The 71,928-nt window shown below is 46.6% G+C and overlaps 2 protein-coding genes across 2 annotated transcripts; both read left to right on the forward strand.

The window, feature by feature from the left end:
- The first annotated feature begins 6,970 nt into the window (after positions 1–6,970).
- LOC122426732 (histone-lysine N-methyltransferase PRDM9-like) lies at positions 6,971–38,432 on the forward strand. The gene is made up of 13 exons (XM_043445853.1): positions 6,971–7,039; positions 7,447–7,570; positions 7,876–7,983; positions 12,287–12,336; positions 14,079–14,223; positions 15,052–15,153; positions 15,367–15,638; positions 16,561–16,628; positions 17,740–17,933; positions 19,612–19,846; positions 23,414–23,592; positions 25,346–25,446; positions 37,836–38,432. The coding sequence occupies exons 1-13, from the start codon at positions 6,971–6,973 to the stop codon at positions 38,430–38,432; spliced, it is 2,244 nt and encodes a 747-aa protein (XP_043301788.1).
- Positions 38,433–65,389: 26,957 nt separating this feature from the next.
- LOC122426665 (steroid receptor associated and regulated protein) lies at positions 65,390–68,565 on the forward strand. The gene is made up of 2 exons (XM_043445752.1): positions 65,390–65,565; positions 67,748–68,565. The coding sequence occupies exons 1-2, from the start codon at positions 65,478–65,480 to the stop codon at positions 68,182–68,184; spliced, it is 525 nt and encodes a 174-aa protein (XP_043301687.1). The 5' UTR covers positions 65,390–65,477; the 3' UTR covers positions 68,185–68,565.
- Positions 68,566–71,928: the final 3,363 nt, after the last annotated feature.

A 71,928-nucleotide genomic window follows, 5' to 3' on the forward strand; every position in this document is an offset into this window, starting at 1 on the left:
AGAAGAGTGGAGAAATAACTCCAGAAAGAATGAAGAAACGGAGCAAAAGTGAAAATAGTGCCCAGTTGTGGATGTGACTGGTGATGGAAGTAATGTCCGATGCCATAAAGAACAATATTGCATAGGAACCTGGAATGTTAGGTCCATGATCACAGGATATTGGATGTGGTCAAATAGGAGATGGCAAGAGTGAACATTGATATTTTAGGAATCAGTGAACGAAAATGGACTGGAGTGGGAGAATTTAATTCAGATGATCATTACATCTACTGCTATGGGCAAGAATCCCTTAGAAGAAATGGAGTAGCCCTCATAGTCAACAAGAGTCCAAAATGCAGTATTTGGGTGCAATCTCAAAAGTGACAGAATGACCTCTCCTCATCTCCAAGGCAAACCATTCAATATCACAGTAATCCAAGTCTATGCCCGAACCACTAATCCCAAAGAAGCTGAAGTTCAGTGGTTCTATGAGGACCTATAAGACCTTCTAGAACTAATACCAAAAAAAGATGTGATTTTCATCATAGGGGACTGGAATGCAAAAGCAGGACATCAATCAGACTATACTAGAAAGCTAAGGTCATCAGAACAGTATGGTACTGGCCCAAAGACAGAAATATAGACCAACAGAGCAAAATAGAAAGCCCAGAGATGAATCCACGCACCTAGGGACAACTTATCTTTGACAAAAGAGGCAAAAATATACAATGGAGAAAAGACAATCTCTTTAACAAGTGGTGCTGGGAAAACTGGTCACCTACCTGTAAAAGAATGAAACTAGAACACTTTCTAAGACCATACACAAAAATAAACTCAAAATGGATTAAAGATCTAAATTTAAGACCAGAAACTATAAAACTCCTAGAGGAAAACATAGGCAGAACACTCTCTGACATAAATCACAGCAAGATCTTCTATGACCCACCTCCCAGAGTAATGGAAATAAAAGCAAAAATGAACAACCAGGACCTAATTAAATTTAAAAGCTTTTGCACAATGAAGGAAGCTATAAGCAAGGTGAAAAGACAGAATGGGAGAAAATAATAGCAAATGAAACAACTGACAAAGAATCAATCTCCAAAATATGCAAGCAGCTTATGCAGCTCAATACCAGAAAAATAAATGACCCAATCAAAAACTGGGCCAAAGAACTAAACAGACATTTCTCCAAAGAAGACATACAGGTAGCTAGCAAACACATGAAAAGATGCTCAACATCACTCATTATCAGAGAAATGCAAATAAAAACCACAATGAGGTACCATCTCACGTCAGTCAGAATGGCTGCCATCTAAAAGTCTACAAACAATAAATGCTGGAGATGGTGTGGAGTAAAGGGAACCCTCTTACACTGTTGGTGGGAATGCAAACTAGTACAGCCACTATGGAGAACAGTGTGGAGATTCCTTAAAAAACTGGAAATAGAACTGCCATATGACCCAGAAATCCCACTGTTGGGCATACACACCAAGGAAACCAGAATTGAAAGAGACACCTGTACCCCAATGTTCATTTCAAGACTGTTTACAATATCTAGGACATGGAAGCAACCTCGATGTCCATAAGCAGATGAATGGATAAGAAAGTTGTAGTACATATACACAATGGAATATTACTCGGCTATGAAAAAGAACACATTTGAGTCAGTTCCAATGAGGTGGATGAAACTGGAGCCTGTCATTCAGAGTGAAGTAAGTCAGAAAGAAAAACACCAATACAGTATATTAACACATATATATGGAGTTTAGAAACATGGCAACGACGACCCTATACACAAGAGCAAAAGAGACACAGATGTAAAGAACAGACTTTTGGACTCTGTGGGAGAAGACCAGGGTGGGAATGATATGACAGAATAGCACTGAAACATGTATATAACCATATGTGAAATAGATGACCAGTCCAAGTTCGATGCATGAAACAGGGCACTCAAAGCAGGTGTACCGGGATAACCCAGAGGGATGGGATGAAGAGGGAAGTTGGAGGGGGGTTTGGGACAGGGGGACACATGTACACCCGTGGCTGACTGATGTCAACGTATGCCAAAAACCACCACAATATTGTACAGTAATCAGCCTCCAGTTTAAATTAATTAATTTTTTTTTTAAGTAGGATGTCAAGAGATACCTGGAGTAACATGCAAGTTTGGCCTTGGAATATAAAATGAAGCAGGGCAAAGTCTTGCAAAGAAAATGCACTGGTCATAGCAAACACTATATTCCAACAACCCAAGAGAAGACTCTACACATGGACATCACAAGATGGTTAATACCAAACTCAGATTGATTATGTTCTTTGTAGCCAAAGATGGAGAAGCTCTACACAGTCAGCAGAAACAAGACCAGGAGTCGACCGTGGCTCATATCATGACGTCCCTATTGCAAAATTCAGACTTCAATGGGAGAAAGTAGGGAAAATCCCTAGGCCATGCAGGTATGACCTAAATCATATCCCTTATAGTTATACAGTGGAAGTGATAAATAGAATCAAGGGATTAGATCTGATAAACAGAGTACCTGAAGAACTATGGACGGAGGTTCCCAACATTGTACAGGAGGCCATGATCAAAACCATCCACCAAAATGAAATGCAGAAAGGCAAAAAGGGTTGTTTGAGGAGACCTTACAAATAGCTGAGACAAGAAGAGAAGCTAAAGGCAAAGGAGAAAAGGAAAAAGATCTACCCATCTGAATGCAAGGTTCCAAAAAATAGCAAGGAGATAAGAAAAACCTCTTAAGTGAACAATGCAAAAAAAAAAATAGAGGGAAACAATATAATGGGAAAGAATAGAGATCTCTTTAAGAAAATTAGAGATACCAAGGGAACATTTCATGCAAAGATGGGCACAGTAAAGGACAGAAAAGTTATGGGCCATTTCTGAAGCAATAGATATTAAGAAGAGGTGGCAAGAATACACAGAACTATACAAAAGAGATCTTAATGACCCAGATAACCACAATGGTGTTATCACTCACCTAGAGCCAGACATCCTGGAATGTGATGTCAAATGGGCCTTAGGAAGCATCACTATGAACAAAGCAAGTGGAGGTGATGGAATTCCAACTAAGCTATTTGAAGTCCTAAAAGATGATGCTTTTAAAATGCTGCACTCAATATGCCAGCAAATTTGGAAAACTCAGCAGTGACCGCAGGACTGGAAAAGGTCAGTTTTCATTCCAATCCCAAAGAAAGTCACTGCCAAAGAATATTCAAACTACTGCACAATTGTGCTCATCTCACATGCTAGCAAAGTAATGCTCAAAATTCTCCAAGTGAGGTTTCAACATACATGAACCAAGAACTTCCAGATGTTTAAGCTGGATTTAGAAAAGGCAGAGGAACCAGAGATCAAATTGCCAACATCCATTGGATCATGGAAAAAGCAAGAGAGTCCAGAAAAACATCTACTTCTGCTTTATTGACTATGTCAAAGCCTTTGACTGTGTGGATCACAACAAACTGTTGGAAAATTCCCAAAAGATGGGAATACCAGACCACTTTGCCTGCCTCCTGAGAAATCTGTATGAAGGTCAAGAAGCAACCCTTATAACCAGACATGGAACATTGGACTGGTTCTAAATTGGGAAAGGAGTACGTCAAGGCTGTATATTGTCACCGTGTTTACTTAACTTATGTGCAGAGTACATCATGTGAAATGCCAGGCTGAAAGAAGCACAAGCTGGAATCAAGACTGCCAGGAGAAATATAAATAACCTCAGATATGCAGATGACACCACCCTTATGGCAGAAAGTGAAGCAGAACTAAGAGCCTCTCGATGAAAGTGAAAGAGGAGAGTTAAAAAGGTGACTTAAAGCTCAACATTCAGAAAATGAAGACCATGGCATCCAGTCCCATCACTTCATGGCAAATAGATGGGGAAACAATAGAAACAGTGAGAGACTTTATTTTCTTGGGCTCCAGAATCACTGCACATGGTGACTTCAGCCATGAAATTCAAAGATGCTTGCTCCTTGGAAGAAAAACTATGACCAACCTAGACATCATATTAAAAAGCAGAGACATTACTTTGCTGACAGAGGTCCATATAGTCAAAGCTATGGTTTGTCCAGTAGTCATGTATGGTTGTGAGAGTTGGGCCATAAAGAAAGCTGAGTGCCAAAGAATTGATGCTTTTGAAATGTGGTGTTGAAGAAGACTCTTGAGAGTCCCTTGGACTGCAAAGAGATCCAACAAGTCAATCATAGAGGAAATCAGTCCTGAATATTCATTGGAAGGACTGATGCTGAAGCTGAAGCTCCAATACTTTGGCCACCTGATGTGAAGAACTGACTCATTTGAAAGACCCTGATGCTGAGAAACATTGAAGGCGGGAGGAGAAGGGAATGACAGAGGATGAGATGGTTGGATGGCATCACTGATTCAATGGACATGAGTTGAGCAAGCTCTAGTAGTTAGTGATGGACAGAGAAGCCTGGCGTATTGCAGGCCATGGGATCACAAAGAGTCAGACACGACTGAGCGACTGAACTGAACTGATAAGGGGAAAGAATATGAAGAAGAATAGATATCTATATCTATATTAAGAGTAGATATCTATACCAGGCCAGCTGGAATGTAAGGGATGCTGATTGTATCTAGTTCTAACCCTCAAGACTTTAATCAACTGAAGCTTGGAGTCTGCCACAGCCCAAATCCCTTAATGAACATGCCTGTAAAGTTAATATGTTAGTCACATACTCGTGTCTGATTCTTTGCAACCCCATGGACCACCAGGCTCCTCTGTCCATTGGATTCTCCAGGCAAGAATACTGGAGTGGACTGCCATGCCCTCCTCTGGGGATCTTCCCCACTTAGGGATTGAATCCGCGTCTTCTGCTATGGGCAAATTGTTTACCGTCTGAGCAACCATGAAAGCCTGAACATGCCTGTACCCATAGATTAAAGCTTCCCCAACTTTGCAGTTTAGAGAGATACTGCTCTGGAAAGCTCCATGGTGTTCTCCATAGTTCTGCAAGTAATACACTTTTCCTTCACATGAGCTTTGGCTGGGTTGTATCTTCTGGCTCAACAACCACCAAGAGGTAAACTCACTTTCCTGGTAACATTTCTCCGTCCAGACTCCCAACCACCACTTGATACTAATTCTACGGTCAGTTGTCTTGCTTCCAATACATGGAAATCACGTTCTTTTTCTGTGAGCAAATCTAGCTAAGGGCCAGAAACAGTGTCCCTATTTTACCTTGTGAAGCCAGTAGGTGTCAAGCAAACTCAGCTCTCTGGATCCTTTGTCCTCCAGTTCGATGCCTCGTTTTACAGAAAACACTTGCAAGGCTTTGAGGTTTTATTTATACCTCATTTCTGAAGGCTTTTAATACCTACATTAATATACAGATGACTCATCAGTGCCACTTCTACTTTGAGGTTTAAAATCCTCCAAGTTTTTTCTAACATACTTATTCCATGCCTTGCATTTAAATCTTTGACCATATGTTGTTTATCCTGTGTCTCATCAGAATTTAGTTAATTACACCATTTTCCTCTGACTAATACAGTAGTCATCACATAGAGTTCTTGCCAAAACTGGATTTGACAAGGTAGGGCACAGATGGGCCTAGGAGAAAGTTCGGGAGCACGACTACAGTCTGGTGGAGCCAAGTTCTAGTTGAGAGCACTGGAAGGAAACATCCAGCCTGAGGACAACCCGCTCACTTGAGGATCCAGGCCTAAGAGGCCATGCCTGAAAACAAGCAAAGAAAACTGCCAAGATGCGCCTGCGCGCTGGAGGCTTCCTGACAGACACGCCCCCAGAGCAGCCAATCCCCGAGCGGTGGGGCGGGGCCTCCATCGCACTCCGCACACTCCCGGGGCCTATTGGCCAGACTGCCTCGGTCGCAACGCCGATTGGTCGCTCATGCCTGACTAGGGTAGCGGGCGGCCGCTGGCTCTTCGCTTCGCCTCAGCGTGGGAGAACTGGACGTCGCCGAGATACTAGTGCGCCCCAGGTCGGGTTGGGCAGCGCCGCAAGACAGCGGGCAGACTGACAGGAACGCACCCTGCACAACCCTCATAAATCCTTAGCCTGACGGCTTCAAATTCCAGGGTGAGAGGCCCCAAATCCCGTCAGCGTTGAGGAACCTGAATCCTGATCTGAAGGAAGCTTGTGTCTCATCAGCTTCAGGGACTACAAGTCCCTTCACCGGCAGAAACACCGAATCCCCTAGTGCTGGGACCCTCAAATACCTAGAGTAACCCCTGTTCCCCTCAGCCTGAGGCACCCTAAAAATAGCACCCGCAGAGAGACCAAATTTCCTTAACCTCGGAGACCCTGAATACCTCAGCCTGGGAGCTCTTAAAGCTCTTTGTCCTCATGACCCCAACTGTCCTGCCTGTTGGAGACCTAAAGCGCCTTAATAAGAAACCCCTGATTTCCTCAGCCTCAAAGATCCAAAGTTCGCTCACCCTGTGCATTCTACATCAGCCAAAAGATCCCCAGTCCCCTCTGTGTAAGGATCCCAATTCCTTCAGCCCGTGGGACCCAGATCTCCTCAAACCAAGTGACCTGTCCCTTAGATATAGAACCCACGTTATGCCCAGATTTCTCTGAGTCCCCAGGCAGAGATCCTCAAAACCCTTCTTGGAGAAATAGTCCCTCTCCTGCACTGGAACAGAGCCCTGATTTCAGCCTGACCCCAGGCCAGCAGTTACGGTTTTCCAGGTCTCCTCAGGAATCCCTCCGTCACCCACAGACATGTCCCTCCCAGTGCCTTTCCACAGAGGGGCTGAATTGTAGGGGATCCAAAGAAACCAAATCTAGTTCACATTAGGCTGGTCTGTCATAGCTAGTCAGGATCCCTCCATCCCACCAATACCCTCACCCTGACTTTCCCCTCACCTTCCTGCCCTAGACACTCCACCCAAGGAAGACAGACCAGGCTCTGGACAGTGGTCTGGGCTGTCTCAGCACCTTCTTCTTTCACAGGCACCTTGGCCTTGAGCACTCCAATGGCCATGAGGCCCAACAGGTCTCAAGAGGAAAGCACTGAGGGAGATGCCGGGAGAACAGAGCGGAAGCCCACGGTGAGAGGCGGAGGCGGCAAAGCTGGGCTCTAAGCCAGCTCTGTCGGAAGGACATGGCGCTGGTCCCTGAAGCACCACAGACTGCTTGCCTGGGCAGCTGAGTGAACTTCCCTGTGACTGTACACAGGATGGGAATGCCTGGTCCTGTCTGAGATGGTGGGGGGGAGTGGGACAAAACAGTACACTAGATTCATCAACTGCTCTGTGTCCAGGGAGAGTTACGAAAATGCTCAGTGTTTGTTCAGTTAAGCAGGACACAGTTGGGGAGGAAAGTCTTCATCCCTGTCTCACACAGACCATCCAGTAGTTTCAGGCTACTCCCTGCTCAAAAAGGTGGAGGAGAAGGCTCAGCTCTAAGGTCTAACTTAAATTAGTAAATCACTGATGAAATCTATTATTTTCCTTAGGCCAAAGATGCTTTCAAAGACATCTCCGTATACTTCTCCAAGGAAGAATGGGAAGAGATGGGAGAATGGGAAAAAATCCGATATAGGAATGTGAAAAGAAACTATGAAGCGCTGATTGCTATAGGTAACAGGAGGTGCTGGGTACCTGTGAGCCTGGGAAACATGAAACAGGTCTTCACCCTCAGTGTTCACTTGGCCCTCTCTTAGGTGGCTTCATCTGCTCACAGTTCCCTTTTGTGTGGAGACTAACCTGAAGGAAATGTTTACAGTTTTGTACCAAAGGGAGGTTGACCCTGCAGTGCAGAGCTCACCCCTTGCCCTGTTCTAGATTCCCCCAGCCCATCCTACTGATCCCCTGACTCTGTGGTCTTCGCATTGCTTCTGTGCTTTGTTCCTCCTTCTTAGGACAAATATTTTGCTTCTTTCCAGGTTTCAGAGCCACTCGACCAGCTTTCATGCATCACCGCAGGCAGCTCATCAAACCCCAGGTAGATGACACTGAGGATTCTGATGAAGAATGGACACCAAGGCAGCAAGGTGAGGGGCCAGGAGGGTTTGGAGGTGTCTTCCTGAAACCAGCCTGGGCTTAGGTCTCAACTACATCTCAGCCATGAGCAAAGAAAACATAACTTTCAGCATTCCTAAGTGGTTGTGGCCAAATATTGACATGAGCCTGAATGAAGATGAATGTATAGGTTTTCCAGTGTAATTCTCAAAAGTTTTATGGTTAAAATTTATCATTCTTTTTAAAAAGAATTATTTTTGCTAAACATTCTTAATGAAAGGCAATTAAAGAAACCTTAGACTATAAATTCACCAAAGAGATTTAATACTAATATCATAATAATTTGGTTATTGGATTAAATCTCTTAGAAGAGGAAATGATTAACATATTATGTCAAGATACATTATTTATGTATGTATATAAAACAATACCACATAATATTCTAACCCTAAGGTTAAACTAATTCTTTGTTTTGATTCTGGGAAAGAGTTTGAGAGAACTATTTATTCTCCCTGATCTTTCCCATATTTCACTAACCAGAGACAGCATCAGGTAAATAAAATGAAGTACACTCATTATAAAATAGAAGTGAGCAACTCACTTCCTCTTCTGCTGCTCAAACAGGTTAGAAGAGTTAATCTTCCTAGACTGGAGAAAACAATTTAGATAGTTCTATGATTCTCCACCTATGAATTTCTGTTCTCCCAGATTTTTTTAAATTATTTATTCAGTTTTGGCTGCACTGGGTCTTCGTGGCTGTGCACGGGCTTTCTCTGGTTGCAGTGAGTGGCTTCTCGTTGCAGAGCACATGCAGGCTCAGTAGTTTGTGACACACAGATTTAGTTGCCCCCCAAAAAGTGGAATCTTCCTGGACCAGCCATCGAACCTGTGTCCTCTGCATTGGCAGGCAGATTTTCATCCACTGTGCCACCAGGGAAGTCCTTCTATTCCCTTAGGTTATTAAAACTAGTGAAAGGGACATGAAAACCAAACATTTGGTTGTCTGCAAAGGTTTTGACATGAAGAGAGATTCTTTATAGGGAAAACATAGTCCACAGTTCACCATACCTCTGCACATCTTAACTTACCTTCTTAACAATTTCTGAGTGTATGGTACACTGTTGCTAACTATGTACACATTAGTGTTAGTGGCCATAGTGTTAATTGCTCAGTTGTGTCTGACTCTTTGTGTACCCACGGACTGTAACCCGCCAGGCTCCTCTGTCCATGGGATTCTCCAGGCAAGAATCCTGGAGTGGCTTGCCATTTCCTCCTCCAGGTGATCTTCCCAACCCAGAGATCAAACCTGCATCTGTTGCATCTCCTGCATTGCAGGCGGATTTTTTACCGCTGAGCCATTGGGGATATATATACACACTGCTGTACAACAAATCTGTAGAAATGTTCCATCTTGCATGACTGAAGCCCTAACCCACTGAACAACTATTCTCCAATCCTTCATCCTCATAGCCCTTGGCAACCATGATTATATTTTCTGTTTCCATGGATTTGATTAACTTAGATATCTCATAGAAGTGGAATCAGGCAATATTTGTCTTTTTTGATTGGTTCATTTCACTTGGCATAATATCATCAAGGCCCATCCATGATGTAGCATATGACAGAATTCTTTTTTAAGGCTTAAAAACATTCCATTCTGTCCATGTGTATATAACAGATATAAGATATATCTTATATATAATCTTTATCTGTTTACCTACCAATGAACATTTAGATTGCTTCCACATCTCACCAACTGGAAATAATGCTGCAATGACCATAGATGTGCACACTATTTATTCAAGATCTTGCTTTCAATTTTTTATGGAAATATACTCTTGAGTTGGATTGCTAGATCATACAGCAGTTCTAATTTTCTGAGGACACTCCATACTGTTTTCTATGAAGATTGCAACATTTTACATTTCCAACAATAGTGTATAAGGGTTCCAATTTCTCCACATCCTTAACAAACTTGCTATTGTCTTCTTATTCATATTGCCCATCACAGAAGGTATGAGATAATTTCCATTGTGCTTTTAATTTGCATTTCTCTATTGATTAGTAATATTGAGCATCTTTTCATATGTTTGTTGGCCATTTGTGTATCTTCTTTGGAGAAATGTCTATTCAATTCCTTCTCCCACTGTGTTAGTCAGCCCAGGCTGCCATAACAAAACAGACTGCTTGCCTTAAACCACAGAAATTTGTTTTCTTACAATTCTGGAGCATGGAAATTTTATATCAGGGTGCCATCATGGTCAATCAAGTTCTCTTCCTGGCTTATAGGTAGGCTTCATATTGGTGTATGCTTATTAACCCCTTATCAGATACATATTTTACAAACATTTTCTACCATCCTGTAGGTGGCCTTTTCACTCTGTTCACTGTGTCCTTTGCTGCACAGAGGTTTTAAGGTTAATGTAATCTCATTTGTCTATTTTTACTTTGTTACTAATACTTGTGCACTTGGTACCATATCTAAGAAATCATTGCTGATTCAGTGTCATGAAGCTTCACCCTTGTTTTCCTCTAAGAGTCTTATTGAGTCTTGCATTTAGGTCTTTAATCCATTCTGAGTTGATTTTTCTTCATGATGTAAGATCTTCATTATTTTGCATATGGATATTTTGTTTCCTCAGCACCACTTGTTATAGGGATTAAACTTTCCCTGTTGTCCTAACACCTTTGATGAAGATCATTAAACCATGTTTCCAAGAGTGTATTTCTGTTTATTTCTGGCTGTCTATTCTGTTCCATTGATTGACATGTCTGTCTTTATGCCCGCGGGCTTCCTCAGTGGCTCAGCAGGTGAAGAATCTGCCTTCAATGCAGGAAACACGGGAGATACGGGTTCAATTCTTAGGTTAAGAAGATCCTCTGGAGAAGGAAATGGCAACCCCCTCCAGTATTCTTGCCTGAGAAATCCCCTGGATAGATGAGCCTGGTGGGCTACAGTCCAAAAGGTCACAAAGAGTCAATACCACTGAGAGACTAAGCACATGCTTTATGCCAAAACTGCACTCTTTTGGTCACTGTACCTTTGAAATATGTTCTGAAATCAGAGGCCTCCAGCTTTGCTGTTCTTTCTAAGGTTGTTTTGCCTATTTGGGTTCTCTGAGATTCCAGATTAACTGTAGGATGGATTTTCTACACCAGAAAAAAATTCCATTGGGATTTTGATAAGAATTGCATTGAATCTTTAAATTGCTTTGGGTAGTATGAACAGCTTAATAATATTCAGTCTCCAAATCCACAAACATGAGCTGCCTTTCTATTTACTTATGTCAGATTCCTTTCAGCAATACTTTACAGTTTTCAATGTATAAGTCTTTCATCTCCTTAAGTTTACACCCAATTATTTCATTCTTTTTGATGCTATTATAAATGAGATTATTGGGACTTCTCTGGGGGTCCAGTGGCTAAGACTCCACACTCCCAATGCAGAGAACTTGGGTTCAGTCCCTGATCCCACATGCCGCAACAAAGACCCAGCACAAATAAATAAATAAAAGCAAATATATTTTTAAAATTTAAATTTAGCTCTTGACTATAGCTTTAAAAAAATAAAAAATAAATAGGATTATTTTCTTATTTTCCTTTTTGGAATGGTCATTGTTCATGCAGGGAAAGATATTTGAATGTTGATTTTGTACCGTGCAACTTTCTGTGCAGGTTTTTTTGTGTGTGTGGAATTTTAAAGATTTTTCTGTACATAAAATCATGTCCTCTGTGAACAGACATAATTTTGCTTCTTTCTTCCAAATGGAAGCCTTTTGTTTCCATTCCTAACCTAAAGCCCTGGCTAGGACTTCTAATATTATGGTTAATAGAAATGTTGAGAATGGGCATCCTTGCCTTGTTTTCTGGATCTTACGATGAATTTGTGGAGGAGAAAGTGGTCTCCCCGTCCTATTCCTCCGCCATCTTAGGACCGCCCCCTGTTTTCTGGATCTTAGAAGTTTTCAGGTTTTCACTGATGACTATGATGTTAGAGGTAGACTTTTCATATATGACCTTTATTATATTGCAGCCACTTCCTTCTATTTCTACTTTGTTGAATATTTTTGTCATGAAAGGCTAGTAAATTTATTAGATACTTTATGGACATCAGATGAGGCACAGATGAAGTTTCATTTTTTTTTTAATTTTAAGAAAATTATGTAATGCTCCCACTGGAAGCAAAAAGTTGATGATACAGAAATCATTTTTCATTTCTCCTTTGGTAATCCTTGTCCTTGTCACTCTCTGCCTCAGAATTATGTGTCCTTAATTAGAATGCCCAGAGTTTGGAAACATTTACCAACCAAAACACTGATTCTCATCATTTTTTAGGTAAACTTTCTTCGATGGCCTTCAGAGTAAAGCACAGTAAACACCAGAAGGTGAGTATTTCCCAAATCCTGTTGCCAAAATATCCTCCTCATGGATCCAGTCACAGGTGAGAATAGGAGAAAACACAGAGATCCTGGAGACGGCTGCCTTCCTGCCCTGAATCTTTAGCACACTGTCTGATATCATCACCATCTTTACAGTTAGTAAGAACAACAACAGTAGTAGGCAGTTCTGTTGTTACATTATTTTCATAATATTTCAGACTTTAAGCATTTTATGTGAATAAACTTACTTAAACCTTAAAACAATCCTACAGTACCTATAAGTAGGTATATAGCTATCACCATTATAGATCAAAAAAATGAGGTAAAAAATGTTTGATTATATGCCTGAGATCACAGCATCACTGGTAGTGCAATCTAATCCAAAGCATGTTCTCTAAACCCCTTACAAACTGATTAAAACTTCCATAGTTCTATGAAGTTTATTCACAAATCTTTATATCATTCATCTGAGAGATGTTTTCAACTTCAGTTCTTTTGTGCTGTGCTAGGGAGGGATATGCTAAGACATCTGACTAAGGGAAGCTTAAGGATATGTTGGGCAGTTTCTAGAGTGGACGGTCCAAGATAAAGAAGGCAACAGGATCCCTACCTCAGAACCTCCCACACCAATAAGAAGAAGCAACTTGCAGCCCTGACAAGCCTCAGGTTTATGACTGAAAAGCAACAAATAAGAAAATAACTGAAGGACTTCACATAGATTACCCACTTTTGAGTAGAAACTCATCATCTGGGCATCATTTCAAATGCTTATTCTTGCAGGAGGGAGTAACAAGTCCTTCTCCTGAGCTCTGATTAGGCAACTCTCCTGTTTGGAATCATTTACTTAGCCTACCCCTGTGTTGTGAGCTTTGAGAGCCTAGCCCATACCCGTTAATTCTCAGAAGTCCAGGCCCAGCTCAAAGCCCCTGAGGGCCCCCTGAATGTTTTATGAATGACTGTCTCCACATTTAAACATTCATCTAGAAGAAGGAAGGTCAAAGAATGCTGAGGATAGTATCTGTGAGCTAGACCTCAAATACAGAGGCAGTTGAAGGGATAAATTGATGGCAGGGATGTACGCTCACATTCATACTGTATTAAATAGCTCACACAATGATTTCTTGAAATGGTATTAAATTTCATGTCCACAGTAAAATTAAGAATTAGAATGTATACCAGTTTATGCATCAGGAAACTGAGGAGAATCAGCTAGTTGTACAGCCTTGTTCAAGCAGAATTGATGAGACCAGCTACTTTGATTCCAAACATTGTCTCTAGGACATGGTAACCTGCAACTTTCAGCTCATTTTCTTTATTGTCTAAATGTGTTTCTGCTGATCATCTTTTCTCTTCTCAATCTCACTGCTTTGTCACCTTATTTTCCGGTTGTGTTTTGTCCCCTCTGTAATTTTCCATACTTCCTAGTCCATCAAAGCTCCACTAATTAATAGAAAACCCCCATATTTCTCTATGAGCCCTTACCCTCTTCTTTCCCTGACCTCCAGCTATTCTCTCTGCCTTGTTCTCAATTTTATGCAGAAAGTTGAAGGGAAAGAACCTTAAGATATGAATTCTAGTTTTGATTCACTACCCACTTAGGTCCTTTTTTTCACTCCAGTGTTCAGACCCACCCTCCACCAGGTATGTCCAAGAACTGTCAAAGTATTAACTAAAGTCATGCATGTGAAAACACTTCATAAAGTCCTAAAGAACTAAAGAGATGCATGTTGTCTTTTACTCACATGAAGGGAATGTCCAGGGCATCATTAAGCAAGGAATCTAGTTTGAAGGAATTGCCAGGAGCAGCAAAATTGCTGAAGACAAGTGGCTCCAAGCAAGTGCCCCCTCCCAGAAAAGCAAGGACCCCTGGACAGCACCCCAGAGAAAAAGTCGGTAAGAGAAAATTTGGGGAGTTCCTCTAATTAGTTCCTCTAATCCCTGTAGAAAAACTAATAAGTATGGCCTGGGTGTGTGGCATGGACTTTGGGTAAGTGTGGGTTTAAGCTGGACTGGTCTGAGACATGAAGTTAGCACTGGGCCCTTGGGGAATCTTCTACATTTTCTGAGGTCCTGATTGCTATCTGTAAAGTGAAGATGAGGATACATAACTCATACAGTGCTTGAAAACCTTACATTAAATGCAAAAGTCTGACACCTACAAGTAGTTCAATAAATCCAGCTGTGAAGATAGGGACCATGCTTTGTTAGTGTTTATGCCCAGACCTCTGCTCAATGCCTTACCTGTCATGTGCCCTTAACACATATTTTCTGAGTAGATGTGTCAGTGAACTATTTCCTGAATAAGAAGGTTGGGAAGTTAAACTTACCAACAGGAAGTGCCCAGTTTATCACTAAACTGGGCATCTGTGGTCAGGGTGGAGCCTCAGTCTCCTGAACCAGTAGTTAAAGGGAGAAGAAACAAAGTATAGAGAAGGGACTTCCTGGGGGTTAAGTGGTTAAGATTCCACGCTTCCACTGCAAGAGGTGTGGTTTCCATTCCTGGTCAGGGAACTAAGATCCCTTGGCCACATAAGTGGCCAAGAAATAAATAATGTAACATTAAAACATAAAATTACAAAAGTAAAAGTTTGAAAAATACATGTAAGCAAGTTTTAACAAAGTGTATAGATGGACAGGTAGGAGATCTCACACTTTCCGATAAAACAGGGACTAACTCCCCAGACCCCACCAGCCTTGCTTAGCTTCTGTTCTCCATCTTAGAACTCAGAAGAAAGGAGACTGGAGTGAAGAGGTACAGTCTACGAGAAAGAAAGGGCCACGTGTACCAAGAGGTCAGCGAGCCCCAGGATGACGACTACCTCTGTGAGTGACCCCGCTGGCCCACTCACGGAGAAGCGGCTACGAGGCCTTGGTCCACTAACCTCACCTCACCATTTGGTCCCCCAGTCATCCCCTTCCTCTATGACTTGGGGTGCAGGATCGAGGCCAAATGCCATGAGTGCCCTAGTTCTTTCTGAAGGTCTTTACGACCAACAATGTCACTATACCTCCCCTCTTCCCTGTTCTCACCTCCAGATTGTGAGGAGTGTCAGAACTTCTTCATCGACAGCTGTGCTGCCCATGGGCCCCCAACGTTTGTAAAGGACTGTGCAGTGGAAAAGGGGCATGCCAACCGCTCAGCCCTCACTCTGCCCCCTGGGTTAAGCATCAGACTGTCAGGCATCCCTGACGCTGGGCTTGGAGTGTGGAACGAGGTGTCCGATCTGCCGCGGGGCCTGCACTTTGGCCCCTATGAGGGCCAGATCACAGACGATGAAGAGGCCGCCAACAATGGGTACTCCTGGCTGGTGAGAAGCACCCCTGTTTCCCTGTCCTCTGGCCTCTAATCACTAGTGTGTGCTGGGGGGTACTTCATGTCTACATGCGAGGACGCAGATGGTGATAACACAGTTGGCAATGGCACAGTCAGCCCTGTGTACTGTGTCTGCTGGTGTGAACACAGGACTTCCATCTAAAGGTCAGAGGAGAGGTGGGACCCAGTGTACAGACACACAGGACCTCTATCCAAAGGTCAGAGGAGAGGTGGGAACACAGTGTACAGACACACAGGACCTCTATCTAAAGGTCAGAGGAGAGGTGGGACCACAGTGTACAGACACACAGGACCTCTATCTAAAGGTCAGAGGAGAGGTGGGACTACAGTGTACAGACACACAGGACTTCTATCCAAAGGTCAGAGGAGAGGTGGGAACACAGTGTACAGACACACAGGACCTCTATCTAAAGGTCAGAGGAGAGGTGGGACCACAGTGTACAGACACAGAGGACTTCTATCCAAAGGTCAGAGGAGAGGTGGGAACACAGTGTACAGACACACAGGACCTCTATCTAAAGGTCAGAGGAGAGGTGGGAACACAGTGTACAGACACACAGGACCTCTATCTAAAGGTCAGAGGAGAGGTGGGAACACAGTGTACAGACACGGAGGACTCCTATCCAAAGGTCAGAGGAGAGGTGGGAGCACAGTAGTACAGGCACACAGAAGTGACTCCTCCCTTGTGGAACCCTTGCCTTCAATGAACTAAGAGACTCAGACTTGGAATGATGAGTAAGGAGCTTACCGTGTGGTCTGACTGGCAGTTGAATCCATGCAGGCTGAAGAGCACCAATGACTGCAGAGGGAAATAGCTCTTCTATTGCTTCCTACCAAAAAAAAAAAGAGAGAGAGAGAGAGAGAGGAAAGCTTGTAACTCTTTTTCTGACACTCAGATCACCAAAGGGAGAAACTGCTACGAGTATGTGGATGGAAAGGACACGTCTTGGGCCAACTGGATGAGGTGAGTGCAGTGAGTCTGCAGTGTGTAGACATGATACTCCCTCAATCCCATACCCCTTTCCTTCTCAACCCAGGTCCCTCAATAGCTTTCACATCTTCTTTCCTCTTTTCCCTCCATATCATGCTCTTTCATTTCAAAAGACATTAGAAAGAAGGAAATAAAAATATAGCATGTGCCGTTAAGATACAAGTCTATGTGCTGAACAAAACTGGGGGATTTGAAAACAACTTGAGGAGTCTAGATTCACCAGGGACACTTTAACTCACTTAATTGACACTTACCAAGCACTTTACATTTCAGTTTAGACAGTGAACTTTGTTACTGAAGCAGTAACTGTTACTGAAGCAGATCACACAACCCATGTCCTTTTGGAGAACATACTGCAAGCAGACTTTAGCCAATTGATTTTAGGAACAGTAACCTTAATTTTTCTACCTTTGAGTAACTGCGCCAGGGTAACCTAACACAGGAGACCTTGGCTCTATGTGGGCAACAACCTCCTCAGGCTTGGTTCCAGTGAGAAGTGGGCCCTGAGGCCTCGGAAGGAATGGGGGGCAGGATGGTCTTGAGCAGGGCTGTTCTCTGAGGGCCTCTCCTTTCATCAGGGCAGGCAGACAGTGAATAAACTATTACTGTTCCCTGTCTCAGAGCTCTCTCCAAGTTTCTGTCAGAGGGGGTGGGCAAGTGAATATGACCCTGGATACACATGGGGAGATTGGAGGAAAACCTCGGGAGAAAAGGCAGGCTGGGGTGAGTGCTGAGGGCTGCGTGCTAGCCAAGGAGCACCAAGTCCTGTGGATGAAAAAGAACTTAATTCAGAGTTTAGAGGAGCTGGAGGTCACCAGCCTCACGGACAGTCCAGGTGGAAATGCGTCTGGAACTGAGCTCTGGAAAATGGCTAATTAGATAAGGAGAGAAAAGCATTCCAGCCAGGACAAGGACCAGAAACAGGATCTGGAAATGGGAATTCGCATGGTCTGGTCGAAGGTGTGAACAGAAGGTCCCCATGAGGGGCAGCCTCAGAGGTGGAAGACAAGGAGCTGGGCATGGTTTGAGAGTGGAGGGCACTCATCACCTGAGGTTTCTTTCCCTTTTCTGGCCTCGACCCCAGGTATGTAAACTGTGCCCGGGACGATGAGGAGCAGAACCTGGTGGCCGTCCAGTATCACGGGCAGATCTTCTACCGAACCTGCCAGGTGGTCAGGCCGGGCTGTGAGCTGCTGGTCTGGTATGGGGACGAGTATGGCCAGGACCTTGGCATCAAGCAGGACAGCAGGGGGAAGAGCGAGCTGCCGGCTGGGATAGGTGAGTGCCACCCATCTTCCAGTGCCCCACTCCATCCTGGGTGGCCTCCCTGGGCCAATTCTGAAGCAGAGTACAATCCAGTCCAAAGTCAGTCGAGTCGCAATTAATATGCCTCAGAATTTGATTCTTTTCATATGATTATTAGGAAAATTTTTTATATTAAAAATGTTAGTTCTAATTTTTAATATTTCATGCAAAAAATATGTAACATCACCTTCTGCTGAAAGGCTTAGAAGCAAAAAGCAAGTTTTCTAGCACCTACCAGCTCTCTGCCCTTTACCTGTTTCTTCCTCATTTCCTCCCATTTCTAAACGACACATGTACAGTGATGTGCATTCAGTTACTGTTCCAGTTTGTTGTCATGTGAGTTCATACTCTGTGCCAGACGGGGCTCCACGCACCGAAACAGACAGGACCACTGCCCTGGGGCAGCATGGGCTTCATACCAGACAGGGGCTGGTGCTCTGAGGAAAACCAGCGCAGGGAACGTGCCTCAGGTCAGCGTGAGCAGAGGGTGGGGTGTGCTGCAGGACGGTGCGGCAGGGTCTGTGCAGAGATAACACCTGCGGGGAAGGATTCCAGGCAGGGCAGCAGCCAGTGCCACAGCCCCAGGGCCGGGAAGAGAGGCCATGCCAGGGGTCGCGGGAGGAAGCACAGAGGGAGAGGAAGGAGGTTGGACGGGACACGGAAGCCTCAGGGCCTGTGTCCACGTGCAGGCCCCAGGGGTCCTCCTGGGTGACACAGAACAACCGCGAGGCTTTCAGCTGCTAGCAGCATGTTCTCTGTGCTAAGACGATGCTTTGGTTCACTTTTGGGAAGAGACAGCAGCGGGGAGTCCCTTCAGAGGTCAATTCATTGCCAGACATGAGGGGAGAGTGGGCTGGCTGAAGATGCTTGGGAGTGAGGGTGTGAAGAGTCTGGCTGGAGATATATTTTTAAACAGGACTTCCTAGTACATGTTAAATGGACTTAGAGTGAATGAAATAAATGAGGTATGAATACTGGTGAGGCTTAAGAAAGGACATGCCTTTATTTTATGATTTATGGAAAACTGAGAGAGGAGAAATTTGTGAACCAATTGGGGCAGCAGGAGCCAGAGACCTGTAGTCAGTGGGACCTGGGCTGCTCAGTCTCACCCAGTCTGAAGCCCACTTCCTGCAGTGATCAGGCCAAAGACTGCTCTTTGAACAAGGAGCCTCAAATTCAGCTTTACTCACACCTGCTCTAACCACCCCCTGTGCTGCCTCATATGCAGAGAGCTCTGGGCCAGGCGCCCCTAACTTAATAGACCCTTTCCCCTCACAGGGAGCCTCTCAGGAGATTCCACCTAAGTCATCAACTCTTATCTCTCAGTAGGGTAAATACCTGTGGCTACTGTGACATGACTTTTCAGACACTTACACACAGGGAAAGGTCCCTGCAGATCCACCTCTATCAGGAGAGATGCTGCCTCTGATGCTGCTGGAAGATCCCTATCTGGGTGATATGTAGAAAAGGCCCTTGACACAAACTTCCTGGATTTCTGTAGATGTAGAGAATAAGAATGGAATGGAAAAGTGGACTGTAATACAGACACACTTAATGGGAGACAAATCGTGCACTGTCAACACTTAGATGATTAGTGGGGCAGGCCTGACCATGGCAAACCAGCTACCTGACCAAGAGCTTCCTCTTTCAGCAGAACCAAAGCCCAAGATCCACCCATGTGCCTCCTGCTCTCTGGCCATCTCCAGTCAGAAATTCCTCAGCCAACACATCCAACGCAATCACCCCTCTCAGACCCTCCTGAGACCATCTGAAAGAGACCTCCTCCAACCAGAGGATCCCTGCCCAGGCAATCAAAATCAGCAGCAGCAATATTCAGATCCACACAGCCCAAGTGACAAACCTGAGGTTTGGGAGGCCAAGGACAGGCCCCAACCTTTGCTGAAAACCATAAGGCTGAAGAGGATTTCAAGGGCCTCTTCCTACTCACCCAGAGGACAAATGGGGGGTTCTGGGGTGCATGAGAGAATGACAGAAGAGCCTAGCACAAGCCAGAAACTGAATCCAGAGGACACAGGCAAATTACTCATGGGGGCAGGGGTCTCAGGGATTATAAAAGTTAAGTACAGAGAGTGTGGGCAAGGCTCCAAGGACAGGTCAAGTCTCATCACACACGAGAGGACACACACAGGGGAGAAGCCCTATGTTTGCAGGGAGTGTGGGCGAAGCTTCCATCACAGGTCAAATTTCATCAGACACCAGAGGACACACACAGGGGAGAAGCCCTGTGTTTGCGGGGAGTGTGGGCGAAGCTTCCGTCGGAAGTCCCATCTCATCAGACACCAGAGGACACACACAGGGGAGAAGCCCTATGTTTGCAGGGAGTGTGGGCGAAGCTTCAGTCAGAAGTCAGTCCTCATCACACACCAGAGGACACACACAGGGGAGAAGCCCTATGTTTGTGGGGAGTGTGGGCGAAGCTTCAGTAAGAACTTCAATCTCATCACACACCAGAGGACACACACAGGGGAGAAGCCCTATGTTTGCAGGGAGTGTGGGCGAAGCTTTATTCAGAAGTCAGATTTCATCAGACACCAGAGGACACACACAGGGGAGAAGCCCTATGTTTGCAGGGAGTGTGGGCGATGCTTCAGTTGGAAGTCCCTCCTCATCACACACCAGAGGACACACACAGGGGAAAAGCCCTATGTTTGTGGGGAGTGTGGGCAAAGCTTCAGTCAGAAGACCCATCTCGTCACACACCAGAGGACACACACAGGGGAGAAGCCCTATGTTTGTGGGGAGTGTGGGCGAAGCTTCAGTAAGAACTTCAATCTCCTCACACACAAGAGGACACACACAGGGGAGAAGCCCTATGTTTGCGGGGAGTGTGGGCAAAGCTTCAGTCAGAAATCAAGTGTCACCAGACACCAGAGGACACACACAGGGGAGTAGCCCTATGTTTGCAGGGAGTGTGAGTGAGTCATGACCAACAAACCACATCTTAGCCACAGGAGGATTAGTGCAGTCACCCCATGCCTCAGCTCTAAGGGGGCCTCAGAGGAGGTCTATGACCCGTTACTGTCCTGAAGAGTATGAGAAAAGACTTCCCAGGTAGTCCAGTGGCCAAGACTCCAATGCAGAGACCCATGTTCAATACCTGATTGGGGAACTAGCTCCCACATGCTGCAACTAAGACACAGCACAGCTGAATAGATGAATATATAATAAATATTTTTAAAAAAGAGTGTGGTAAGCACAGAATTACTTGTTAAATAGACCTTCCACTTTCATGAGAGGAGGTAGATAAACAGCAGAGGGTTTCTTAAGTGTTCTGGAGATGTTCATGCCAATTGCCTTCATGGTTTTTTGTACTCCTCTTCTAATAAATTTTGTCTCCAAACAAATCTGAAGCCCAGACTATGTACTCGTTCCCCCCTTATTACTGATAGCAGTGGGGTCCAGTGGTAGCTAAACCCCTCAGAAGGCATCATTCTGGAGCCAAATCTGTTAGGTCACTGGACAGTCAGTTCCTGGGTCCAGGGAGAGGAATCTAGAGTTTGAGACAGACTCACCAGGAAAGGGATTCCCCGGCCTCCTGGGAAGTGGGGCCTCTCCTCCTTATAGATCTCGACTCTCCTTTGGCCTCTCCTGGTTGCCCTCTGGTTTCCTCTGACTTCTGTAGCTGCAAAGGTGAAGGCCACGTGCGCATGTGTGTGTGTGTGTGTGTGTGCGCGCACGCACGCACGCCTGGCTCAGCATGGGCCGTCTGGTCTCTGCCACTCCCTCAGGGTCATCACAGCATCTGGACTCCAGATTCGACCACAGGGTTCCAGTTCTCAGCCCTGCCCCCAGCAGCTGTGTGAGCTGGGTCAAGATGCTCAACCTCTCTGTGTCTCTATTCTCATCTGTGATATGGGGTGGGAGCACCAGCATTTTGGTCTTTTCATAAGCACAGGCAGAATCTGGCAGAGGCTGGCTGAGAATGCAAGCCCCGCCTTTGCTGTTCTTTGTGGGTTTTTTTTTTTTTTTTTAATCTCTCGTTGTTTCTTAATGGAAGGATAATTGCTTTACAGAATTTTGTTTTCTGCTTGTCCTTCAGCCCCCACACCTTCCAGGTCTTCAGAGCTAGATGAGGAAGGGGCCGTTTAGGCACTAGGATGCCCTGATGAGGGGGTGTGAGGTCAGGGGTGCTAACGGAGGGTGACCTCCCTTCCTACCACTGCCATTTCTGCTGAGCTGGGCAGCCCCAGAGCCCCTCCACAGACCAGCAGTGCCGACAGTCGTCCGCCCTGCCGAGAACAGAGCCTGGAGCCGCATGTGCAGGAAATCCCTGTCCGGCCCCCATCCCACCCCCACACGGAGGGTCCTTGAAGCCCACACCGTGGCTTCTCTATGCATGGGCCTCGTACCTGTGCCCGTGTGCTCTGGTCAATGCTGTCACATCCTTAAAATTCTTAACCATGGAATAGTTCATCTTACACTTCCCTTTCATGAGTGAAGTCTGATGGGCCCCGGGGTGCACTGTGAGCAGAGCAGATGCACACACAGCATGGGTCCCGGGGTGACCAGGCTGCACATGGGGACAAGGTGGAGACAAAGGCCTCCGCGGGTGAGTGAGGGTGGTGACCGCCCCAGGAAGCCACGCTTGCTTAGACCCAGAACTGAGCTTCGACACAGAGTGGAGGCAGTGGGGTTCTTAAGGTCGACCACACCCTCCCCTCTGTGAATGACCTCTACCCTGGCCTGATCCTTCCAGAATGGGCTCAGGAGGCTGAAGTCCGTCCGGCCACCAGAAGACACCAAGGGGAGAGTGGGCCACGGGGCGGGGGGCGGAGGGTGCGAAGTCCAGGACTCGGGGAAATGGCTCTCAGTTCCCTCCATGTGCCAGGCTTGTGAAGCATCTCTACATGAACCGTGTCAGTAATAACCATGCACTATTATTTTCCCGTTTCTCTCATGCTTTCTTCAAGAACACGTTTCCCCTACAGGAAGGGAAGCCACGTAAACTCCCCATCTTCTGTGGCTTGTGGACGGGACCACGGAAGGGAGAGTTAGGGGTGGTGCAGGCAGAGGGGCTTCAACTGAAAAACGGTGGGGCCCCAGAAACTTGCAGGGGCTTCTCACCTGCACCTCCCACCAGAGCTGGGCCTGGAATCCCCTGGAAGCCTGAACAGGTCAAAGCTTCTCCTTCCCCTCCCCTCCCCTCAAAAAGCTGGCTCCTGGGCCAGCCCACAACACCCCCAAATCCCCCATCACCCACAGCCCCGCACAGGCCCTCCCTCACAGAAGTGGGATGACCTGGATGGTGGCACGGATGGTGTGTGACCCCAGAGCTGCGGGTCTCAACTGACCTTGAACAAGGGGGCTGGTGCTTTACACAGCCTCCCAGCCCAGGGAGGTGCCAGCAGCCACAAGCCATGATCTGAAGCAGAGCTGGGGGATGGGGAGTGGGGATGTGAGCTGTATGAGGTCCCATCCTGTCCCTACGACAGCGGCCAGGCCTCACCTGACACCATGACTGCCCTGCACGGGCACAAAGGACACCAGCAGTCACGGGACGGACAGCCAGCTGCCTCTGCCGCACGCTCCACCCTGACCACGGCGGCCCCACGGCTGTACCAGCCCCGCCTGTGCACGGCTCTGCTTGGCTGTTGGGGCTCAGGGACCCTGGGTGAGTCGGTGAGGGCAGAGCTCCAGAGGCCAAGCCTGTCTTCAGCCGCCAGACCTGCCCTGGTCGCCAGACTCATGAGCCCAACTGGTGTCTGAGGCCTTTGGGAGAATGACACCACAGACACTGACCTCAGAGCTCAGACTCCTGAAAACTTACTAAACAAGTTGTTTTTAGTCTTTTTTTAAAGTAGGAGGTTGACAGGAAGCAGGGAGGGGAATGACTTCCTCAGTGGTGCTGGGTTTAAGAATCCACCTGCCAATGCAGGAGACACGGGTTCAATCCCTGATCTGGGAAGACCCCACGTGCCATGGAGCAACTTAAGTCCGTGCACAACTACTGCAGCCCAAGAGCCTAGAGCCCGTGCTTCCCAACCAGAGCAGCCACCACAGGGAGAAGTTCAGCACAGAAACGAGAGAGCAGCCCCCACGCCCGACAGCCAGAGAAAAGCCTGCACAGCAGCGAAGACCCAGCACAGCCAAAAGTAAATAAATAATCTTTTTTTAAGTAGGAGGTTGCAGCATTCCCTGCTGGTCCAGAAGCTAAGACTCTGAGCTCCCAACACAGGGGCCAGGTTCAATCCCTTGTCAGGGCACTAGATCCCACATGCCGCAACTGAAGACCCTGCATGCCACAACTAAGACCCAGTGCAGCCGATTAAATGAACATTTAAAAGTAGGAGGTTCATCTGTCACCAAGAGAAAACTGTAACATTTTAGCAAAAGAAAAAAAAAAGATCTTATTTTGTAAGTTCTCGTGGTTGATTGCAAAAATTTTCTCATAATATGCAGCTGTTTAAAACAAAAGAAATTTAGAAAATACAGAAATTAAAGTGAAAGTGAAGCTGCTCAGTTGTGTCTGACTCTTAGCAACCCCATGGACTGCAGCCTACCAGGCTCCTCCCATGGGATTTTCCAGGCAAGAGTACTGGAGTGGGTTGCCATTGCCTTCTCCAGAACTAAAACCAACCCATAAATGTGTGGGGAACACCAATTAGTGCAGCATCTGGCCACCACACACGGGAACACAAGTGCATCTTTTTCTCCTACAAAAGCTTTCAGCCTCCACCCCGCTTCCCACCAGCCTCTGCTCTGCTCATCCAGAAGACTGTGCTTTGGCCTCATGGCTGGGGGGTTTCTCTTGAACTCAGGGAGGTGGAGGAGCAGGGTTGTGTGGTTGGGGGCACCGTCTGGCCTGCAGTGAGGATAGAAGCACGAGTGCTCCGCCTCTGGGTCCAGTAACTCCAGGGGCCTCAGGGGAGCCGCCCGGGAAAAAGCCTCTCAAACACGTTCCCTGCAGCCTCCACAGTTACAGCACGCCCCATGTCTCAGGGTTCAGCTGTGAGTTAACAAATCCTCTCTTGTTGGACAGAAAGGTGTTTCCACAGAGAATCTGCCCAGATCTTGGCCTCAGTTGGTCCCCTTGTTGAACGTGAAAAGTTTTTCCACAGAGGATCTCTCTGCATCTCAGCCTCTGTTGGTACAGATTGAACAGGCAGTATGTTCAGGGCTCAGGGAAGTTAGTCCTCAAGCTCCCTGGGTTTAGGGCTACAGCGCCTCCTCTCCTCCACCCCTTCCATGGTCATGGAGCCTTCTCTTCCAGAGGAAGGTGTCTGGCAACATCAGCCACAAAGACACTAAAAAGGAGAAAGGCCATGGCAGGTGGGGCTGGGTGTTCTTGGGGGAGCAGAGGGGCCTTGGACTGCATGCTGGACCCCTGCCCCACCGGCTTCTCCTCCTTCTCACTGGGCATGCAGCTTTCACCTCCTGGGTGCCTGCCAGCAAGGGGGTCCCAAGACACCAACTGGGGTTGGCGAAGGGCGAGCTGGATGCCAGGGAACCCGAGACCCTGCAGCAGGTCAGTGCACTGTGGACGAGGACCGGCCTCACTGAACGGTTAGGCCCTGTGCATTCAGGACAACCTCTCTGGACCCCAGGTGGAGGTGCTGCTGCCCCCAGTGCCCACCTGGGTCTCAGGAGGTGGAAGAGAGACCAGGTTGTCCTTTCCACCTCCTGCCCAGAGAATGACAAAGGCCAGGTCCCAAAAGTCAGAGCAGAGTGGGCAGAGTGAGTCTTGGGCCTCACAGGGTCCCTGTGAAGAGGGGTTCACTGCTGCCTGGATCCCTCTTGGCTGGTTCTCCTGTGTTGTCTTCACATCAGATCACAAGGACGAGGCAGTCCAGGTGCCCACAACATCACTCGCCCAGGTGCCGACAACCCTCCTTATTTATTATGGGCAGGGAGACAGGGTGGCTGGTGTGATGCTCCCCTGGACCAGAGAAGAGACCCCCCAGGCTGTGTCTCTTCTACTCCTGAGACCCAGGTGGGCGCTGGGGGCAGAGCACCTCCACCTGGGGTCTGGAAAGTGTGTCCTGAATGGACAGGGCCTAACTGTCCAGTGTGGCTTCAGGCAGTATGGGCAAGAGGGGCACAAACTCCTTTTTAAGTATTTCAGACAACCACTGAGTTCCTTTTGGTTTTTGGTTTCAGATCTTTTTATATGGTCCATTTTCAGAGTCTTTATTGAATTTATTACAATATTGCTTCCATTTTATGTTTTGATTTTTTGACTGCAAGGCATGTGGGATTGTTACCAAGTCCAAGCTCTCTCTGCATGCTTCACAACAGGCCAATAAATCAGAGGTGAGGTGCTGAGGCAAGGAATATGACTTTACTTGGAAAGCCAGCAGACTGAAAAGATAGCAGACTAACATCTCAAAGAAACCATCTTGTCAGGGTCTAGATGTCAGTATCTTTTATAGAACACAGAGCTGGGAGGTGATGAAGTAAAGTAAAAAGGCCATTCATCTGGCAAATATCTCCTGGAATGGCCAGTCTCAAGGGGAGATGTGTTACTTTCTCCCTTCCTGTAGCCATCCACAGGTGGACAGGTCCTGGACAAAGGCAGAGGGGCGGGGTTTCCTGAGGCAGGCCATTATGTATGGACAGTATCCCTGTAGCAAACAAACCAACAGGAAGCAAAGGTTAAAGTAAAACATTCAACATGCAGTCAGATTTTGTTCTTCCCTGTAATAATTCACCACTCTCAGTGTCCATTCCACAATCTTATGGGAAAAGGGGCGATGATTGTTCTAATTGCTGCATCAGTTACATCTTTTGGGAAGTGTCCACCATTGGTGCCAGTGTTCCAAATGTTGAGATTTGTCTTCTTTTGTTGCTCTTTGGAAAGTGTCTACTTCATATGTGTAGACATAAAAATATTTATAATCTAGGTGTTGAGAGTTAAGTTTTTTCATAAAGAATCTTTTAGGATTTCAAAAATGCAGGCAGCATCTAAAGGTAAGGAATCTAGCACTTTTTATGTATGGGAAGATGCGAGAGTCATCTCATTGAAATTATTCCTTTTGATACACACCTCATCATCTGGGGTCAGTATCCTGTCTTTTCCTTCCCGAGTTTCCTCAGGGCTCTCTGTGGGGAGTGGCTGCAGTCTGATGGCTGCTAGAGAGTAGGAGGGGGAACCTGGGTCCCCACTATGATCGTCTCAGCAGAGAGAGCAAGCACGTCCTGTGACTCCAGACAAGCTTCCAACATTCAGGGTTCAGCATTCAGCCTGCAGGATCCACAGCCATCAGCTCAGCCACTATGCTCTGCACTTAGTTGCTCTATAGCCCTGAAACCTACACTGCAGGAGGCCCTCTAAATGTGGCATCCTGTCCAGAAAACTCTCAGTCACACCCTCCAAGCCTGATCCAGGCCTAGCTTTGCTGAGAGGGTCTCACTGGGGACCCAGGTTCCCCCTCCTGCTCTCCCACATTCCCTTCGATTCTGTGTGATATTAACTGTTTTTACAGCCATCATAATAATGTTGAACACATTACCTTCGTGCTGGCAGTCTCGGTCTTTTTTTGTCCCACTGAGATTCTGTGAAAACACACCAGATGCTGGGCTGGAAGAGGAGGGGCAGGTCTGGTCTCTACTGAGTATGGACGTCTACTGGAAGGAGAGCATATTTGCAACCTCACCTGCTGCTCATTGGCTTTTTGCTGGTCCATGTGCCCTGCAATCAATTGCCCAGATAAACCTGCTCCCTTCTCCCCATGCTCGTGCTGGTGAATGGAATAATTACCAGGTGGCTAACCTGAGGAGTCTCCAGGAGCCCCAGGGATGGGGAACTGCTCAGGGGTAAAGAGGAAATAGGCACAGGCTTGTATAAAATGATACTGTAAAGCATTGATTCCTAAACACAAGTCAAGTGAAGCTCACATGTGTTCTTCCCTTTATCTTAGCTGGTCTCCCTCTTTTTCTTAGCTGATCTCCCTCTGCACATGATTCTGGCCCACACAGATGGGGTGAGACTCAGTTCCCAGACCCCCTTACCTGGGGTCACACATTCCCTTGGTCAGGGCACCATGGCTGTGGTCGGCAGGCCCCTAATGTGTAAACAAGCCAGGCCCATATGGTCAAAGCTGTAGTTTGTCCTGTAGGCATGCATGGATGTGAGAGCTGGACCATAAAGAAGGCTGAGCACTGAAGAACTGATGCTTTTGAACTGTGGTGTTGGCAAAGACTCTTGAGAGTCCCTTGGACTGCAAGGAGACCAAACCAATCAATCCAAAAGGAAATCAACTGTGAATATTCACTGGACGGACTGACGCTGAAGCTGAAGCTCCAATATTTTGACCACCTGATGGGAAAACCTGACTCATTGGAAAAGACCCCGATGCTGGGAAAGATTGAAGGCAGGAGGAGAAGGGGACGATAGAGGATGAGATGGTTGGATTGCATCACCGACTCAATGGCCGTGAGTTTGAGCAAACACCAGGAGATAGTGGAGGACAGGGAAGCTTGGCGTGCTGCAGTCCATGTGGTCACAAACAGTTGGATATGACTTAGAGACTGAACGACAACAACCAGGTAGCCTATCTGTGTCTCGATGAGTCCTGGGGAGGTGAACGTGTCAGAGGGAAAGACTGAGAGCCCTGCCTCAGCACTGACCCCCGGGAGGGCCATGGAACCCCACGGTTACCCAGAGAAGCCCACCTCAGCTCCAGACCCCAGACCTCTGAGCACTGACATGCAGGCACAGGCACGGAGTTTTCCAAGACAGAGGCCAGGCCGGGTCTGCACCCAGGTCTCCACGTCCTACTGCACAGAGAACCCCGCCAGGTGTAAATGTCCTCACTGTAGAAGAACACGGTCTCATCTAAACATAATCAGTGTAGACAGGACTTGCAGAGGTCTGAATCCACCATGTAGACAGAACTTGGCCAGGTTCAAAGTCTCCTAGGGCTGCGCTCCCAGGAGGCACAGGTCACACCCCCGAGTCTCTCATCGTTGGACAGGGGCTCACCTGCGTGTGAGAACTGGAACATACCTTTCTTGAAGAAGAAATCATCACTGGCTCCACACTTCACCCACATCAGGAAACGGAACAAAAGCTTTGTCACTAAATACTTTGGCGGGCAAAACAAAACTGTGAGCAGGTTCTGCGGCCATGTGGTGGTCAGGGCCCAGGGAGAGCCAGGAACCTGGTGGAGCGCAACCCAGCATCCTGTGAGGACAGACTGGAAGTGGCCCAGCTACCGCGTCCTGGGCTCCCAGCAGAAAGCGCTGCCTGGGTCACCCAGGCAGGACAGTCCTGCAGGGTCTGCAGGGAGAGCGGGTCCATCCATCCTGCTGGTCAGTTAGGGATGGAGTGCGCTCAGGTACTGCTTCCCCGCAGGGGTGGGCCTGACACCTCCTAGGCTCCTGGTCAAGTGACTTCGTGCCTGGGTTGATGACCACAGGGCACCGTGCTACATCCAAACAGAGAATGTGGGCAGATGTGGGGCATAGATGCCATCAGAGCAGAGCGCCTGCGGGGAGCTCCCACCTGTGCCCGCCTGCCCACCTCGGGCCCCAAGCCCCCACCCCATGACCCATTACCACACACACACACACACACACTCCCACGCCACACACATAAGCGCTGTGCACCCACACCATGCACACACACAGCACGTGTCACCAGCAGGCGCACACACACGCATAGCACACACACACACACACACTCACGCACACACTACCAGGCCACACACATATGCACTGTGCACCTACACCATGCACACACACAGCACGTGTCACCAGCAGGCGCACACACACACATAGCACACTCACGCATAGCACACACAGCACACACGCATAGCACACACACACAGCACACACGCATAGCACACTCACACATAGCACACACACACACAGCACACACGCATAGCACACTCACACATAGCACACACACAGCACACACACACACACACACTGCACACACAAGCGCTGTGCACCTACACCGTGCACACAAACAGCACGTGTCCGCCAACAGGCGCACACACATGCACAGCACACACACACAGAATAAAATGAATACCCTAAAGTGCTCATTCCTAAACACAAGTGAAGCTCACATGCATTCTTCCTTTCTTCTGAGCTTTGATGGTTTCCAAAATAAAAAAGTTTATAAAATAGTTAATGGTGAATGACTTTTAGATCATGGGACTTTCTGAATTCATTCCACAAATACTACAAGATGTGAGAGATGAATGAAGATAATCTGTGTGTCCCTCGACAGAAGAATGGACAAACAGAACGTGGTCTATCCACACAATGAATGTTGTCCAGCTTGAAAGGAAGGCAGTTCTGACACAGGCTACAGTGTGGATGGACTCTGAAGACATTATGCTCAGTGACATAAGGCAGAAACTGAAGAACAAATGATATTTGAGTCCACTCATACAAGGCACCTAGAACAATCAGCTCCATAGACACAGAAAGCAGGATGGTGGGTGCCAGGGGTTGAGGGAGGGGAAAGGGGACTGAGTGTCTTATGGGGACTGTCTGGGTTTTGCAAGATAGAAGTAGCAACTGAACGCACACAAGCATGCACTGCAGCAGCATTTACAACAGCTGAGACATGGAAGTAACCATAATGTACATGGACAGATGAATGAATAAAGAAATCATATATGTATAGAATGGAATATGATTCAGCCATGAAAAAATAATGCCATTTGCAGGGATAATCTAGAACTAGAACAATCATAGTAAGTGAAGTACTTCAGAAGGAGAAACTGATCCCAATGAGCTATTTTATAAAAGTGAAATACACACACAGTCAGGAAACAAACATGGTTACAGAAGGAGACTGGTGGGTGGAAGTGATAAATTAGGAGGTTGGGATTCATTTATCCTCACAAATACATATAGAATATAGAATTGGCACAGACCTACTTTAGAAAGGGTAGTGTACTACACACTCTATTATAATGTATATGTGAAAAAAACAAAGATGAATCAGAATGTGTATAGGGATAACTGATGAAGAATCTCTCCACCAACAGATACAACACTGTAAGTCATCTACCCTCCAAAAAAAGTAAACACTAACTTTAAAAAAGAAAAACAAGGATTAATGAGCCACAGGCTTTGGCATGTGCCAGAAGAAACCATGGACTAGAAGTCACCCTAAGGCTCTGGTTACTGTAGTAACAGGACTAGGGCATGAAGAAATCCTGTCTCCTTGTGGCCATCTCCCACTACAGAAACTTGAAAGCTATTGTTTATGCTGCAGTGAAATAAGAAGAAAGTTTTTTCTCTTTGGCCTTTTGATTCCTTCTCTACTTTAGCTGTTCCTAATCTACAGTCTGCATTGATAACTGTTTCCTTCTTTTCAGAAGATTAACCTATTGACTGTTTTGAAACAATGCAAAAAGGAACAAGAACATAGGAACCTTATACCTTTGTGGAAATGTTTTTTGGAGGAACTAGGAAGATGGCTTTAATCCATAAGATGGAAGAGGAGAGAACACAGTAGACTTGTGCCTCAAGAACAGTGTCTCCCCTGATAGGGAATCAAGGGGATCACACAGCTGGGGCTCACAGTCAGAGGTTGGAGATAAAGAGCAAACATATAAGGACCCTATATTCTTTCTTTTTGCATTGCTTCAAAATAGTCAATAGGCTAGCATCAGAGAGCCCAGTAACTTGGGTCCAGCAGGCAGTCACAGGAGTTGGGGCCATTGTCTTTTGTAGATTGCATTGAGGCTTTCTTTCCATAATGCAAAAGAGAAAACAAATTAAAAGGGGAGGTTTGCTGAGAGAGTACCATAAAGTTAAGCATCAGGATGTGACTAGCATAAAATTAAAAGATAATAGATGTGAAATACAGAGAAGACAATGGCACCCCACTCCAGTACTCTTGCCTGGAAAATCCCATGGATGGAGGAGCCTTGTAGGCTGCAGTCCACGGGGTCGTTAGGAGTCTTACACGACTGAATGACTTCACTTTCACTTTTCACTTTCATGCATTGGAGAAGGAAATGGCAACCCACTCCAGTGTTCTTGTCTGGAGAATCCCAGGGACGGTGGAGCCTGGTGGGCTGCAGTCTATGGGGTCCCACAGAGTCAGACACGACAAGTGACAGCAGCAGCAGCAGATGTGAAATATGGCTCATGCAGAGTTAGAGGGCGATAGGTGTAGGATATTCCTGGAGAAGAGCATGGAAACCCACTCCAGTATTCTTGCCTGGAGAACTTCATGGAAGAGGCTGGTGAGCTACAGTCCATGGGATCACAAAGAGTCAGACACGACTGAGTGACTAACACACACACATACACACACACACACACACACACACACACACACACACATGCAGGATTAGCTTACATAACAGGTTAGTCTTCTGAAAAGAAGGAGACTTAATTATCAATGCTGGCTGTAGATCAGGAACAGTTAAAGTAGAGAAGGACTCAAAAGACAAAAGAGAAAAAACTATTTCTTATTTCACTGCCACACTTAAAAACACTTCATAGTCACAAGGACTGCTGGGCTTTATATGATACTGGCACTTTAAAATTAGCTCCTATCTCAAACCATATAAAAAATTATTATGAACAGACTAACGGCTTTAGTGTAAAAGGTAAAAATCATAAAATGTTTGGAAGACAATATATGGGGAAATACCTTTATAAACTTGAAGTAGGGAGGAAGTTCTTAAAAAGAAATAAGAAGTGCTAACTATTAAGAAAAAGTTAATAGATGACATTAAAATTAAGAATTTCTGTTCATTAAAAAATATTAAGACTGACAAGACAAGCCACAAACTGGAAGTGGATGGTTGTGGGCGGGGGGGGGGGGGGGGTCTTTGTATAATAAAAAGACAATTCAATAAAACAATGAGGGAAAAGATTTAAGCAGCTGTTTCAGAGAGGCTGAAAGCTGAACAATCCATTAGTGCATGAAAAGATGCTCAACCCACTGATAACCATGAAGATGCAAACCGAAACCACAGCAGCTATCACTGAGCTTCCAACAGATTAGTACAAAGCTTAAATCTGACAATACCGCTGTTTGGAGGACATGAAGTGGGAAGAACTGTCCCTTGAGCTGTAAACTGGGGACACCACTCTGGAAATGACCTGGTGTAACTCTATTCAAACTGCAGGGGCACACACTCTCGGATTCAGTCCTCCTCCCTGGGGTGTATCCTGAAGGCTGCACACACGCGCCCAGGAATGGTCATAGTACCACTGTCTGTCTCAGCAAAGTACTGGGAATAAATGTCCGTCAAAAATAGAAAGGATACGTAAATTCTCACACAACAGAACATGGATCAGTGAAAACGATATGCAACATGGATTACTCTCAAGAACACGTTAAGCAAAAAATTTAGACCTTGAAAAAAACAAGATGATGTACTGAGTTCAAAAACATGTAAAATTAAATAAAGTGACATTCTTTAGCAACACAAACACATGTGGTAAAACTAAAGAAAAGCAAGAGACAGGAATTCCCTAGCGATCCAGTGGTTAAGACGCAGCACTTGCAGTGTCATGGCCTGGATTCAGTCTCTGGTCAGGGGACTAAGATCCCACAAGCCACGGGACCAGAAAAACAGTAAAGAAAAAAGAAAAGCATGAAAACAGTAAAAGCGAACTCCGTGATTCCGTGGGTGGGAGTGGGGCGGGACCAGGGAGGGGCAGGCACTGCAGAGGCAAAGGCAGCACTCTTCCGTGTGGACTCGGTGGCGGGTGTACGGGTGCTCCTTGCATGCTCACCCTTCAGGCGCTACATACTCTTTTCTATCTACTCAGTATTCAGCAAGACAGCTTACAGAATTAACCAGTGTTATTTCTGACTTTAAGCCGTGACTTGAAGCATTAACTTGGGCCACTGACTGAGTTATACTCAACCAGGAAAGTCTCTGACAGGGGCCCACCCAGCCCTGAGACTACAGAGATGAGAAATGCTTCAGCAGCCAGGCTTCTGAGCTGGAGACAACTTCCCACTGGGCCCTGGAGCCTTCCACTCAGGACAGGAAAGGTACTGCTTAGATGAATCGGGTCAGTAGAGGAAGTGGGGTGGGTGGGGTAGGGGGAACAGGTTCTACTGCCAGAGCTTTTAAGACCAGAAGCTGAGTACATTTCTGAGGTGACAATGAACCCACCAGGGCTGCTTTCGGCAGACTCCCAGCAGGAAGTGCCACCTCTGAGCCTCTGCACACTGCTCTTTAGAGTCGAATGAGCAACTCTCAGCTCTAACCCTGCCCCCGCTTCCTTCCTCTGAAGCTCAAGGCTGACCTCTCCAACTCCTAACAAGCGGGTGTGAATGTAAGAGCCCATGTCCGGGCCTTCTGTACCATCTGTGACTACATCATTGAGGTCAACCATAGGCGGCCCTCAGACTCTTAAGCTACTGATACCCACGAGGACCTCTGAGAGGGCCAGACACCTGGAGCAAACGCCAAAATCACTCGCTGCTAAAATGCCTACTCTTTGTGACCTCTATTATTTCAATCATTGAAAAATGTGGCTGGTGAAAGTAGATTATGGTAAATTACGGTCTCTAGGATGATATGCTTTGTGCACAAAATGTGCTTGGAGGTTTTCATTTCCTGTGAGGTTGGAGTCCCTTCCTCTGGTGGTGTCCGTTACCCTGCCAGACACCAGGTCTGAGAACCTATGCCACCCGTGTGGCACCATCCTTGGGGGAATTCCAGGATGGCAGAGACTGGGTTTTTTTTGTGGCAAACTGTCCCAACTGAAGCTCTGTCCACAGAGGCTGCCCTTTCAGCATTCTAGACTGAAGGCTCAGTTTATGTGCAACAAAATCAAGGCACGTGACCCTTTAAAATGTCTCCCCTCCACACACATACAGACATGCATGAGCACACAGACGCAGCCAAGAGTTACCTAGGACAGGAACCGGGTCAGACCTGAGAGGGTCACTCACTTTCCTATCCTAGGCATTTTTCTTCCTCAATTCTGCACGCTTTCTCTCTTGACCCTCACAGGTTGTTGTTAGATCATCCTCTCCTAACTAACACATGGTAACACTAGATACCAACTGTGGACTCAAAGACTAAATAAAGCACGTCGTGGACTGTGACTCTTCACCACCTCACAGAGCCCTCCAACATCAGTCATCCTTCTGTGCTCCACACAACTTCTGAAGAGACTGCTGGCATTTCCGACACTGTACTGTGATTGCACACGTGCTCAGCTGTATCTGACTCTTTTTGACCCTATGGACTGTAATCTGCCAGGCTCCTCTGTCCATGGGATTTCCCAGGCAAGAATACTGGAGTGGGTTGCCATTTCTTCCTCTAGGATCACTTCTTGACCTCCAGGGGCACTCCTGCATCTCCTGCAATGGCAGGTGGATTCTTTACCACTAAGCCACCTGGGAAGCACATACCATGATTACCATGTGGCTAAGAGCGCCCTGATCCAGGGATCCAGCTCCCTCATCTCCACAGCCTGAGCCCCCAGTGCAGTGTAGACACGTCAAGCACAGAAAACACCAGCTGTGTGAGCAAGCCTGGACTCGCTGGGCCCAAGCAACATGAACAACTCAAAGCCAGAGGGGCCTGCCTCAGGGGCCCGGAGGCCTGAGGAACACACCCCACCCGGTTTCACCAGTGAGTGGACTTCCCTCGGGCCTACTGTCAGAGTCAGCAATCCAGTCACACTGGGGACAGAGCAGGTGCTCTCAGCCAGCTTTCCCTCCAGCACTGGAACAGTCGTGATTCCTCCTTTGGTTGTACACCAGAGGCAGGGGTTTGGGGACACACTGTACAAAAATATGTATATTTAAACATTAGAACCTTAAAAGGAAAGGGTATGTGCTCCCTACTCTGTCTTTCTCTCTCTGCCATACGGAGTGCATACACAGTGGCAGGAGCCAGAGCAGCCTGCTCAGTCCACGAGATGGAAGCCTGGGTTTGAGCAAGGAGAGCCACATGATCAATGGACCCTTGCTTCTGGATGACTTCACAGAACAGAGTGAGCTGCCCTGACCAGTTCTGGACTGCCCACTTCCAGACTGTTAAGGGACAGGAATAAATTTCTATTTCCTTTCAACCACTGTATTTTGGAGCATTTTAGATTGTATGTAATTAAAACAAGGTGTGAACACTGCCCAGGGATTAACCTAGCAAGATCTTTGTCAGCAAAACGACAACGTTATCAACATTCTCCTAACCAAACTACCTAGGATTTTGTCATTACTGTACACTTTTAAAGAAAGTTTTCTTGAAAAGGTGAGTTGAATCACGCTGCGCCTAGAGAAGGACGGACAAACTGACCTCCTGGTTTGTTTCATCCTTGAGTCTTAACAGACATACCTCAGATTTCCAAGTAGCCCAGGCTACTCTGGACGGCTTGACGGGGGAAACTCCAGCTTGGCTCTCCTCCTCCAGATCATTACCTGAATCAAAAACCAAGTGGAAAATCTGATGAGAACCTGTGGGATTCTAAGAGCTGCTCTGTATCCACCAAACACAGGCAAATGCAGAGCACTGAGCGCAGAGCCTGGCACAACAAAGTCAGTGCTCAATAAATATTACACTGGATTGTCACTGGGCTGCTGCATGCCAGACCCTCTGCTGGAGAGCTGGAACACAAAGATGAATAAACCTAGTCCCAGTCCCCACAACTCAGGAAAGCCCCCTACACTCAGGAAAGCCCCCTAAACTCGGGAAAGCCCCCTACACTCAGGAAAGCCCCCTAAACTCGGGAAAGCCCCCTACACTCAGGAAAGCCTGCTGACCAAAAGGCACAGCACAAGGTTGATGAGCAAAAGCAACGAGGCTGTGCCCAAGTAGTCTTGCAGCACTAGCATTCCCCTGGAATGTCCCAGATCCCGTGCTTCTCACTCCAGACCCTCACCCCGGTGACATGTCCCTTCCCACAACTGTAGAGACCTATGATGGATGCTAGATCACCACAGGACAGCTCCATCTGAATGTTTTACTGCATTTACTACAGACATGTTCAAAACAAAATTTGTCTTCCCTCCTTAAACCCCCTCCCCATTCTGTTCCCTACCCCAGCGAGCAGCATCACATCCACCAGTCAAAAACTCGGAGCCAACCCGGACCTCTCCCCCAGCCACTAAATCCCCCATCTAAGTCATCACCAACTTTGGTCAAGTCTACCTCCAACACATCTCTCCCCACGTTCTGCCTCTAGTCTAACTCAAGGCCATGGTCATCTCTCACTGCCACAGTTCTAGCAGCCTCTTAACGGGCCTCCAGGGCCATTCCCTTTAGTCTTCACTAGAGTGATCTTTCTAATCCACAAATCTGATTCTTAAATGTGTCCTCACTAACCCAAAACTGCAAGTCCACAGCTAGGTTTAAAAGCCTCCTAGGGGAGATTCCACTACAGGATCCGTGGTTGGGGAACTAAGGATACCTCATGCCCCATGCCTGCTTCCCTTCCCCAAAACAAGACCCCTGAGGACCAGACCATAGACTAGTCTCTTTCATCTCTGTCCCCAGGCAGCTTTCTCACACATTCCATCTTCAACTAAGAATACTCTTTCTGCCTGCACTTCCCAAGCATCCTTCAGTTCTGATTCCTGGGGAATAGAAGCCTTCCTGGATTCACCTAAACTTCTACTCAGTGTCTCCAGAGCAAGAACTTTTCTGCTTTTCTTCCATCAGATCAGAATTGCCTACGTTTCTGTATGTCTCCCACGTGAGTTTCTGAGTTCTGGGTGATGATGATGATGATACAAAAAATAACAGCAACAAGCACACACAGCATTTACTTTGTGCCAGCAAGCCTTCTCAGAACTTTACCCCTGTTATCTCACTGAACCTTTATAATCGGTTTAGGAGGCAGATTTCATTCTCAACTCTCTTTAAGAATGAGGAAACTGAGGCAGGAGGTGAGGAACCAACGTGCCTAAGGACACAGTTGGCAAGCACCGAGACAGGATTCAAACCCGGCTGCTTGGTTCCACAGCCGAACTTTGTAACCACGACGCCGGTCTGGGTCACTCGTTCCATCCTCAGAATCCACGAGGAGCTGAACCACTGTCTGCCGACCGAACGAAAGAATGATATGATCCCATATGGGCAGCATCGGTCTCCACCAGGACCAGCTCCTCCAGGCCCTCGCAGGCACGTGTCCTCGACCCCGCCGGCTAAAGGGCGCGGCGCCGGCAGCCCGCCAGCCCGCGGCCTCAGAAGACCCACCCGGCGGCGCGCCGGCTCGAGGGGCGGTGACAGCCGCGCGGCGGGGGCGGAGCTGCCACCAGCTGGGTGTCCGCCCGGAGGCGACTCGCGCTGCCTCACCCGGACGACGAGTCCGGCCCGCCCGCTCGCCGGGCAGCGCCCTGCACCCTCACGTTGTGCGGGGCCCCCTCAGTCCCGGGTCCCCTCGGTCCCGGTTCCGGTCCAGTCCACTTCCCTCCGTTCCCCCACAAAACCGTCCCCGGCGTCCCGCCGCGCCCCATCCTCCGCCGCCTCCGCCCGATTCCTGGGACAACCCCCACCCCACCCCCGGCCCCGATGCTTGCTCACCCTCACCCGCCATGTCCCGGACCCCACCGCAGCGTGAGGGGCGTCACGGCCGCGAGAAGGCGGGACGGCACTTCTGAACAGAGAAAGGGCGCCGCCATGTTAGAGTCGGGCGGAACCGACCGCGCTGGCTTCCCAGCGCAACTTCCGGCGCATGAGCAGCGCCCGCCCTAGGAGTAGCTCGCGGACACGCGCATGCGCCTAGTAATCCAGCCGGTCTGTGAAACAGACTGCGCTTAGAAATGTCCTTGGGTTAGGAAGCGTTCAACCCTTCCTTGAAAGTTTTACACTTCAAATGTAAAAGTAACAGCTTTTACGTGTTCAGCGCTTCCTGTGTGCCAGGGACTGTGTTAACCGCTTTACGAGCATTATCTCAAGTCCTCTCACCATCATACGATAATATTTTTCTCCCACTTTGAAGAAGGGAAAACGTAGTTTCAGGGTAAATGAATTGCTCATTGTCACGCTTATTGCGAGTGGTGAAGCAGAGATGTGAACCTAGTTGTGGCTTCAAAGCTGTTACGTTTTTCTACCTTCTGAGCTAAACATCACCCCTTTCCCTGTTTAGGAGATGTCCAGGGTTAGCCTGTGTGGGAATGAGCGTGCCTGAAAGCAAAAGTCAGCTTGCAGACTTCACCAGCGCCTCTGCGGCGTCGTTCCAGCTTTTCAGCACCACCAGGCCATTGACTTTTCTACTTCCTAATAGTTCTCCTTTCTTCATTTTTGACCCTGTTTATTTTCATGATCCATAACTTTAACAACACCCTTGCAACCACCCTGATCTCCTTTGCTCTCTTGTCTGTTTGTTACGTGGATTTCGTAAGAATTTCAACCCTGAATGAATCTGTTGCAGGAAGGGGGACCCCTTCCAGGGCCCAAAACTGGGCTCTTGTCTAACACTCAGAAATGAATTGTCCGAGGAGACACATGCTGACAAAGCAAGAGATTTTATTGGGAAAGGGCACCCGGGTGGAGAGCAGGAGGGTAAGGGAACCCAGGAGAACTGCTCTGCCACGTGGCTCGCAGTCTTGGGTTTTATGGTGATGGGATTAGTTTCCGGGTGGTCTTTGGCCAATCATTCTAATTCAGAGTCTTTCCTGGTGGCGCACGCATCACTCAGCCAAGATGGATGCTAGCGAGAGGGATTCTGGGAAGTGGACGGACACGCGGTGTCTCCTTTTGACCTTTCCCGAACTCTTCCGGTTGGTGGTGGCTTATTAGTTCCGTATTCCTTATCAGGATCTCCTGTCATAAAACAACTCATGCAAATGGTTACTATGGTGCCTGGCCAGGGTGGGCGGTTTCAATCAGTGTGCTTCCCCTAACAACTCCCCCCTGAGAGACTTCATACTCAAGATGCTTCTTGGGAATTGGGGCGGAGGTCTCTTTCTTCTGTAACTTCTTCCTGCTGTGCCTGGGCGTAGGTCTGCCTAGCAGAGCAGAAGTCTCTCTCTACCTGATCTAAGTTGGGGTGTTCCATATCTGAAACCAGCTTTCACTCTTGTAATAACAGCATTTTGGTTTGAAACTGTTGGCGCCTCTCAGAGTTGAAATAGACAGGGGCCAAACAGGAGACCTAAAAGGATGGTCATCACTGGTCCCCAGAAACAGGAGGCAACATTTGGGGTGAGGGCTGCAGGGTTTGTGACTTTTTTTTTTTTTTGATTGGCTGGTGGTGAAGCAACAGAGCTGTGCTCCAGGAATCTTGTGTTAGGTCTGAAGTTACCATCCTCCACCTGGGTGGGGGCTCCAGTTCTGTAGAAGAACTCAAAAGACATTGTTATGCATATTTCTTTGAGTAGGAACTAGGACCCTGTCTCAAGGCTGTACCACCATTTGATTGTTTCTCCTCTGTTTCTGTATTCCCTCCCTTCCCTGATTAGCAATTGTTTGAATCCACCCTTTGGAACTCAGGGAAGGTCAAGGAGGCTGAATGAAGCCTATATCCTACAGATAAGAAATGGAGAACACACAGCAGATCTGTACTCCAGAATCGCCACCCCACAGAGTCCTGTTCAGTTTTAATTTAGGGAACAGGGCAACTATGACTGTGATAACTTCCTGTCAAAATGGAGCATAGGACTGCCTCAGCTTGGAGAAGAGACACTGAATTGGAAGTATTCCTGAGTTCCAAGTCCTAGATCTGAGCCTTGTATGATTAAAATCTCAATCTCTTGGTCTGCCATTTTGTTGTAACAGACCCAATTAGTAGTAGCTGGAGGAGGGAGAGGGATAACTGGAATTTTAGTAGACAAAATAAATTTTTTTTTTTTTTTTTTTTTAGAAGAATAGGTCTGAAACCCAGTCTATACCTGGCACTTCGGGGAGACTTTTAGCCAGGTGGCCAGTTGCCTAGTTTTATAAAAAGTAAGGTATAAGTTACTAGCTTCCAGCAGACGTTGTTTTGAGAATGGTGGCATCTAAGCCTGACACGACTCAGAAAACTCAAGTGTTTAGCAATACAAGGTCTAGTCTGAAATTACACCCATAGTAACACCTGGTTATTCCCCAGGATGTCTGAACCATAGCTGAGTACTCTATTTTGACTTTTAGTTGTAAAATTTTCCTTAATAGCCAAAGCAGATGTCACCATTAATGATGTCAGTGTTTCTCTAGGTATGAGAAGATGCAAGAATTGGGACTCATAAAATCTCTTGAAAAGATCTAACTATCTGAAGGCCTGTTCTGCCAGGTTTTTTTAGAGCACAGAGTGCCTCATTCCTGAGGTCCTTTCAGGGCCGTTGAAAGTCAGCAGTTGCAGTGGCCATGATTTACTCTCTGTAGATGCAGGTGGCAAGTGTCAATCTTCAGTTGGCAGAGCCCCTTTTTGCTCACAAACTTGACCATGATTTTGAGGGGGGCATTTCATGACTATTTTATCCCATGGTGCTGAGAATGTCCATTCTCAGGTTTGGCAAAGATTTTGTTGACAGGCCACTCAATGTGCTGTTACTGGACTAAGTCATTAAACAGTATCCAAAATTCTCTGGACCACCTGTCTTACTAGCCTCTTGGTCCAGGAAAACATTCCCTCTTGTTGCTTTTTCTCATATCTAGAGTTACACTGTTATCATCATTGATCTCATAGGGAACTATATATTATTCTATCAGAGGCCTCAGTCACACATTTGGCAGTGTAAGAAACAGCAATTTTGTAAAACAGGTGAAATATAAAGAACATAGTCAGCAGTATTAGTAAAGTCACAAGTAAGACTTAAGAGCTTCCATTAGATGTAGCCCAGTATATCCCAGGTCGTCTGACTTAGTCCACCCTGTACGAATCTTTATCTTTCAGGGAAATTATACATTGGCACCACCGTCTATAAGGCACATAAGCCCAGTTTTCTAGTGTTACTAGACTGATTATCCTTAGTATGATTTAATTGTTTCCAACACAGAGGAGACTTTAAACCTAAATTACCATAGCCTGGTGTTATCTATATAAATCCTTCTCATAATTGTGGGAGATTTCTTTCTCCTTTGCTGAAACTTTTCTTGCTGCTCTGATTGAGCTTGAGTAATAGAAAAAAGCTCAAATTTATGGCCAGAGTCAGAGCAGGCATTATTAATTGGCCCGGTGAGGGGATCCCATCTAGTAATATCACAGTGACCTGAATACAACTATAATTTTTTTTTAAGTGAATTTTCTCAGGGCCAACCAGTTAGAGCCTTATAGTAGAGAAATTTGCTAAAGTAACCCAGAGCTAGACACAGGTAATTGGCCACAAACCCAACAATTGGATTGATTTCTAAAACTAGCATAGGATCAGGCCTATGATAAAAAAGCATTTGATTTATATACAAAGGTCTAAGAAGTCAAGAAAACATTATAAATGATCATATGAATTAGATCCAGCATCTTGGGCAAGCTGTCTACCTCTGATGTCGCTGTCTTCTCATCCTGGTGTAGTGTAGTTTCTCCTGTTTGAGCATCATTAAGGTGAGATCAGGTCAGCTGTCTTCTCTATAGACCAATCCAGGGCCTTTGGAAGTGGGAATTAATCTAAGAGTTAATTTCCCTTCCGTTTCATTGTGCAAGAGCTAGTTAAGAGTACCTGATAAAAAAGTCCTTCCATCCAGGTTGGAGACAGTCCCTTAAATTATGTCTTTTTCCACTCCTGGTTGCAGGTCATGAGGCATCTGATCTTCATCCAAAGATAGATTACTGAGATAAGCTTCAGAAACAAACTTAGGGTGTTCTTTAAGAATTCAATTAAATTTTACATTAATATCACATAACAGCAAAGAACTATCCAAGAAGTGAGTCTTACTACATGCAGACCTCCATTAACAAACTGGGATTTAACATTTTTTGAAATATCTTTTTCTCCCTAAAGTTACCCTCATTTTTATCAAATACAACCAAATTAAGGCTAGTTGTTTGCAAAATAGGTCTGTTCTCACTAATTTTGGTCTGATGATTTATATAACCATAATTGATTATAGACTTTTTATTTTGCTGAAACACTTATAGGATCTCAGACTGAACTTTTAATATAAAACAGGGCTGGGAAACTCACACCAAAGGCTTATCACAGATTTTGCCTAACAAATCTAGGTGAACTCTTCCCTTTTTAAGGTCTCAAAAATTCCTTGAGATTTTTGTACCTGTTAGTGAGATAACCTTCCTAGCTCATTTGATAAACTTACTGGAAACCTAAGAGTTTCAAATTTCTGGAGGAGTCAGATAGAGAGAAAATATAATTGTTTTGTTCATAATGTATAATTTTACCAAATTATTTTCATAATTAGTTTGAGAGGAAGGTTTTCCTTACTCCCAGAAAACACAAGATTCAAACCTGTAATTTTTCAGATAGAAACCATAAAAATTATAAGCATATTCGCTGGTTCATTTAGTCCTTTGTTAACTTTTGTGAAGTCATCAAGTTTCTCATTAGAACACCAAGACATATCAAAATGTTAAGAACTCCATATAATTTCTAGGATATCTGTATTAGTAATTTTACCATACATTATAACATGAGCAGATTTATTACACATTTGATAATCTTTTTCATGTAATTTAACCAACCAAATAAACACAGTTTAATATCTCTCTTTGGGATGTTTCAGGGGCCCTCTGAAGCACCTCAAAGTTAGCTAGAGGTCAAAGGAACTTCAAAAGAATTCGATTTAGGAAGTTTTATCAAAAAGATCAATTAAAAGCATTTAGAACATTTGGTCAGATTTAGTCAATGTTGATAGGTGTATCATTTAGCTTGTTGATGTGTCACAATGGGCTAAATACCAAGGCTCAAGGTCTAGTGAAAGTCAGCTCAGCCATCCTGGACCTAATTGATTCTAACCAGTTTTCTTATGACCTGTCATTCCTAACAAAATCCATTTATCTAACTAATTGTAATCCAATTTTAGAAAATCCTGATCATGCATAACTCTTTTTAGCATTTTTTCATACTTTTTTACTGAAAGCACACTTCCTGCTTTCCTTTAGCAACCAAGAGCTAACTTTTATATTAGCATTTTATAGATTGGTGAGCATAAATACCAGTGATAATTTCTAAAACCCTTGCTTTCTTAAAACATTTTAGGATGACATCAAACATTATTCATTTATAGTCCCAAATCTCTTTAGTTTTTCTGTAAAAGGAAATCAGTGTTTAGTAGTAAATGTTTCAAAATCTTATTTCATTTGGAAATGACCTAATTATTTAATAGACTTCCAATACTTAGTTTAGCACAACCCTTAGAAATTCAATTTATGCCAATCTGGGGAGACTATTGTAGACAGATATTCTTAAAGAATAATTATTCTTAATAGAGTTTATATACAAACTCATACCTCGTTTACATTTTTTAGAAGTTTTTTCACTCGAGGTAATTTCCTTGTTGACAAACTTGTAACAGGTATAATATTTAACTTATATTAAACCTAGGTACAATGAAAATATTCTACTTGATGTTAATTACTCTAAGACATGTCTATATTAGATAGGTCAACAAACAAACATTAATATCAGGTATTTAATACTGAATATTTCCCAGTTCACCTGAACCTAGAATTTATTGTTTAATTTAGAATTATTTGATTTGTAAGCGCTTACCTTTTTTTAAGCCAATTAAATAGAGCTCATTTACAAATTAACCTAAAAAATATTACCCAGAGACAAAGACATACCAAGACATATTTAGACAGACACAGTGCAAGATCTAGCTTCATTTTCTAAGTTTGGCCATGAATTAGATATTACAATATAAAATTTAAATAAATAACATTTTTAAAGGCTTTTTTCCTTTTTCTCTCAGTCTCAGGAGTTAGAGATGGTCTAGATGAGTGTTCCTGAAAGCCCTGGTCTCAAGGCACAGGGAAAGAAAATCAAGTTCTAACAAAATGGAAGCAGGTCTAAGTGGTGGCCAGACAAAGCGAAATGGCCGTCACAAATCACAACACAGAACAGAGTTAAAACACACACATATAAACCTGGCAGTCCTCATCAGACACTCCCTTAAATGCAAGAATACAGTCTCTCAGAAAACCTTCTATAGAGACACAAAACTTCAGATGTCTTCAAAGATTTCAAAAGGAGGAAAGGAAGCCAGGTTGAAAAAAGGAGGAGGAGGCGGGAAAGGGGGGCAAAAGGGGTGGCCTTACAGACGTCTCCTGCCGCCTGCAGACACGCAGGTGTTACGGGACTTTTCCCTGGGCTTCCAGAAAAGGGAGGACTGGAACTCGGCCCTACCAGAAACCAGACCAGAAAATTCGGGTTCTCTGCCAAGAGGAGGTGATCAGTCTCCAACCCTCAGCTCAAGCTGAGGCCCTTCGACCAGATTCCTGTGTCCAGGACCGGGGGACTAGAAAAACAGGAAGGATAGGAAGGGCTAAGGAGAGGAAAGAGAGAGGGAAGGGGAGAGAGGTCAATAAAGTCTCTTGTTCCTTACCGGTCAGGGCACTCTGGCCAGTTGTCCATGTCAGGAGGAGACCAGGGACAAAAAGTTCCCAGTTGCGGCCTCTGGGTCTGGTCCATTGGCAGGCAAGCTGGCCCCTGAGTACCCCGAGTGGTCAGGATGTCAGTCTCAGCGAAGAAGAATCCCACCAGAGTTGCCATTTGTTTCAGGAAGGGGGACCCCTTCCAGGGCCCAAAACTGGGCTCTTGTCTAACACTCAGAAATGAATTGTCCGAGGAGACACATGTGCTGATAAAGCAAGAGATTTTATTGGGAAAGGGCACCCGGGTGGAGAGCAGGAGGGTAAGGGAACCCAGGAGAACTGCTCTGCCGCTTGGCTCGCAGTCTTGGGTTTTATGGTGATGGGATTAGTTTCCGGGTAGTCTTTGGCCAATCATTCTAATTCAGAGAATTTCCTGGTGGCGCACGCATCAGCCAAGATGGATGCTAGCGAGAGGGATTCTGGGAAGTGGACAGACACGCGGTGTCTCTTTTTGACCTTTCCCGAACTCTTCCGGTTGGTGGTGGCCTATTAGTTCCGTATTCCTTATCAGGATCTCCTGTCATAAAACAACTCATGCAAATGGTTATATGGTGCCTGGCCAGGGTGGGCGGTTTCAATCAGTGTGCTTCCCCTAACAAATCCAACTGCTCCTTTTTCCCTTTGCTGACACCTAAAGAGCCAAGCACAACTGGAGAAAGTACCCAGTGGGACAGACTGTTCTCTACAAACTCATGACTGCTAGCCTTAAGAGGGACTTCAACAAATGTCAGTCTGGCCAGTTCACTGCTCCTCTCTTCATAATAGCTAGAGAAACTAAAATGCTTAGCAACAGTTGACTTCACCCTTTCTTTTACAGGAAAATATTAATAATAGCAAATCTGATAGGAAACCCCTTGTCTTCCCAATACTAAACATGTAAGTTTCTACTTCTGAGTCCATCTGTGTTGGATCTAGTCAATTGAGACTTGCCATCCATTCCTTTCAGAATCTAAAAAGTTAAAATTTTATTTCCCAGACTCAGCAGCAGTTGGAATCCCAGGTACAGGTAGGTTCTGCCAGTAGGTAAGATTTGGAAGCCATTGGCCTGCTGGTGTTAGCCGATTTTTGCTGGCAAGAAAGGTCATGCAAATGTGAGGTGCTGCAGCCAGCGGTACACTGTGGCCTGTCTGCAGCTTCCCGAGTGTTCAGAAGCATCTGTGAGATGGGGGCCGCCAAACAGCATTCTGGTGCCTGGGAACCAGTGTCTAGTCCCAAATCTGGATCCATGGACACGGTGTGGTGATGTGTTTGCTTTTTCAAGTCTTAGAAATCACGTTTATTTTTCTTAATGTTTACTTCTATGCATTTATCTGGCTGTGCTGGGTCTCCATGGCTGCGTGGGCTTTCTCTAGTTGCGGCAAACAGGGGCTACTCTTTGTTGAGGTGCACGAGCTTCTCACTGAGGCGGCTTCTCTGGTTGGGAGCCCAGGCTCCAGGGCTCGCTGGCTTCCCTAGTTGCGGCTTCTGTGCTCTACGGAACAGCCGTGGCACACGAGCTTAGTTGCTCTGAGGCGTGGAAGTCATGTTTATTTTTACCTTTTACCCCATGACAACAAAAAGTACACAGTGGAGAAGTGAATAGTTACATAAATTAATCAAAGGCCTAAAAGACAATGCAATTGAGAAGATGAAAATGAATGAACAAATAGTTGTTTTTTTTTTTAATCAATGTAAACCCCAGAGGGAATTAATGGCAAATGATCCACAAGAGAAACTGGAAAAATCCGTTAGATGCAGGCTACACATGAAGCCTCCAGTTATGAGGATAAAGTCAGGATCTGGAAACATGTTTGTTATATCTGCATTTCAGTTCACTGGGGAGCGAGTGGTTGCATGTATTAAAAAAATCACAGTAACTGTATTTGTAATCACTCATTCACTCACTTTTTAAGACAAGTGGTTTTATAATTCACAAAGCAGTTACCCAAAACTTGCAAAAGACGACCCTCTTGGAGCCATGAGGACACCACCAGCCTCTCCTTTCCAGGTGACCCCCCCACGGTGACTGGGCCCAGGCACCCTGTTCATTAGTCTCAGGTTAACCATTCTTACATTCAGAAGAAAACGACTTATCTTTCCCCAAAGGTGCTCCAAGGAGGCTGGAGGGCTCAGCCCCAGAGTCTGCTCAGTTGACAATGGGAGCCCGAAAAGGAAGGTCAGGTGTGAAAACTAATTCTGGCAGAAAATGAAAAAAATCTGGAAGCCCCCACCAGCTTGACCAAGGAGCTACACTTGAGCCCCACATGGAACACCAAGTTTGAAGCTGCTCTGTATTCCAAAGGACTCCAAGGTAAAGGGAAGAAAAAAAAATTAAGATCAAGTTTGTGGGAGGGAGGGGGAATTTACACTTAAAAAAGGACACCTGAAAGAGACACGTGCACCCCAATGTTCATCGCAGCACTGTTTATAATAGCCAGGACATGGAAGCAACCTAGATGCCCATCAGCAGATGAATGGATAAGGAAGCTGTGGTACATATACACCATGGAATATTACTCAGCCATTAAAAAGAATTCATTTGAATCAGTCTAAGAGATGGATGAAACTGGAGCCCCTTATACAGAGTGAAGTAAGCCAGAAAGATAAAGAACATTACAGCATACTAACACATATATATGGAATTTAGAAAGGTGATAACGATAACCCTATATGCAAAGCAGAAAAAGAGACACAGAAATGCAGAACAGACTTTTGAACTTTGTGGGAGAATGTGAGGGTGGGATATTTCAAAAGAACAGCATGTATACTATCTATGGTGAAACAGATCACCAGCCCAGGTGGGATGCATGAGACAAGTGCTCCGGCCTGGTGCACTGGGAAGACCCAGAGGAATCGGGTGGAGAGGGAGGTGGGAGGGGGGATCGGGATTGGGAATACATGTAAATCCATGGCTGATTCATATCAATGTATGACAAAACCCACTGGAAAAAATAAAAATAAAAAAAAGGACACCTGAAGACTCACTGCATCCTGGACAAACCTCGGATGTTAGGCAGAAGCCACCTCCTAAGTTCCCATGTTGTGAGACCGTGGATCAGAAAGAGGCAGAGCTCAGGCAGGGAGGGGGCCAGCGGGTGCAGGGGCTTCCCGGGGTGAGACTGTTCTACAGTCCTCTGAGTGCCCGTGGACCCACGCACGGGAAGCAGGTGGACCACCTCATGGTCAAGGACACCTGCCGGAGAGGCATCCAAAGGAAAGACACCTCCTGCGTGTTCAGGGAGGGTCAGGTGAACCCAGATTTCCTACACTACTGCTGACAGCTCCCTCGGGGGAGGGAGGTGTAAACCTCACCAGGCGGGCCCATCTGCCTCTACCCACAGGCACCGCCACAGCAGATAGGCGCTCCTGGGCCACACCTGTCGTGGTGGGCCCGAGGCAGGATCCTCTCCACCCTCAACCCGACTCCTGTTTGTGGATAGAAAACCAAAATTAAACCCTCTAATGCTTCCCTGGTGGCTCAGATGGTAAAGAATCTGCCTGCAGTGCAGGAGACCTGGGTTTGATTCCTGGGTCGGGAACATCCCCTGGAGGAGGGCATGGCAACCCACTCCAGTGTTCTTGCCTGGAGAATCCCACGGACACAGGTGCCTGGTGGGCTACAGTCCAACAAACTGCCTGAATCCTGAAAGGACTATAGGCCTGAACTCACTGAGGGCTCAGGAACCACAGAGCCCCCAGCCACAGCCCAGAGCAGCACTGGCAGAGCCCGCAGGCATCCCAGGGCCATCCATCGGTCCCACCAGCAACTCAGCCTCAATGCCCAGCTCTGCCCCACAATGGGCGTTTTCCCTCCCCTGAAAATCTGAACATTTACTGAATGTTGTTTTATCCTTGGATTACATCTTACTCTATTTTCCTAGGTTTGCATTGCAAGTTACAAAAAACACCACTTCTGCAAAACCAGGTGTTCATGCTACAGACTTGGGTTTTTAACTCTCACCTGCTGTATCCTGCGTACATGGGCAAAACTCAGGGCTCACTGTCCCACTACTGACCACCAACCTGCCCAAGTCAGCAGGCCTTCCAGCCTGCCATTCCCTTAGTGCACAGAGAGCCCAGCCCCTCCCCAGCCCCACCACCTCCTGCTCTACTGGCCAAGGGCTGACTTGGGTGGAGCCAACACAGTGCCAAGCACAGCCATGTCCTGCCCCTGGGAACCTGCATCGAGAAGGCAGAAATCCCACCCAAGTGAAGCCAGTATACCAACAAGGGTGCCTCTCAGAGCCTCATGAAGGGCACCAACAGGGGAGCCTAAGAGGGTGACTTCCCAACAGTGGGCACAACCGTCCCCGGGACTGAATGCTCCCAGGGAGACAGCGGATGGGCAGAGTCACCCCTCGAGGGAAGTCTGAGCACTCTGCCTCTCTGTTTAGAGCCACCAGGGGCACTCACAGAGCCCTTCCAGATTTGGTCTTAAATGTGTAAACGCTGCCAATTCCCAAAAATAGCTCTGAGGTGAAAGAACCCAATGGACAGTAATGAAGGGAGTGCCAACAAGTAAGCATAACCTGTGTTCATTTTTCTCATTGAGTTCAAGAGTTTTTAAAAAACAAATGGTGCTAACTGAACAAGAATCTTCAAAGATTGACAAGTCTCAGGATAAGTGGTGGCTCTAACAGTAAAGAATCTGCCTGCAATGCTGGAGACTGAGATTCCATCCCTGGGTCGGGAAGATCCTCAGGAGAAGGGAATGCATACCCACTCCAGTATTCTTACCTGGATAGTTCCATGGACAGAGGAGCCTGGTGGGCTACAGTCCATGGGGCCACAGAGTTGGACACCACTGAGTGACTTTCACTCTTTCACAGGATAAGCTTGTCAACAGGGAGAATGAGCAGCCTGCAGTTAGGGTCACAGTGTTTCCTCGGGGATGTGCCTCTTGGCAAAGCCAGGGCAGCTCTCACCACACAGCCCTCAGGGGAGGAGTCTTTCTGAGACACCAGAGCCCATCACCTCCACGAGGAGACCAGGACTCGGCGGGCAGCTCCCCACAAGTGCTTGGAAAGTGTCACTCGCTCAGTCGTGTCCAACTCTTTGTGGCCCTGTGGACTGTAGCCCACCAGACTCCTCTGTCCATAGGATTCTCCAGGCAAGAATACTGGAGTGGGTTGCCATTTCCTTCTCCAGGGGATCTTCCCAATCCAGGGATCCAAGCTGGGTCTCCTGCACTGCAGATGGATTCTTTACCATCTGAGCTACCACGGAAGCCCACAAGTGCTCAGACTTGTTCCTAATTCAGGTTCTGGGGCTTCTGAGAAAGGGGGTCATGGGGCAGGTGTGCCAAGAGAGCCTTGGGACTTCATGGGGGGCTGGCCCTGGGGGGGGGGTGAGTCCTGGACCCCAAGAGTCAGTGCCCAGCTGTGGCACTGACACAAATACCTGTTTCTGCCCCATGGCGCCCACCAGTGTTTTCCTTGCAGCTAGGAAGAAGTGGGCACGGGGCAGAGGGTGCAGCAGCTGCCAGCATCCAGTGCATTTTGCTGGAATGACCTCCAGGGCCCCTTGAAGCTAATCAATTAATCTGCACATGTGCAGAGAACATTTGTAGTTTATTCAAAACTGCAAGAGTGCCAATGTGAAAACCATTTTCCACACAGTGTCTATGCTCCTTTTGCTTGGAACATTTCTGAGCTTCATCCTGAGAACCACCATCACTCATAGCCCAAGAATCTAAAGCAGCTGAGTTGACCTTAAAGTGCCTGGTCAAAATCCCGAGGGCAAGGATGACTTTAACATCCACAGGCCAGGGTCACGTTCATAAGAACGTCATGAGTCTTAGGGAGCAGACCTGTCATGGCAATCTGATCGCAGGTTGGAAAAGAATTTCCAGACACAGAGCATTTTTGAAGGGAGTGAGTTTATTAAGAGCAAGGAGCAAAGATAAGGAAGGTGCTGTCAGCACAGTGCCCTGACCTCCCGACAGTCCAGGGAGAGCCGAGGGGACACAAATACAGGAGACCAGGGATCGATTCCTGGTTTGGGACGATCCCCTGGAGAAGGAAATGGCAACCCACTCCAGTGTTCCTGCCTGGGAAATGCCATGGATAGAGGAGCCTGGTGGGCTAGAGTCCATAGGGACACAAAAGAGTCAGACAGGGCTGAGCGAATGAACAACACAGCAACAGGGGTGAGCGCTGGGTTGGGCTGTTTTGCCTAATGTGGAGTCAGGAAGCCTGCTGGTGGTGTTCCGGGGGCTTCCGGCAATGGTTACGAAGGGGCTCAGTCAGTTCTGGAGACGACCTTGTTTCTGGGTTCTGCTTCTGAGCCTTGGTTCAAGGCCTCCCACCCGTGGTCTTGGGATAAACTCCACAAGACCCAGTCTGCTTTGTCTCTTCATGAAATAAAGTCATCTCAAATTACCTGCATCTAACACGCTTCCTCTGGCAGCCCATATGGCGCTCTCTTGATCTAATCCTCCAGAGACACTACCAGAGTGAAAGGCACCCACGTGAATCAGTGCACACCTGCATACACTCCTGTCTGCAGTGTGCAAGGCCATGGGGCTCGAGGTCCCACCTTCCTCACCTAAGCTGCTGTGATACAGCTCCAGAACTTCCTCAACCATGTCCCCAGGACTCCAACCCCTGACTGACCCACGAGCACCACAGTAGAAACCCAGTGGCCCCGCACATCTCATGCAGGCCACGACGCTCCCCAATCTCACAGATGCCCCACAGGTGATGCCTGCCAGACATGCAAGTGAAGTTAAAGGGCCTCCGCTGGGACGCAGCTCTTTGTCTTTCCTAAGGAGATCATTTTGTTAGTTGCTAAGTCCGATTCTTTGTGACCCCATGGACTGTAGCCCGCCAGGCTCCTCTGTCCATGGGATGTTCCTGGCAAGAATACTGGAGTGAGTTGCCATTATGTCCTCCAGGGGATCTTCCAGATCCAGGGATTGAAGCAGTGTCTCCTGCATTGGCAGATGGCTTCTTTTACCACTCAGCCACCTGGGAAGCCCATAAAGGATGGGGAAGGGGATGGAATTGTTGTGTATCATTTCTTACAATTGCATGTGAACCTACAATTATTTCAAAATGAAAAAACTGGGACTTCCTTGGCAGTCAGTTCAGTGGTTAAGATGACACACTTCCAATGCAGGGCGGGGAGGGCTGAATCCCTAACTGGGGAACTAGGATCCCACATGCCCCATAGTACAGCCAAAAAATATTTAAAATTTTAAAAAATCAAAATAAAAGGTTTTAATTAAAGAGAAAGCCCGGTGAGATTTCTACTTCTGCAGGAAACTGACCTTCAAAGATGGAAATCAGGGCATTAAATTTGAAGGTAATTCAGATCTAGTCTATATCATTCAGGGGAAAAAATAGTACAATAAGTACTGTTGCCTAGAGGAAAGTGTCTACTGAAGATGAAGCTTTGGTGGATGGAGCAGTTGCTGTTCAGTTCAATTCAGTCGCTCAGTCGTGTCCAACTCTTTGCCACCCCATTGATTGCAGCATGCCAGGCTTCCCTGTCCATCATCAACTCTGGGAGCTTGCTCTAAATCATGGCCATTGAGTCAGTGATGCCATCCAACCATCTCATCCTCTGTCATCCTCTTCTCCTCCTGCCCTCAATCTATCCCAGCATCAGGCTCTTTTCCAAAGAGTCAGTTCTTCTAATCAGATGGCCAAAGTATTGGAGTTTCAGCTTCAATATCACTCCTTCCAATGAATATTCAGGACTGATCTCCTTTGGGATGGACTGGTTGGATCTCCTTGCAGTCCAAAGGACTCTCAAGAGTCTTCTCCAACACCACAGTTCAAAAGCATCAATTTTTCAGTGCTCAGCTTTCTTTATAGTCCAACTGTCACATCCATACATGACTACTGGAAAAACCATAGCTTTGACTAGACAGACCTTTGTCAGCAAAGTAATGTCTCTGCTTTTTAACATGCTGTCTCGGTTGATCACAGCTTTTCTTCCAAGGAGTAAGCATCTTTTAATTTCTTGGTTGCAGTCACCGTCTACAGTGATTTTGGAGCCCAAGAAAATGAAGTCTGTCACTTCCCATTGTTTCCCAATTTATTTGCCATGAAGTCATGGGAGTGGATGCCATGATCTTAGTTTTTTTAATGTTGAGTTTTAAGCCAGCTTTTTCACTCTCCTCTTTCACTTTCATCAAGATTCTCTTTAGTTGCAGTTGCTGTAACTGACCATTATGATGGGAGTGAGGGCTATAAGAACTGTGGGGTGAACTGTGAATTATTATAACTGTGATAATTACACTGAAGATGTTCAAAAAAGAAATAGGATTTAAAATTCCAAGACAGAGCCAGAGAACTAGGCCATTCCTGATTATTCTACGTTTTCTTATCTCTTATAGCCACAGGGCTTGTGTAGTCAAAAATTCAACAGAAGTGATCAATGGGTTGCTAAACTGTAATATAATTGTGATATAATTGCACCTGGCCAGATACATTGAATGGGAACAAGGTGCACTTAGGAATTGAAATGGGGATGTTTGGGTGGATGCAGATGACTGAGTTCCCCTGATTCCCGAAATCCAAAATTCAAGGAAACGCCCTTACCAGCAGAGGCAGCCCCTCCCCACAAGGCATGAGGCCAAACTGCTTTCCCTGGAGGGCATGTAACAGCCTCATGTGAAAATGAGAGTCCTCAGTGTCCAACTCTTTGAGACCCTGTGGGCTATACAGTCCATGGACTTCTCCAGGCCAGAATACTGGAGTGGGTAGCCTTTCCCTTCTTCAAGAGATCTTCCCGACCCAGGGATGGAACCAAGGTCTCCCACATTGCAGGCAGATTCTTCACCAGCTGAGCCACAAGGGAAGCCCAAGAATACTGGAGCAGGTAGATTATCCCTTTTCCAGTGGATCTTCCCAAACCAGGAATTGAACCAGGTTCTCCTGCATTGCAGGTGGATTCTTTAACAACTGAGCTATCAGGGAAACCCAATTAGGAAGTTATTTTGTTGTGTTCCACACAGTCAGAGGCTTTAGTGTGGTTAGTGAAGCAGAGGTTCCTCTGAAACTTGTTTGTTTCGTTCATGATCCAACAAATGTTGACAATTTGATCTCTGGTTCCTCTGCCTGTAAAACCTCCTCTGTAAAACCCAGCTTGTACATCTGAAGTTCCAGGTTCATGTACTGCTAAAGCCTAGCTTGAAGGATTTTGAACATAACTTTGCCAGCATGTGAAATGACATGAATGGACTTGAATCTGGGCAAACTCCGGGAGTTACTGGAGGGCAGAGGAACCTGTTGTGCTACAGTCCATAGCGTCGCAAAATGTTGGACATAAGTTAGCAATTGAACAACAAGCAGCAAGGAAGTTGTTTTGCAAGGAGATGCTGGTTCCTGTCAGAGACCACTCACTCCACCATCCTTCTTTTGTCTCCAGATCTATACAGAAAGTCTAATTCCAAAATGCCCAGTCTGATCTTGGAGGTGACTTACACACAACAAGGAAAGGAAAGGAAGGAAGGAAGAAGAGGAAGAGACAGAGAGCGGTCCTAACTAATAAATGAGCTGAAACCGGGGAATATGGGTGTAACTGGATTCTAAAGGTGCTAGGTCCAGGAGGAAGGGAGCTTACATTAGACTTGGCAGAATGTATCAATATATAAATGCATGTTACAGAGATTTGGGTGTTTTAATGATTCAGCTGAGAATGGTTCTAACAGCACAGTTGGTTGAATAAAATCTGGACTCACTAGTGGTCTTCATTAAACAACACTGAGATGCCAGAAACTCTTTAGAGTAATAGAGAAGAAGAAATCCAGAAACCTGGGATGGGTGGTTGGGATAGGGCAGGAGTAAGTACACAGGCATTGGTTGAATGAGTGAAGGACTGACTTGCCTGGTTTCTCACTAAGGGCTAGTGCTCTGGTGTGTTACTAACCAGCTTCCTCACCCCGAGCTTCTCCCCTCCAGAACCCCCTCCCCTCAGAGTGACGGCACAGGGCCCTTCACCATCTCCAGAGCTTCCAGCCTAAAACTCACCCACCCCCTACCCTAAAGTCTTCCCAACGCTCAGGCACTATTTACACGTGGGCTGCCTTGAACTTTCTGAATAAGTAGAACTTTTTTATTTGGTTGACCAGCCTGAGGATATAAACCTGAAATACTGTAGATAAACCGACAAATGTCTATTTATACAATTTAGTTTATCATGCTGACTACAAACGTTTTACAATCATGAATTATGTAACAGTATTTTAATTTGTAAATGCTCCTTTTATGTTTTCTCTGCTCACTTGTCATGTAATGGTTTTCTTTACTCTTCACAGTCATCCTCGGCACACACCCTTGATGTGCACTTGTAAACTCCTTTTCATTTTGGAAATTCTCCGGGACTCCCTTGGTGGTCCAGTGGTGAAGCACCCACCTGCCAAAGCAGGCGACCCTGGTTAAGTCCCTGGTCCAAGAAGATTCCACACACTTCAGGGCAGCTAAGCTCAAGCACGCTCACAGGTAACAAGCCCTGTGCTCTGAAACAAGAGAAGCCCCTGCCATGAGAAGCCTGAACACCCCAACTGAAGAGTAGCCGCCCCAGCTCACCGCAGCTGGAGAAAGCCCACCTGTGGCCACAAAGGCTCAGTGAGCCAGAAATAGTACATTTTAAAAACTTGTTAAAAGAAAAGAAAACTTTGTAAAGAACACAGAGTAGTGAAAAGAGTGAAATATTTTCTGTACATCTATCACCCAGATTCTATAGTTAACTTTTGCTAAATGTACTTAAGATACCCTTCTTCCCCCCACCCCACCCCTTCCCCACCAGGGATCAAACCCATGCGCCCTGCAGTGGAAGTGAAACTGATTACCTTAGATTGGGACTTGAACTAATATCAGTTCGGTCCAGTCACTCAGTCGTGTCCGGCTCTTTGCAACTGCAACACTCACATGGCTGGGACCAGAACTCAGCCAAAGTCCAATTTGGGACTCTAACCCACGTGGCTGGGACTTGAACCCAGCTAAAACCCACAGTACCTGGTTTCAGGACCTAAAGAAGCTTGATGTCATTGCAGAAAGAATTCAGTGAAACACAAGGTGACAGATAATAAGGGATTTATTTAGAGAGGAACACACACTGTAGAGAGAGTGTGGGCCATCGCAGAGGGTGAGTCTGGCAGCCCGAGATGTGGTGTGGTTGGTTTTTATGCACTGGGTAATTTCATAGGCTTAATGATGGAGGGTTAAGAGCTTATGAAGTGAAAGTGAAAGTCGTTCAGTCATGTCCGACTCTTTGTGACCCCATGGACTGTATAGTCCATGGAATTCTCCAGGCCAGAATACTGGAGTGGATAGCCTTTCCCTTCTCCTGGGGATCTTCCCAACCCAGGGATCAAACCCAGGTCTCCCACATTGCAGGCAGATTCTTTATCAGCTGAGCCACAAGGGAAGCCCATAGGCTAATGAGTGGGAGGATTATTCCAACTACTCTGGGGAAGGGGTGGAGATTTCCAGGAGCTGGGCCACCACCCACTTTTTGGTCTTTGATGGTGCCTTGGAACTGTCACGGATCCTCTGGGTGTGCCATCTAGCTTGCTGGCTGAGGATCAAGGTCTAATCAAAGTCAACAAGTCTGCCATCTTGGACCCATTTGATTCTAATCAGTTTATGTTGTATCCCTGGGCTATGTCATTCTCTCAAAAGCTGTGTCCTCTCCCTTTCCTCTTGTTTCAGAAGTATAGAGTCTTAACCACTGGATGGCCAAGAAAGTCCTTTTACTTACTCACTTTTTAAAAAGATTTGCTGAAGTGTTTTAAAGCAAATCCTAGATATCAAGTCATTCCATCTTTATATATTTCAGTGTGCAATTCTTTTAAAAAGATCTTACATTTATGCAATGCCCTGATCATGCCTAACAAAATGTTCTTTGGAATCATTTAATATCCAACCAGAATCAAAATTTCCCTAATTGTCTTGAAATATCTTTTTATTATTTTTTCCAACCAGGATTTATACAAGGTCCTCTTTCACTGCAGTAACAATTGGGTGGGGTGTTTGGGGGGGTGGTTGCTTTGTCAGCTACAAATTGGCACTTACCAAGAGCATTGCCAACTGAACAACAAAGGCATTTGCCATCTTCCTCTGTGTTGACCTTCAGCAGTCCCTGAGGGAGTTCAGGCACTCTGTGCTCCGGGGAGTCTGGCGGGACAGGTCTTTAGATGGTTGGATGCTTTTAGGAACAGATTTTATGACCTCAATCCTTGCATCTCCTCATTCCTAGAGAAGCACTAAATCCCTTCATGGTGACATCAGATTCTCATGGCTAACAAAAACCTTTTGTAAAATGAGTGCCTAATGGTATTGAACTCCCCCTTCAACAAAACCTTATATACCGACCTTCCCCAACAGCCGCTTTGCAGCAGTCTCTCAGAGCTATCTGAGGTGCTGCCTCCCAGGCTGCAGTTCTCTTTTTGCCCCAAATAAAACTTAACTCGAAACTCTCAAGTTGTGCATCTTTTTTAGTCAACAGTTAGTTTTGGCTTCTGAGTCACTTTTGTTCCAAAGTAATCTTTTCTCCTTGTCTCATTTTTTTGGTTTTTTGATCTTTTTGTTTGTTTGTTTGTTTGTTTCATTGCCATTTCATTGCTTTATTGCAGAAATGGGGTCACTTGTCCTATAGAATGACCCACATTTTGGGTTTTTCTATTTCCTTCCTTATGCTGTCTTGTAATTAGTTCCTTTGTCCGGTTCCCTGTAAAATAGCTATAGACGCCTAAGCAGATTCAGATCCAATTTTTTGGGGGGTAAGAAGCCTTCCTAATTGCTGTTGAGTGTTTTGTGTGTTGTTGTGTGTGTTCAGCTGTGTCTGACTCTTTTGAGACCCCATGACCTGTAGCCCTTCAAGCTCCTCTATCCATGGAATTTTCCAGGCAAGAATACTGGAATGGGTTGTCACGCCCTCCTCCAGAGCTTTTTCCTGACCCCTTAGTGATGATACAGTGGGTGGTTTGGGTGGTTTGAGTGGCAGCGGCATGATTCTTTCTTTGGAAAGTTTCTCATCAACCTTCCGTAGTACTTTCTTCCTTTGAAGATGCTTGTCTGAGTCAGTAACTTCATTAGAGGTTGTAAAATGATGCATTTCTGATCCTATCATTCTTTCCACATTTATTAGCTGAAAGTCTGTAAACAAGAGCTTTCCCTCATCCAGGGCCACATGATTTTCTAGAAAAACAGTTCATCAGGGAAGATAGGAAAGCACTCATTTTTTAAAAGATAACAGCTCTATTGAGATTATAAACATGTCATACAATCCACCATCTTGAAGTGTAAAATTCACTGGTTATTAGTATATTAACAGTTGCACAGCCAACACTGCTATCTAATTTCAGAACATTTTCATCACTCTGCCAAACCCCATTTCTTCCTTCCCCCAACTTCTGACAACCACTAATCGACTTTTGGTCTTCACAGTTTTGCCTATTCTGGACATTATATAAAATTATAAAATGGAATGAAACAACATATGGTCTTTAATGACTGGCTTCTTTCACTTAGATTTTAAGCTTCATACACATTGTAACATGTATCAGTACTTCACTCTTTTTTACAGTCAAATAGTATCCTGCTGTATGAATATACAACATTTGGTTTATCTGTTCAACAGCTGATGGACATTGGAGTCCTTTTCACTCTGTGCTTAGTGACTCAGTCGTGTCCAACTCTTTGTGACCCCGTGGACTGTAGTCTGCCAGGCTCCTCTGTCCATGGGATTCTCCAGGCAAGAGTACTGGAATGGGTAGCCTTTCCCTTCTCCAGGGGATCTTCCCAACCCAGGGATTGAACCCAGGTCTCCCGCATGGCAGGCGGATTCTTTACCAGCTGAGCCACAAGTGAAGCTGTTGTGAATAATGATGCCATGAACATTTGTGTACAAGTTTTGTGCGGATGTGTTTTTACTCGGGTATACATATTGAGTCAAACTGCTGGGTCTTATGATAACTTTGTTAAGCACTATGTCCTTTATTTTTTGATTCATCATACTGGACCATAAGCTCCATATTACAGGATTTTTTGTGGGTCTTTTTGAAAACTTGTTTCTTCCTGGCTGTGCTGGGTCACTGCTGGGCTGCTCTTCACGGCAGTGCTGGGGCGTCTCACTGTGGCGGCGTCTCTGTGGAGCCCGGGCTCCAGGGTGCGCCAGCTTCAAGACTCTCAGCGCCAGGGCTCAGGAGCAAAGTGCTGTGGCTCGCGGTCTTAGTTGCTCTGCCACACGTGGGATCGTCCCGGATCAGGGATCAAACCCACGTCTTCTGCATTTGCAGGTGGACTCTTTACCCCTGAGCCACCAGGGAAGCCTATGATGACTCGATCATTAACATTTTGAGAAACTGCCAAATTATTTTCCAAGATGACAGCACCATTTTTAAAAACTGAATTACGATTGATTTACAGTGTTTCAGTGGTTCAATTATACATACATACATATTATTTTTAAGATTACTTTCTATCATAGATTGTTACAAAACATTGAACATAGTCCCCTGTGCTATACAGGAGGTCCTCACTGTTAATATATTTATATATAGTAGTGTGTATCTGTTAATCCAAATTCCTAATTTACTTGCCCCACTCAAAGTGACTGAAACACTTAACAATCCCACTAGTAATCTGAGAGGATTCCAAATTCTCCAAACCCTCACTTGCACTGTCTTCCTGATATTCATTTCCTTTGAATTATCAGAGAAATGAGGTGTCCCAGTTACCTCCACTAGCGTCCAATGAGAGTCTTCCCCACTAACTTTTTTAAAATACTTTTTAATTTTTAAATAATTTTAGGCTTATTGAAAAGCTTCAGAGTTAATGCAGAGAGTCCCTGTACAGTCCACACCCAGTTTCCCCACTGCTCACATCTTACGTGACCATGGAACACTTGTTAAAACCAAGGAAACAACATTGGTACGTGACTACTCACTAAATTCCCGGGCTTTATATGGATTTCCCCAGTTTTCCTGTTAATACCCTTTCTCTTTTCCAGGATCCAGCCCAGGATTCCACATGGCATGTAGTCATCACGTCTCCTTCAGCCTCCTCTGGTCTGTGGTATTTTCTCAGTCTTTCCTTGTTTTTCACGATCTTGACACTGTGAGGAGTACTAAATGGGTATTTTGCAGAATGTCCTTCAGTTTGGATCTTTCCAGTGTTTTTCTGACAATTAGACCAGGGTTATGGGTTTTGAGGAGCGATGCTTTACAGCTGCTGGGCTCCCTGGTGTCTAAGGGGTAAAGAATCTGCCTGCCAACACAGAAGACATGGCTCAGTCCCTGGGTCAGGAAGATCCCCTGGAGAAGGAAATGGGAACCGACTCTAGTATTCTTTCCTAGAAAATTCCACGGACAGAGGAGCCTTGCAGGCTACAGTCCATGGGTCACAAAAGAGTTGGACACGACTCGGCGGCGAAACAGCAGCAAAGCTGTACAGCTGAAGCTGACACAAGGCTGTAAATAAGCTAGACCAAACTAGTTTATAAAATAAATACAAACTAGTTTATAGTTTGTATTATAGTTAGTTAGTTGCCTGATGAACCCTTGCTGTCTCCAAAGGGAAAGTAACCTTGCGATAACCAACCCACTTTCCTGCCTAGTGTAACTTCCAATTCTGCTCCTTTCTGCCTTTGTACAACTACTCAGAGTTCCTTTCTATCTTCTAGATTGGATGCTACCTGATTGAAGTCAATTTTTATTCAAATAAACTCTTAAAATGTTTAACATGTCCCGGTTTGTCTTTTAACACCATCAATGGCAGACTGAGTGTCTCATTTTGTTTCATTCTGGCCTTGTCCCATTGTCACATCTCTCTAACTCAGCTTGGAAAATGGTCCCAGTTTAAGGACTAGTGTGATTAGGGTGTATTCACTTAGATAATCCACCCAATATCCCTACATCAAAGTCCATACCTCTGTAAATACATGCGTGCCAAGTAGCTTCAGTCGTGTCTGACTCTTTTCGACCCTACAGACCGTGGCCCACCAGGCTCCTCTGTTCATGGGATTCTCCAGGCAAGAATCCTGGAATGAACTGCCATGCCTTCCTCCAGGGGATCTTCTGATGCATGGATTGAACCCAGATCTGTTAAGTAAATGCATATTTGGTCTTCCTACTGGGTCCTGGCACAGAGCTCCTACCAGCCTTGGAATTTCCCAGTTGAGAAGAGGGGAAAGGGTGGCTTTTGTTGTCATAATGAGGTGACTCTTAGAAAGGCCCTACATCCACCTGATGTGAAGAGCCAACTCACTGGAGAAGTCCCTGATGCTGGGAAAGATTGAAGGCAAAAGGAGAAGGGGGCAGCAGAGGATGAGATGGTTAGATAGCCTCACCAACTCCAGGGACGTGAATTTGAGCAAACTCTGGGAAATAGCGGAGGACAGAGGAGCCTGGTATGCTGCAGTCCATGGGGTCTCAGAGAGTCGGACACTGAACAAGAACAACAGCACCTAAGCAGGGAAGCCGGAGAACCAAGCGCTGGGTTAGAGGGTTGGAAGCGTCAGTCCCACTCACCGACCGACTAACCTTCAGAGAGTGAGAGGGACTGGAGATTCGTGGCCAACAATGGCCAATGGTTTAATCAATCATGATTATGCACTGAAGCCTCCATTAAAACCCTAAAGAACAGGGTATTGAGAGCTTCTGGGTTGGTGAACTGGTGGAGATTGGGGAAGAGTGGCGTTCTCAGAGGTCGTGGAAGCTCCTTGCCCTTCCCACACAGCTTGCCTGTGCATCTCTTCCATCTGGCTCTTCCTGAGTTACAGTCTTTTAAATGTATATATATTTATTTATTTATTCAGGCTGCCCAGGTCTTAGTGGCAGTATGTGGGATCTTTGATCTTCATTGAGATATACAGGATTTTCAGTTGGGGCATGTGGGATCTTTCATCTTCCCTGCAACACGCAGGAACTTAAGTTGTGGCATTCGAATGCTTAGTTGTGGCATGGGGGATCTATGTTCCCTGACCAGGGATTGAACCTAGGCCCCCTGCGTTGGGAGTGTGGCGTCTTAGCCACTGGACCACAGGGAAGTCCCCTGAGTTATATCCTTCTATAAGAAACTGGCCATCTGATAAGCAAAACATTTCTCTGAGTTCTCTGATCTGCTCTAGCAAACTAATTGAATCCAAGGAGTGTGTTTTGGGACCCTCCCATCTGTAGCTCAGAAACTCATCTGACAACCAGGACTTGTGATTGGTGTCTGTGCCAGGGGCAGTCTTGTAGGACTGACCTCTTAATCTGTAAAATCTGAAGCAATCTCCAGGTAGGCAATGTCAGAAAAATGTTAACTGCTTGGTAATGTGGAAAAAAGCAATCATCAGAATTGGTGTCAGAATGGGAACACCCTTAATCACACCTGCAAAAGCTTCTTTTGCTGTGTAAGGTAACATTTCCACAGGTTCCGGGGATCAGGGCATGGGCTTCTTTGGGGTAGCATCTTCTACCATACATATTTATTTATAGTAGTACTACAACAAAGAATGTCACCTGCCTTGTCAGTAAACAAACAATGTTGCAATCAACAAGCCAGCCACCACTGCAACCACCCCAACGGTGCACCCTGACGGGATTCAGGAGGGAGAAAAACGGAATAGTTGAGGTGCATGTTAAAGGAATAATTTCAATAAGCCCAAACTCGTGCATCTTCCCATACATATAAAAGCACTAAATTCACTAATGTGACATGTCTGATTTTCTTTAATTAACAGTAATCTTTTTCTTTTCTTTTTTTTATTTTTTGGCCACACTGCACAGCATGTAGGATCTTCATTCCCTGACCCAGGATAGAACCTGAGCCCCCTGCATTGGAAGCTGGGAGTCTTAACCTCTAGACCACCAGGGAAGTCCCTGACAGTAATCTTTTGATGTTTCAACTACCTTGTTTATTTTGTTTTGGTTTGTTTATTTTTTTTTTTAACTCCTATATATCCTGGCTCTACACTTACCTCTTTTGATCAGGTTTTCTCTTGGACTTAAGTCCTCAGTAAATCCACTGAAAAAACATAACTCTGAACTTTAGGCTGTACATTTTTTTTCAGTAGACAAATATTTCTCTTTTTCAGTAAAAGAAAAAATTGACTTAAAATTTGATTGACCTAAAAGATGCTGTAGATAGAATACATCCTCCAAAAATTCATATTTTGAAACCTAGAAAAGGCAGATGAACCAGAGAGCAAATCGCCAACATCTGCTGGATCATCAAAAAAGCAAGAGAGTTCCAGAAAAACATCTACTTCTACTTTATTGACTATGCCAAAGCCTTCGACTGTGTGGATCACAATAAACTGTGGAAAATTCTGAAAGAGATGAAAATACCAGACCACCCAACCTGCCTCCTGAGAAATCTGTATGCAGGTCAAGAAGCAACAGTTAGAACTGCACATGGAACAACAGACTGGTTCCAAATCGGGAAACGTCAAGTATGTCAAGGCTGTATATTGTCACCCTGCTTATTTAGCTTATATGCAGAAGTACATCATGAGAAATGCTGGGCTGGAGGAAGCACAAGCTGGAATCAAGATTGCTGGGAGAAATATCAATAACCTCAGATATGCAGATGACATCACCCTTATGGCAGAAAGAAAAGAAGAACTAAAGAGCCTCTTGATGAAAGTGAAAGAGGAGAGTGAAAAAGTTGGCTTAAAACTCAACATTCAGAAAACTAAGATCATGGCATCCAGTCCCATCACTTCATGGCAAATAGATGGGGAAACAATGGGAACAGTGACAGACTTTATTTTTAGGGGCTCCAAAATCACTGCAGATGGTGACTGCAGCCATGAAATTAAAAGATGCTTACTCCTTGGAAGAAAAGTTATGACCAACCTAGACAGCATATTAAAAAACAGAGACATTACTTTGTCAACAAAGGTCCATCTAGTCAAGGCTATGGTTTTTCCAGTAGTCTTGTATGGATGTGAGAGTTGGACTATAAAGAAAGCTAAGCACTGAAGAATTGATGCTTTTGAACTGTGGTGTTGGAGAAGACTCCTGAGAGTCGCTTGGACAGCAAGATCCAAACAGTTCATCCTAAAGGAAATCAGTCCTGAATATTCATTGGAAGGACTGATGCTGAAGCTGAAGCTCCAATAGTTTAGCCACCTGATGCAAAGAGCTGACTCATTGGAAAAGACCCTGATGCTGGGAAAGCTTGAAGGTGGGAGGAGAAGGGGACAACAGAGGATGAGATGATTGGATGGGATCACTGACTCAATGGACATGAGTTTGCACAAGCTGTGGGAGTTGGTGATAGTCAGGGAAGCCTGGCGTGCTGCAGTCCATGGGGTCACAAAGAGTCAGACACGACTGACTGAACTAAACTGAACTGAAGAGGTGGGCTCTTTGGGGAGGGGTAATTAGGTCATGAGGGTAGATCCCTTATGATGAGGTTAGTGCCCTTATAAAAAGAGATCCCAGAGACCTCTCTTGCACTTTCTGTGAGGTGAAGACACAGCTAAAAGATAGCTATTCATGAACCAGTAGGCAGGTCCTCACCAAACACCAGAATCAATAAGCACTTTGATCTTGGACTTCCCACCATCCAGAACTGTGAGTAATCAAAGATTTGTGGTTTAATTCCCCTAATCTATCGCTGCTCAAACAGAGTATGACAAGGACATGTTGTCAGTAATATTCCATATAGTTCTTTGTTGCTGTTCCGTCGCTGTCATGTCCGACTCTCTGTGGCCCCACGGACTGCAGGATGCCCAGCTCCTCTGTCCTCCACTGTCTCCCGGAGTTTGCTCAAATTTATGTCCATTGAGTCAGGGACACTATCTAACCATCTCATCCTCTGCCGCCCCCTTCTCTTAGGTGAGACCAAAAATAATAAATAAAACAGCTAAAAACTGGGAATGCAGCCAGGCAATGACTGAGGTTCGGGAAACTGAGGCCTGGAAGAGATGGTTCCCAGGCTCGTCCCAAGGGAGGAAGCCGCTGAGCTTGGAAGAAACAGTGTGTGTTTGGTAGAAGGCCTGCCTCCCAGCCACCCGACTGCAATCCTGTTGACATAAACCCGTTGATCAAAGCAATCCCCCAACTGCTCCAGGCCAGTTCCTGTGGCTCCTGGTGGAATTCACTCAGCAGATCCGGATCTGGTAAATATAAAAGGTCTGGTCCTTGGGTGCGGACCCGCATTCTGGACACGGCTGCTGAAAACGGCTTCCTCTGCCAGTGCCGAGCCAGGCGCCATGGCAGCAGTCACGTTCCCCTCAGAAGACCCCAGAGAGCCGAGCGCCCACCCCGGGGGCCTTGAGATGAACCTGGAGACCAGCTCAGGTGAGAGGTGACAGAGGGGGCCTCAGCCCTGCAGCTGAGAGGGACTGGGGAGGCCGTGGAGTGGGGAAGGAAGGAAAGGAAAGACAGCCTCCCTCCGGGGCTGCCAAGATTCTCAAGCCACGGATGGGCTTCATTTACAGTTGACCCTTGAACAACTTGGGGGCTGGGGCGCTGATCCTCCAAGCAGTGGAAAATCAGGCTATAACTGCAATCATCCCTTTGTACCTGAGCATCCACATCCACAGATTCAACCTATTATGGATTGTGTAGGAATGGGTATTTATTGAAAACAAATCCACATATTAAGTGGATCCACAGTTCAAACCGGCGTTGTTCAAGGATCAGCCACATTTCCTGCGTTAACTAACTTAGCAGAAGAGAAGCTTCCTTCTGAGCCTGGGTCATGGTGACGAGCACGTAGTCAAGAGGATGGTTTTGTTTATCATTTGGGCAACTTGAAATGTTCTTTTTGAAGAGCAAAGGCTTTGGATTCGGAGAGACCTGCTCTGGCACTTGCTTCTTTGATAAATCCCCGGGTTGGTTCATTGATAAGCCCCTGGGTTGGCTCATGGCTGCTCCCTGTTTGGTGGGGAAAGATACAGTAAGGATCCCCGAGGCAGAGAGGACAGGTAGATAAGAGTATGGTGGGGGAGGACGGGAGCACAGCAGTGTTTCCTGAGGCCACTAACACCTGCACACTGAGCCTCAGTTCCCTCACCTGTAAAAGGAGGTCGGGCTTTCCTCGTACTGCTCACCACAGTGTGGTCCATGGGCCAGCAGCATCGGCATTCCCTGGGAGCTTCTCAGAAATGCAGACCGTCAGGCCCCAGCCCAGACCTGCTGCACCAGAAAGTGAAGTGAAAGTGTTAGTCGCTCAGTCATGTCTGACTCTTTGCGAGCCATATACTGTAGCCCGCCAGGCCCCTCTGTCCATGGGATTCTCCAGGCCAGAATACTGGAGTGGGTAGCCATTCCCTTCTCCAGGGGATCTTCCCAATCCAAGGACTGAACCCAGGTCTCCCGCATCACAGGCAGATTCTTTACCACGGAGCCACCAGAGACTCTGCATGCTAACAAATTGCCCAGGCAGGTGTAGGCATGGTGGGGCTGAGAGGCTCTGATGTGGTGGGCTCTGTGCTCCCGGAAGGCAGAGGGCTGATGGGGGTGGGGAGGAGAGAGGTTTATATTCAGGCCTCCCCAGTGCTGAAATTCATGCTCTTAAGCCCCACCGTCTTCCCATTTTTGTGTGTCAACTAACCTACAGTTAGAGCTTCCCAGGTAGCGCTAGTGGTAAAGAACCCACCTGCCAATGCAGGAGACATAAGAGATGTGGGTTGGATCCCTGGGTTGGGAAGATCGCCTGGAGGAGGGAAAGGCTACCCACTCCGGTATTCTTGCCTGGAGAATCCCCATGGACAGAGGAGCCTGGTGGGTTACCGTCCACAGAGTCTCAAAGAGTCAGATACAACTAAAGCAATTTAGCACGCACAACATATAGTTAAATCCCTGTTGAGGGAACTCTACTTAGTATTCTGTGATAACAGGACTTCCCTGGTCCAGTGGCTAAGACCTCGTGCTCTCAATGCAGGGGGCTTGGGTTCAATCGCTGGTTGGGGAACTACATCCCATATGTCTTAACTGAAAGATGACACAAAGATAAAAAATCTGGCATTCTGCACCTCACACCCTGTGCAGCCAAATAAATAAGTAAATACATATTTTTTACAAAATTCTGTAATAACAGATACGGGAAAAGAATCTAAAAAAGAATGGATATATGTCTGATATATATATAACTGGATCGCTGTGCTGTTCTCCTGAAACTAACACAGCATGGTCGACCAACTTCTGTTGTTCTTTGGTTGATAAGACTTTTATGACCCCGTGGACTGCAGCCCGCCAGGCTCCTCTGTCCATGGGATTCTCCAGGCAAGAATACTGGAGTGGGATGCCATTTCCTTCTCCAGGGGATCTTCCCAACCCAGGGATCCAACCCCTGTCTCCGGCATGGCAAGCGGATTCTTTACCGAGCCACCAGGGAAGCCCAAATCAACTATATCCCAATATAAAATAAAAATTAAATTAACACAAAAACTCCCGGTTGAGTGAACGAACACGCAAATCACTGGAGCCGCCCCCGCGCTGCGCCATCACAAACCTTCGGCCTTCTCCTCCCTTCCAGGCGGAAGGCCAGCGCGCCAGCAGAAGGCCATCCCCAGAGCTCACCTGACCTTCGTCATCGACTGTGCGCGAGGGAAGCAGATCTCCCTGGCAGCACCCCCGGGGCCACCCCGCACCCCCAGTCCCAACCCGGGACCTGCCGTCCCTCCGATGAAGACCTACATCTTGTTATGCGGGGAAAAGCAGTCCCCCAACCTGACTCGGGAGGCTCCGCTAGGTGGGGGGGGCCTTGCGCAGGCCAGGGGGCCCTGCCCAGGCCCCCCCTGCAGAGGGACTACGGCCCAAGCTTCCCCCCCAGCCAGCCCAGGAGGCCTTGCGGAGGCTCCTGAAGCCAAGGGGAGCCCCGTGAAGGCCGTGTCCTCGCGGTCCTCCGCGTGGGGAACGGTCATCGGCTCCCTCAAGGCCCTCTCCTCCTGCGTCTGCGCACAGGCGGATTAACTGCGGGACCCTGGCCGTGGGCGGGGAGGCTCGGGGATCCCTGCACGATTCCCTGGGTCCACGCCTGCCTCCCCAGCCGAGCAGAAGGCTTTTCTACCTGAGCCAGAGAAGGAGAGTTAGATCCGAAAGGACATCTGAAACAGTCCCAAGCATCCTACTTCTTCCTTCCTCTCCATCTTTGCTAGCCTTTCAGCAGCGGCAGGATAAGGCACCGCCAGGTAGAATGAGGCTGACTCACTCACACAGCATATTCTAATGCAGCATCTCCCAATTCCCAGCCCTGCAAAGCATTGAAAAAGACACTGCAGCTTTCTTGGAGTTTGTATTCTTGAGGGTGGGGGAGAAAGGTTAAACAACCCAATAAAGACTATTTGAACAGTATAATGAGTGCTGTATAGAAACTGAGCAATGTGGTGGGATGGAAGATGGTGGAACAAAGAGGTGGGTTTTTTTTTTTTTTTTAATGGTTGCTCCTCTTGACATGCAGGGTTTTCTCCAGTGGCTCAGCGGCAAAGAATCTGCCTGCAATGAGACACAGATTCGATCCCCGGGTTGGGAAGATGCCCTGGAGGAGGGCATGGCAACCCACTCCAGTATTCTTGACTGGAGAACCCCATGGACAGAGGAGCCTGGTGGGCTACAGTCCACAGGATTGCAAAGAGGCGGACACCACTGAAGCAATTTAGCACGCATTGCATGGCATGCAGGATCTTGGTTCTCCAACCAGGGATCGAACCTGTGCCCCCTGCAATGGGAGTGCAGAGTCCTAGCCACTGGACTCATAGGGAATTCCTGGCAAGAGGTTTTTTTGATATTTTGGTTGGGAAAGGCCTCTCTGAGTGGGGAACAAAGTATGATCTAAAAGATGATCTAAAAGTATGATCTCTTGATGAAAGTGAAAGAGGAAAGTGAAAAAGTTGGCTTAAAACTCAACGTTCAGAAAACTAAGATCATGGCATCTGGTCTCATCACTTCATGGCAAATAGATGGGGAAACAGTGGAAACAGTGACTGACTTTACTTTTTTGGGCTCCAAAATCACTGCAGATGGTGATTGCAGCCATGAAATTAAAAGATGCTTACTCCTTGGAAGGAAAGTTGTGACCAACCTATACAGCATATTAAAAAGCAGAGACATTACTTTGTCAACAAAGGTCCATCTTGTCAAAGCTATGGTTTTTCCAGTAGTCATGCATGGATGTGAGAGTTGGACTAGAAAGAAAGCCAAGGGCCAAAGAATTGATGCTTTTGAACTATGGTGTTGGAGAAGACTTTTGAGAGTCCCTTGGACTGCAAGGAGATCCAACCAGTCCATCCTAAAGGAAATCAGTCCTGAATATTCATTGGAAGAATTGATGTTGAAGCTGAAACTCCAATAATTTGGCCACCTGATGCGAAGAGCTGACTCATTGGAAAAGACCCTGATGCTGGGGAAGATTGAGGGCAGGAGGAGAAGGGGAAGACAGAGGATGAAATGGTTGGATGGCATCACCGACTCAATGGACATGGGTTTGGGTGGACTCCAAGAGTTGATGATGGACAGGGAGGCCTGGCGTGCTGCGGTTCATGGGGTCGCACAGAGTCGAACATGACTGAGCAACTGAACTGAACTGAAAAGATGAGAAGGAGCCAGCACTGGGAACTATCCTCCCCAGGATCACCTGGTTGGTTTCTCATCCAGAGTAGGAGTCAGAACCTCCCAGCACAACAGGCAGGGGCGATACAGTGACTGCAGTCATCTTAGCTCACCGTGCAAGAGTGTAGGTCACCAAGGATCACCGGGAGGGCATGGGACTCAGGATGGGAGATTTAAGGACCCAGATGGGGTGGGAAATAAGGGGAACTGGCTTCTCAGGATGGGGGTGGAAGTACTCAGAAAGGGAAGGGAGTATCATGCTTGAACAGATGAAAATGAGATATTACTTATTGAGCATCCACTGCATACCAGGCTTATACTGCCCCTAGGGACACAGAAAAGTAGATGGGGGAACTTTGTCCCTTTCCCCCAGGGCAATCCTGGTCCTCAGCAGGAAGTGGAAGTTGCTCTGAGGGAAGATGAAGGTCTAAGAGATGCTGACGAAGAGGGTCTCAAGGCTCTTGGATTAAAATTGTTGAATGTTCATTTATTCACTAATGTTTTAGTAGGTTCCTACGAACACTGGTGGGTTTCCCAGGTGGCACTTGTGGTACAGAACCTGACTGCCAATGCGGGAGACATATGAGACACAGTTTTGATCCCTGGGTCCGGAAAATCTCCTGGAGGAGGGCATGGTAACCCACTCCAGTATTCTTGCCTAGAGAATCTCATGGACAGAGAAGGTTGGTGGGTCACAGTCCATAGAGTTGCAAAGAGTCAGACATGACTGAGCGACTTAGCATGCACACACAAACACTGGTGGCTAACATGTATTGACCATTTGCTCTGTGCCAGGGAAATGCCTGTACAGAGAAGCGCCTTTTTTTTTTAATCCATTTCACATATTAGAGAACCATGGCACAGAGAAGTTGAGGAGTGCACTCATGGCCCATAGACAGGTGAAGCTGGGCTTAGAACCCAAACCAGCTCTACAGCAGATGGCCTCTCCTCCTGGCAGTGTCTCTTCTAAACAGAGGGGATCTAGAGAGAGCAGACCCTGTCCTCAAGGAGCTCATAGCCAAGTCGGGGAGGTGAGAAAGAAGACGACTGCTGATTGTCGTAACTTCTGGTAAGTGCAGCAGTAAGGGCACACAGAATGAGATTGGGGCTGGAGGAGGGTGCCCAGGCCACTCAGGAGAGGAGATCAGGAGGGCTTCATGCAGGAAGTGGCATCTAAACTAAAATCTGACCAGTTGAGTGAGTCATACCAAGACAAGGGGCAAGAGTGGGGAGTGCTCCAGGGAGAAGGGCCAGTCTGGCTGGAGTATTCATTCATTCATTCACCAAGTATTTGTTGGGCGCCCACTGTGTGCTAGGCTCTGGGCTAGACCCTGGGATGGAACAGTGACAGACAGACAAGGCTTTGCCATCAAGGAGCTTGTCCTCCAGCTGGGGGAGAGAATGCATGTACACACTCCAAACAGAGGCCGGAGAAGTGACAGGGACCATCTCACGGGAGGCCTTGCAGGCCTCTGAGATGGGGACTACTGGAAATTACGACCCGCCTTGTGAAAAAAAGATGCCTTAGCTCTTGTGCTGGGAGAGGAAGGCAGGGGAGGAAGCTGCATCTTAATCCAGGCAAAGGCAGTAATGCTCTGTCCTAGAGAGGTGGTGAGAGAGGAGTCTGGACTGTTGACATCCCCTCCTCTGTCCTCCCCTTGCTGAGAATCACTGAACTAGCAGAGACCAGAGGCAGGGCTGGGAGTCTGGGACCCTGCAGGAAGAGGGTAGGGCTGCAGGCCTAGCTTCCTGCCAGCAGGTGTCACCCCAGCATCAGACTGGGCAGCCCCGCCTTCCGGACTGGGAGAGGGCCAAGCTTTCAGAAGCCAGGCTTTTACCCTAATCAATGTCCCTTTCTTCTCGAATAGTCACTGTTGATAGTTTTATATACACCACATGCCACTTCAGTTCCTCTCACACTGGACCCGTGAAGACACTGAGGCACAGAGAGATGAAATGATTTACCCAAGGTCACCAAGTCCAAACCGCAGACAGTGTGACTATGCAGTTACAGCGTCATGAGCCTGTACTGTGCTGTAGGTGCTCTGCTCCTGTTTGCTGAAGGAGTGAATGAACAGTCCCCAGGGATCATTTCCCCAAGGAACAGTC

The sequence above is a fragment of the Cervus canadensis genome, chromosome 24 (genome assembly GCF_019320065.1).
Source record: "Cervus canadensis isolate Bull #8, Minnesota chromosome 24, ASM1932006v1, whole genome shotgun sequence".
In the NCBI taxonomy this organism is placed as follows: Eukaryota; Metazoa; Chordata; class Mammalia; order Artiodactyla; family Cervidae; genus Cervus; species Cervus canadensis.

Coding starts and splice junctions, on each gene's coding strand:
- LOC122426732 (XM_043445853.1), top strand. CDS start 6,971: ATGAGGCCCAACAGGTCTCAAGAGGAAAGCACTGAGGGAGATGCCGGG. Junction 16,629..17,739: donor TCTTGGGCCAACTGGATGAG/GTGAGTGCAGTG, acceptor CCTCGACCCCAG/GTATGTAAACTGTGCCCGGG. Junction 17,934..19,611: donor CGAGCTGCCGGCTGGGATAG/GTGAGTGCCACC, acceptor TTCCTCTTTCAG/CAGAACCAAAGCCCAAGATC.
- LOC122426665 (XM_043445752.1), top strand. CDS start 65,478: ATGGCAGCAGTCACGTTCCCCTCAGAAGACCCCAGAGAGCCGAGCGCC. Junction 65,566..67,747: donor GAACCTGGAGACCAGCTCAG/GTGAGAGGTGAC, acceptor CCTCCCTTCCAG/GCGGAAGGCCAGCGCGCCAG.